We start from the raw sequence: 72,089 nt of genomic DNA, 5'->3' as shown, positions 1-72,089 counted from the left end.
ATCATCTTCCAACACATCCATGAAGGGTGAAATTGGAAACATGTTGGAAGATTTCAAAAGTGAGATGCTGCAAACACTTGCTTTGCAAATGGACACCATGAACATCAAAAGGAAGCAAGAGGAAGCAGAGAGAGCCTTCACCATATTTTGTCCTAGATGCACCAGGAGGCATCCTTGGAACAAATGTCCATTGAACTGTATTGAAATTTGCTCAGTTGTGAAGAGAACCAATCCATAGAAAAGTGTCGTTCGTTACCCGGACTCAAAGTTGTTTATCAAGGAGCTGAAGCGGTCACTGAGAAGCTTTGCTACATTAACCAAAGGAGGCATCTTGGGCCTAGAGCATACCAGCAGGGCATGCAAGGGTCATCCCATGCATATTAGAACCCCAACCAAAACACAGCTATACCTTCTTGCGGACCCCCTGCTCATCCTTCTTGGTCTATGGTCATATGCATCTCAGTATCATTCCAAGCCAACCAGCTAGTCATTTCAACCTTATGCTCTGCCACAACCTCAGTGGAATACACGACTCCAGGGGTGGAGGCCCCAATATAACAATGTTCCAGCTCTATTGCCTCCACCACCTACCCAAACACAACTCCTACACTCTGCTCCACCCAAGCAACGCTAGATGCTTGCCTAGCCAAATTTGAACGCGAACAATAGGCAGGCTCAACTAGTATACAATGGAGAGACATCATATCCAACTTATGCCATGGAAATCTAGGAGATTAACCTAAGATTTGGAAGAGTCCTCCTAGATAACCAACCTCCCCCTCCACATAGGGAGGTTGAGGAAGAAAGAGAGGAAAGTAACCATAAGGTAAATCCACCCTTTCCTAAGAGATTAACACAACCACTCCAGCCTACCCCAGAAGAAACTGAACTTCTCGGAGAATTGAAAAATCTATGTGTAAAGATCCCCCTTCTCTAGGAAATAAAATATCTTCCCATTTACAATAAGTTAATTAAGGAGAAATGCTTCAAGCATTCAGGAAGAAGAACGGGATGCCCCTACCATTAATGTCATTGGGTAGTTGTCCGACTTAATGCTGGGGTTGGTAATATGTCCAAAATATTTGGACCCTAGAAGCCCTCTAGTAGACGGGCACATCAATGGCACCATTGTCCCACACACTTGAATTGATATTGGCGCTACCACTAATGTGATGACCAAGGACACAATGCTCAAGCTCAAGCTCCAAGTGTCATTAAGGAATACCACAATAGTTCTGCAACTTGTAGACCATTCCACAATCACCCTTGAGGGAATTGTGGAGGATGTGATGGTCTCCATCAAATCCTAGGAGTACCCTAAACATTTTCTAGTTCTCTAGCCTAAAGCTAAGCTCATTGGTTAGCCTCTCATCCTTCGGAAGCCAAGGTTGGCAACAGTCGATGCTTACATTAGCTGCAGAGCTGGGAATATGATCATCAAGAACAAGCATATGTCCAAGAAGTTAGTCCTATACCCTCCCGCTCAACCTTCTCTAGAGCATGATTTACCTTTATGGTTGGAGGAGGAGGAAGAATATGGGGTTTATTCCACCCAACTTTATGCTTTAGAAGCAATGATGGGAGGAGGACAACAAGATGAGGATGACTTGATTGAACACCTACTCGAAAATACAACTCCTAGTTCGTTACCATTAGAAGAAGAAGTAAGGGAAACCTAGAACAATCATCCAATTGAATTATGCTTGGCTGATTCCAACCCATTCTGTGTCAAAACCATAGAATTTAACCCAGAGAAAACCTTGAAAATTAATCCATCCCTTTCTGCTCTCGAAGAGGAAAAGCTATGCAACATGTTAAAAGAAAACCTAGAAGCCTTCACTTGGAGTTACAAGGAAATTAAGGGAGTACACCCCTAAGTGTGTACTCACCACATATACATCAAAAAATGTTGCAATCTGGTTTGACAACCACAAAGGAGGATGAATCCAGCTCTTAAAGATATAGTCAAAGAAGAACTGCAAAAACTACTAGATGCAGGATTCATTTACCCTATTTCCGACAGTGACTGGGTCTCCCCTTTAGTGTTAGTTCCCAAGAAAAATGGTAAGTGGAGGATTTGTGTCAATTACAGGGATTTGAACAAAGCCACAAAGAAGGATCATTTTCCCCTACCCTTCATTGACCAAGTGCTAGATGGCCTGGTAGGGAAAAAGTTTTTTTCTTTCTTAGATGCATTCAGTGGGTACAACCAATCCAAATCTCGCCAGAAGACCAGGATAAGACCACATTGACCTATTCTTGGGGTACTCTTTCCTATAGGGTCCTTCCTATTGGCCTATGCAATGCTCCTGCCACTTTCGACAAAGCAGTCTTGAGTATTTTCGCCGAATTAGTACATGATGTGGTGGAAATTTATATGGATGATTTTACACCTTATGGCTGTGATTTTCAAGAAGCATTGACTAATATAGGAAAAGTACTACACAAATGCATTGAAATGAACCTGTTTCTCAGTCCTAAAAAATGTGAATTCTTAATGACTGAAGGGACTTGCTAGGTCATTCAATATCTCAGCAGGGACTGCGGTGGACCGGAACAAAATAGCGATCATCCAAAGGGTCCCACCTTAGTAAAAGCAGAGAGATGTCAGGATTTTCTTAGGGTTAGCTGGATACTATTGAAGGCTCATAAAGGACTTTAGCAAGTTGGTTCCTTTATTTTGGTTGTTGGCCAAAAATCCAAGTTTATATGGTCAAAAAGCTGTCAATAGGCTGTAGAAATTCTGAAGGGTAAGTTAACCACTGCACCAATTCTCCAAGGCCTGAACTAGGCCCTCCCATTTCATATTCATTCTGATGCCTCACACAAAGCCATAGGAGCAGCCTTAGGCCATGTAAAGGAAAAAATGCCTTATGCCATCTATTTTTATCAGTAAGAACTTGTCAAAGGCTGAGCTAAATTATACAGTGATTGAAAAGGATCTCCTGGCTATTGTGCATTCATTAAACAAATTCAGGCATTAGATTATAGGCTCTAAAACATTTGTGCATACTGACCATGTTGCAATCAACTATTTAATGAACAAACCAGATATGAATGCTTGAATTATAAGATGGTTTCTTTTATTACAGCAGTTTGATATAACCATTGTTGATAAGCTTGGTAAGGAAAATGTTGTTGCAAACTTTTTATCTAGGGTGAATCTACCTACAGGTGAAGAAGAAATGGTGTATGACCAGTTACCAAATAAGCACTTGTTTGTTATTTCAGTTCTCTCTCCATAGTTTTCTGATATAGCATACTATTTGGTATAAGCACAACTCCCACTAAACTTGCCCTCCAAAGAAAAGAGCAAGATAGTTAAGAAAAGCACCCCCTTCACCTGGATTGGGGCAATATTTTCAAACTTGGCCCAGATCAACTCATGAGAAGGTGTGTAAGGGAAGAGGAAGTTTTTGACATCCTTTTGTCCTGTCATGATGGGCCTTGTGGAGGTCACTTTGCAGCAATGAGGACAACATTCAAAGTGTTACAAGTAGGCTATTATTGGCCCACTCTCCATTAGGATGTGAAAAAGTACACTAGTCAGTGTGATCGGTTCCAAACGATGGGAAAGCCTACTCCAAGAGATGAAATGCCCCTACAACGTCAAGTGACTTTTGAGTCATTTGTGAAGCAGGGTATGGACTTCATTGTGCCTATCAACCCTCCTTCAAATAAAAATTAGTACATTATTGTGTGCACTGATTATTTGACTAAGTAGGCAGAAACCAAGGAAATTTAGGCAGCAATAGAAGAGAAGGTGGCTAAGTTCCTAAGGGAGAATGTATTCTACAAATTTGGGTACCCTAGAGAGCTATTCACAGACCAAGGCAACCAGTTTACCTCCAACATGATTGAAGAACTGCTCAACCATCAGAAAATGAAGCATAGGACCTCCACTCCCTATCATTCACAAGCTAATGGGCAAGTGGAGGTGACCAACAGGGTATTGCAGGGCATCTTAACCAAGGTAGTGAGCAGCAGTAGGAAGGATTGGGCAGAGAGACTAGTTGAGGCCACCTAGGCCTATAATACCACATGGAAGACCACCACTGGATTTACACCCTATTAGCTGGTCTATGGGAAAAAGGCCTTGTTGTTCATTGAGTTTGAATATAACACATTAAGGATGGCATCCCAACTAAATTTGGATCTCAGTCATGCACAAAAAGAGAGATTGTTCCAATTGAATGGCTTGGATGAATTCAGAATGTCGGCCCTCCTACATACATAGATAGTTCATCTTCAGGGGAAGATCTAGCATGATAAACATATTAAGGAGAAGCAATTTCAGGAAGGCGATTGGGCATTGTTATATGATTCTAGGTATAAAGAGTTCAAGGGAAATCTAAGTACAAGATGGCTCGAACCTTATGTTGTGGAAAGATGCCATGATAATGGTTCAGTGCAAATCAGAACTATAGATGAAGAAGCTATTATGTTGCTTGCTAAAGGGAACCCATTGAAAATGTACAAAATACCTTTATCAAAACAAGAGTTCGTTGACAATATCAACAAAACAGTGATTATGTGGAGCAAGTTCTAGCTCCTCCCTCATCAAGTCACTGAAGAAAATAAATAAATAAGGACTCAAGTGAAAACCTCAGTCCCATCTTTGGGTTGAAAACCTCATGAGGTGGCCTAATGATGAAAGAAAAATAAAAAATAAGATCCCTAGGTGAAAACCTCTCTTGAGGTGCCTAGGCCAAACATATAGGACGAAAACCTCTCTAAGGTAGCCTAGTTGTTTTTCAAAAAAAAAAAAGAGAGAGAAAAAATATATAATTGTTATTTGTAGGTGGGCGCGAAAGACAGCCAAGGAGAAAAAAAAGGATCTAGAGGGAACTGCACCTCACACATATTCATATCCCCCACTCCTCACCATGCATCCCTCCATCATTTCTATCATTTTTCCACTCCATTTATTTGATTTATGTGAAGACTGTGTTTTCTACAGGATCCCCTGAAAACCTACAAGATGATCCTGTAGGAATTACAGTGGCCTGGAAAACCTATAGGATGCAATCCGAGGGAACATGGTAGGTTTTTTGGGTCCTTAAAATTCATCGAAGGCATGATATAATGCCTCACCTCATCCACCATCATCATCCCTACACTCACCATTCAAAACAAAAAAAGGTCAGTTTCAACAGTTTCTTCTAGTCATAGAAAAAAAAAAACTGAGAGGAGTAAGTGCAATACCTGAGTTTCCTTTACTATACACACACTCCTACTCCCTCTGTCCATTTATTGCACCATACTCACTGGCCCAGCCAGCAACATGATTAAAGAACTCTGAGGGAGAAGTAGCTACAGGACATCTTGTAGGAAATCCTGTAGTAGCCTATCCCATAGAATGCCAATCAACAGCTATAGGCCTTCACTAGGATGATCTAGGAGCTCAATAGTAGTAGCAACATCAAATATTCAGTCATAGATACCTGTAAAAGCCAAGAAACCATTAGCAGACAACAAGAGGAAGAATAATGACATGCAGGAAATAAACAATGCAACACCTCTAATCTTTGACAACTGCAGCATGGCATCGAAACCATAGGTAAGTATCCTGCTCGCTCACTGATATGCATCATTTAATCAAAAGATGTAAGGGTTATGAGATAGTTGGTTTATAAGTGAAAAGGTTGCCAGCTAACTTGGCCACCTTCATTCAGTTAGCACATGCAAAATTGTGTGTCCTCTCACATGTGGTTGTAGTCAACTCAAAGACAGATTAGGAGTAGGACAAGAAGTGGTTAAACTACAGATCTACGAGGTGGGAGCTAATTACGAGGAGTGGGAAATGATGAGGTGGTAGTGTGGACCAACTATCCAAAAATAGCAATGTACCTCAGCTGCCAGCACACCACCTCACCCCGAAACACCATAAAGGGAAATCAAACATCGTTCGCATGCATTAGTGCATTCCACCTCCTCAAAAATCCCTCACTCAAGTCGCTCTCATAACTTTGACCATCCACCAGAAGCAAGGATCCATCATTCTACACAAAAATTCCTACAGGAGCATGCACAGGAATTCCTACAGGATACAGTCTACATGATTAGTCTATAGGATACACAGAGGCAGTCTACAGGATAGGAAGAGAAGAGTTCAAGAAGGGATATCACAGGAGTTGTCCACTACAACCATTCTAAAGAGGTAGGCTCTAAAATTCCATCCCCATTTACAAACAAATGAACGAGAAATACTCTAGAATCTAGTGAATTTAGCAACTATGAGAGGTGAATTCCATACACAGTCAACTCTGTTTTGCTCCTGCATTAAAAAATTTGTGTCAACCCTCTCATTTTTTCCTCAAGCTTCACAAGAAAGATGGCAATAGGGTTTAATAAGAGAAAGCCCAAAAATACTATGAGGATACAACAACACCCCCAGGTGCTTGAAATCTTTACAAGACACAACTGGATGGGGTTTTTCAAAAAGTTCACAGGGTATGATGATGAGGTGGCTCAAGGATTTGCTCATTCCCTCACTCCACATAGCAGAATCCATGCCACTATTTTAGTTAGATGCCTCACTATAGATCTCACCCCAGAGCTCATCAATAGCATCCCCACACTTCCCCTAGGAATTCCATGGAGAAAAGAAGACAAAGGAGATAGTCAGGTGGAAAAAAGGAAATTCTTTCTAGAAGGTGAAGAACCCATTTAGGACAAAAAAGGAGTAAGGAGGGACAGTCTGCCATACCCATGGAGTGATGTAGGCTACAACCTCATCAAGTATATCTCATGTGAGGGTATGTATAGTGTTCTTTATGGCTATGATTTCAGGATCCTTGAAGAATTGAGATTTGGGGTAGAAACACCAGTTCACCAAAGACTCAGCATACCCTATTTCTTGATGCAATCACTCATAGACTCCAGCAAGAAAGTGAAGGAAGGGAATTCCAAACAATTGGATCACCATGGGTTGATTAGGATCCTCATTGAGGATGCCCTCCAAAACCTTAGAATCTCTCAGAGACTTTCCAGCAAAGGATGACATCAAAGCCCTCACTTATGATGTTAGTCCTTCTGTTAGTAAGGAGGAGGAAAAACAGGAAGAGGAAGATATAGAGCTAGATAAGGATGAGATGGATGAAGAAGAAGCTGACACAGAGGAACATGATGAAGAAGAAGAAGAAGAGGGAGAAGAGAAGGAGGATGACGGTGAAACAAAGGAGCAAACTAAGGAAGAAACTGATGGAGATGAGGAAGAACCACAAGAGGAAGAAGAAAGGAAAAACATAGAGGAGAGGCATTGAAATAGAGGGGAAATAACACAAGGAGGAATCACCTAGGGTGTCCCCAGAATCCATTGAGAGAGAGGCAATAGCTGCCATCACTGCTCTTAGCACCCCAGTTAGGAAAAAAGGAAAAATAAGGAGGAAAACCCCCATATTTTTCAGAACAAGAAAGAGCACAAGAATCAAACAAGGTAAGCCACAAATATCAACAAAAATTCCTATTGAGATTGAAGATTCCCCTACTCAAATAGACAAAATGCCTTCCCGTAAGTCACCAATCACATATGTAAGGAGGCCTAATACTAAATCAACTTCCTCAAAGGGTAAGGCAATCCTATAGGATCCACAACAAAACCTACATGAAGCAAAAACAGTCCTATAGGATACTCTGCTGAAACTACGGGAAGCATAAAAATTGGAAAGCAAGGTATTGGAGCAACAAGAAACAAAATAAGAAGACCCAAAGACAAAGGAATGAAGCCCCCCACCTAACCTGGACTCCTATTACCGGTTTATTGAAGGAGGTAGTGTAATACCTCAAAAATTTTCCATCCCATTTTTTTTGAACTTGAGAAGGAGAGGGCCAGAACCCACCGATGGATGCAAATCACCATGTCAAAAGGGGTGGAAGAAATTGGGAACATGGAAGAGAAACTCAAAGAAATGGGCAAAGAGCTAAGTGGCTTAAGGGACAAAGAAGCAATCATGAGAAGTCAAATTGAGAGAGGAAATACATGGCAGAGGAGATAGTTGTAGGAAAGAGAGAGCCAACTAACATGTATGGCCAACCTCTCCTTGGAGGCCATCCAGTGTAGGATGTTAGCCGAATCGTATGCCCTTTTCCTTAAAGAACAATGGCTACAGTTTCAGATTAAGACACTAGCACAAAGGGGAACCATGCCATTTCAGGACTACAGGCAGTTTATTGATCCTTTTTAATCAAAGTACACTAGAGGATAGGACCAAAATGGTTGAGTTTTATTTGCACAACATGGCCATCATAGACATGAATGTTTGGGACCCTAATGCCAAGCTAGGAGATCTACAATTAATGGCTTTGACATCATGAATGAACCATGAGGAGTCAAGAGCTACAAGGCTGAAAATAATATTGGCTAGAGAGAAAAATTAACCTCTTTTCATTAGGGCTGAACAATCAAATCCCATGGCCCTAATCATCACCCATAATTTGATTGAAAATGATCCTCAGATGGCACCTAGATATCTTGCTGCCCAAGAGAAAGCAATTTCACATTTTGAGGATATTTTTATGCTGTTAGGAGATCATAGTATACATGCCTCCCTAAGGAGATGGAACACACTGCCACACAGCTTAAAGATAAGATAATATCACTCACCTCAAAGGTTGAGATAGGCGCTCAACCAGAGACCTATGTACAAGAAATCAATGCAAAGGTTGCAGGTCAATTGGATAGGCCTAAAACTCAGTCCACCAATACTCCTATGGATGCTAGAAGGGAGAAAATAAGAAGAAGAAAAGATGCAGTCGAAAGAAGTAGAAAATAAAAAAGGTTTCTATGAACAAGAAGAAGAGACCACATCAGAAGCATGGGATGTTAGAGAGGCTAACAGAGCAATGAAGGACATGGACATTGACTAAGTTTCTCAGAGGATGAAAAACACTTTCAGAAGGAGGGTGATCATGAGCCTCATCATTGGGTAATTATATGGGCCTTAATTCACCAACTATTCTCATAGCTTATTGCATACTTCTGATTATATTTTGTTGATGAGATGAGTTAGAGTTGCATATTTTGATTTGTCATCTAATGTGCATTTAATGCAGGATTAAAGGATAAAAGCAAGGAATTTTAGCAAAGACCTTGGTCAAAACTCAAATGGGAAAATCGAGAGGAATTATAGGAGGAAAATCCTCCTCATTTACTACCCCTCCATTCGAATATTCATCCATCAACTCGGAGTGCAAATAGCCTAATCATGAGGACTAGAAGGCAACTGAGCAAGTGAAAGACAAAGCACCAATTTATGTTGAGTTTGGGAGCCGAGCCTCCCTAATTCTAAGGAATTCGTTGGAGAATTTAGATATATAAGTAGAGAGGCCTAGGACCTTAGTAGGATTCAGATTTTTGATTGTAAAACTCTACTCTATTTTCGAGCTGCAAGACTTGTGACAGTTTTTGATGTGATCCATCGTTTTTTATAATAAGAATGAGTTTTGTTTTAAGCCAGCGCTGAGTAACTCATAGGGCTGAAGCTCTTGGGTTAGGGCCAAACCCTAGAAGCCAGGGCTCCTCTTTATTGTACATGTATACTAGCACAGATTCATAGTTTAATTGTTCATTTGCTTAGTAGCTACATTTCCATTACAACAATGTATATTAGAGTTGTTGTATGTTAGTTTGCTTCCATTTGTGCCTTCTTTCAATTAGCAGGTTTGCAAGGAGAAAAAGGATCACCATAAGGTTGCTAGAAGGTGTCTTGGCCTCACTTCCTCCTTCTAGGACCATGACTTGAGGAAGAAACCCTTTAGCAACCCCAAAAACACAAATTTCTAGCTCTTGCATGAGCTTTGGAGTTTGTTGTCTTGATTCAACATTTTGTTCATTTCATTGTCATGTTTTTCCATTACTGCATTTCTACAATAAGATCTCACTCATGCTTTCATTCCCTTGAGCATTTTCTTCATGCATAATATAGGCAATTGATTTATGCTTTTCTAGTTTATGAAAATGTATCTTATTGCATAGTTCCTAGAAAAAACACATGTTTTAAGCATAGAAGGTACTTCAAGAGGAGACCTAGACTTCATCACCAACATCCACCTTCCACTTCATCCACCTTAGCCATCTCTTGTTCCACCATCAACCTCACTAGTTTTTTTGTCATTTTTCATTAAAATTCCCCTAGATACATTGAGTGAATCTAACCATCTTTGATCTTGGATATTGACTCCTGAGTGTTCCAAGACCTTATAACACCCCATCCCACTCATCACACACCTTCTCCAAGCTTCCCAACACCTCCAACACCTCTCAATTAGCTCTCAATTGTATCCTGTAGGTTTCTGGTACATCTTGTAGGTTTTCTTGAAACGACCTGTTTTGAGGCCGAATTGATGGGGAACCTCTAGGAAGTCACAAGAAGCCTCCTAGAACCCTTCCACACCATCCAAACACCTCATAAGCCTTTTAGCCATCCTCAATCACCTTCCATCCACTTGTCACATCCACAAGAATAATTAATTTGCATACTTGATTTTGCCTAAAAAACCAAAAAAGTGAAAACAAATTTAGTTTAGTTTTCTTGCTTACACATTAGTATGGTGTGATGTTGTTTACTTATGTAGCATAGTAGCAGAATTAGGTTAGTGATGACTTAAAAATTATGCTTAGCACATCTATTTAAATAGTTAATTATGATATGGTGTGATTTAACATTACATGTTTTCTTCATTACTGTAGTAGTGTAGCTCTCTTAGAATAGAATTTCTGTTCTTCCATCAAAGAATCAAGCTTCTTATGAGTCTATAGAAGTCTCACTTGGAACCCCTGGGGTCTCTCTCCAGATGAACAATGACAACAGGCATGACGTTCACTTTTACTTGTGCATATAGCACTATCACCTCCAAGTTTGTATGAACCCTGGGTTGATAAGTAAAGCTAGTAGCCCAGGAGTTGCAACATCCTTGCTACAATACTAGCATTCGTCACTCTTTCTCTCCATTTTTTCTACTATTTTCCTCCATACATGATCTATAATCTATCGCAAATCTCCTTTCTAGATATCACATTGTTAGGTCACTATACTACTAGTGTAGCCCCTTATTGTTATTAGCGCAACCCCCCTTATTGTAATGTTGTGCCCATGTAGTCCCCATATTGTTATTATTGTTCCCCATATAATCCCACTCTTATTAGTGTTGTTCCCTTAAAATATTATTGTTATGTAAGCTCTGATTATAATGGGACCCCTTAGACTCCTATATATAGAAAGGAGGTCTTGTCATTTGTACCATCCAAGAATTATTCATTTGTGTAATGTAAAGGAGGTTTCCCACTCAAAGAGGCTCATTTTGAAGTCATTGATCTATCTCTTCTACTATCTTGTGAGCTAGTTTCATAACATTTGGTATCAAAGCTTTAGATTCTAGGGTTTCGCTGCTTTAAACAGTCCATTGTGGCCTTTTTGCTATAATGTTTTGTCTATGAAGATTCAAAAGCTGAAATTAAAACCCATTTGAGTTGAAATCTTGGTGAACCTTTTGTATGACTTTCCGATCTTGTATCTCTATATTTTAGGAGATATGAGTTGAGGACGTTAGGGTTTTTGCAGGCTCCCGAATTCCATCTCAAATAGGTCATCATGGAATGTTCCCTATAGATTTGTTTGCATGAAGCTTCAGAAGTTCAAATTAAAACCCATTTGAGACACAATTGTGTTGCACATTTTGAAACAATTTCAAAAATTGGTTCGCTATATTTGGAGATATACGATCCAAGGAAGTTAGGGTTTCGCAAGCTCCCGAATTCCATCTCAAATAGGTGACCTTGGGAAAATTGTCATAACTTTCTGTCTAAGCATTATATTCAAATTTCATAAGAATTTATAGAAATAGAATGAACTGTAATTTATTGGGTATTGGTTTCAAGGCCTAAGGTTGAAACAGTGACATGTGGCACTTCATAAAAGTTCACTCTACTAAACTAGTCTATAATCATGGCATCGTAGGAAATTGTTCAAAACTCTTCATTAAAGAATCCAATATTGATAGGACCTATGGGGTTGGAAAGAGGACTCAGAGGATTAGCATAATCAACAATTTCAGAACTTGGAGATCCTAAATTACAGATTTATATTTGGTTCAATATCAAGCTCCTAAAAGAAAGAAAACGAGATATGAGGAAGTTTGATGGCAAGGATCTGGTAACTTTGATACTACAAATGGAGCAATATTTTGATCGACATGATGTGCAAATGTTACAAAAGGTACATATCACATCTTTGTATTTAGAATCGAATCAGTTTGTATGGTATAGAGGACTTTGTTCTCATAAACCACTTTTCACTTGGTCAATTTTCATGGAGGAAATGATAGCACATTATGAGGATACAAAGAGCAACACCTTCTTTAGGCAATTGATAAATATCAAACAAAATGTTTTAATGGAAGAAAACATTTAGCACTTCCAAAAATTGAATATAAGGGTAAATGATATTCTAGAGAAGTAAAGCATTGATGTCTTCATAGGGACCTTAAAGGATAACATCCAACATGAGGTTCGGCTTTGGGAACTTGATTCATTGCAGAAGGCATACATGTTGGAAAGAACAATTGAAAGAAAAATTATGTCAACAAGGCATCCTACCAATCATAACTATAAATATGGAAGTATTGGTTCTCCTAGCCTTCCACAACCTACAAGGTTGACACCAGAATGATTGGAAGAAAATAGAACAAAAGGTCTTTGTTACATTTATGATAGAAAATACACTAAAGGTCATAACTGTGCTGATAAGAAATTAATTTACATAGATGGGGAAGTGGAGGAATAAAAGGAAGAAGAAACATCAAAAGGAGAGGATATACACTAAGAACCAACCCCAAAGAAAGAAGAAATGAATCCAACCATATATTGTAGTCCATTGGTAGGAATTACCACTCTTGGAACTCTCAAGATAAATGGACAAACGAAGATAGTGAACAAATGTTTTGAAGGATATATTTGTTATTTTGTATCTGATAAACAAACACAATGGGTCAAGTGGTTACCTCTTGTTGAATGGTGTTATAACGCTTCAGCAAAAAACACCCCATTTATGGCACTTTATGGATATCACACAACATCCATTAATTCATATTTAAGAGAAAATTATAAGGTTAAACCAAAGGAAAATCACATCGAGCATCAACAAAAAGTTCTCCAACCTTTAAAGGATAATCTCACTTTGGCGCAGAATCAAATGAAACAACATGCATATCAACATTGCAGTAAAAGAAGTTTTGATGTAGGCGAATGGGTATTTTTACAGCTATAAACATAGAAACAAATGTCCCTCAAGTAAGCTAATAAGGACAATAAATTATCACCAAAGTATTATGGTCCTTACAAGGTGTTGCAAAAGCTTGGTACTATGGCATGCAAATTGGAGCTTCCTGCATCTTCCCAAGTGCACCCAGTTTTCCATGCTTCATGCTTAAAGAAGATTATAGGTGACAAGCTCCCAGATCAAACAATATTACCGAAACTTGACAAGGAAGGAAAAATCGTAGTGGAACCTAATGCAGTCACAGAAACAAGAACCTGACAGCTACAAAATTGATCAATTTCAATGTATCTCATCAAGTGGAAGAACTTACCTGTTGACAATTTTACATGGGAGGATGAGAATTTGATATAGAAGCATCCAGAACTACTCAAGCATTGAGGACAACAGTTTTTGAAGGAGAGGGTCATGTTAGGTCCCTATACTATTAGTGCAACCCCTTATTATTATTAATGAAACCCCCCTTATTGTATTGTTGTGCCCATGTAGTCCCCATATGTTTATTATTGTGCCCCATAGAAGCCCATTATTGTTATTATTGTGCCCTTATAATATTATTGTTATGTAGGTTCTTATTATATTAGGACCCCTTAGACTCTTATATATAGAAAGGATTACTTGTCATTTGTATCATCCAAGAATTTTTCATTTGGGTAATGTAAAGGTGGTTTCCCCCTCGAAGAGGATTAATTTGAAGTCATTGATCTATACCTTCTTCTATTTTGTGAGCTGGTTTCATAACATTCTCCTTTGAAACCTAGCAGATCTTCCATAACATTCTCTTGGAGCAAAAGGTCTTCTATTCATAGGTACTCCTTGAGGTTCTCTTTTTGGTTGTTGTTGGATATTCTACTTCTTTCCTCTTTTTTTGCTATTGTTGATACCATTATTTATGACAAACCTTCTATGCGATGCATCATTGTTTGCATGTGCCTATATGCTAAACTCTCCCTTATGAAACCCAATATCATATTTGTTCAGGGGATATCTTTGGCTACTAAGAATGTTTTCCAAGACCTTGGAGCTCTTCATCTACTTCAATTTGTTGTCCTTATATTCTATCTTCTTCCACGTAGAGACCAATTCATCTTCAATATTTTCAATTTGTCCCTCACTCTCGTTCAGATGGCTACTCATGACATCCTCAACTCTTTTTTCTTCTTCTAAATAGGTCTTCAAATTGATGATTTCTCCTTTGAGCTCAACCTCCTATCATTACATATCTTAAGCAACTTTTCTTGATATTTGACTTCAAGAGTAAGTCTCTCTATTACAAGCATACCTAACTAATATTCAACTTGAAGAATCTTCAATCTATCACATTCATCAATTTGATTGTTTGACTCAACAAGGATAACATTAGATCCATATAAAACATAAATTACAAATAATTCATCTTTACATATACCTTCATATGTGTTTTGTTGCATGACATTTGGTTCTCTTAGACCTCCATTTTTGGATTTCATCACTTGATCAATTGCTGAACTCGTACCAGGAGAAAGATATCATTTGGTTGAAACTCTTCGTTCCACAATTCCTTCTTCCCCTTTTTATTTCTCCTCTTATTCTCTCGCTCTCCATTTCTAATACTATATTTTCCTCCATACATGATCTATAATCTATCCCAAATCTCCTTTCTAGATATCAGATCTACCATCTTCTCCAAATTTGCATTATGGAGATTTTCATAGATCACATATTTTGCTTGAGCATTATGTTGAATCACTTTAGATGGGATAGGATTTTGGCCATAGCCTTCACAAACTAACTTCCAAATGTTATATACAAAATATATTAACTTATATTTAACATTTTCAGCCCATAACTGGTAGTTTGCAATAGTGAGTAGAAACACACCTTGATGATTGATTCTAATAAAATAGAAAATAGAAATAAAAAATAAATTTTCGTAAATCTATTTTCTAGTGGTCAAGATGCACCTAAAAGCATCAAGTTTGATAACAATTCTTGGAATATTGACAATACTGAAGTGGTAAGGTTCAATCAATAATGTGCAATTGATCACCAAATTAAAAGTTTACCCTTTTCTTTCATAATTAACCATATATTGATTAGCAACACATCACAAAGTGTAGTATCAAATCTATTCATAATATTATAAAAAGATAACACATGCATTGACTATGAGAAACATAAAATTGATAAGGAACTTAAAACACCATAAATCAGATGTTAACATAGGAAATAAGGCGGAAACCCTTATGGGAGAAAAACCACCATCTGCTTATCTTTGTCTTTGGCTTCCTATTGTTAAAATATTTCATTTACATCAATATCACTAACCACCACCACTGTGTATGACAAAACTTGTGATGCATGTGAGAAACCACTTGGTCTAAGCCATTACTTGATGGAAGCCACCAATTCCTGAATATTATAGGCCACCATTACCTAAATTGTGAAGGTCACCACCTAATAGAAGCCCCAACACCCAATAGTTTTCCCAACGACCACTCCCAAGTTCTAATACCACTACCTAAAGGAATCCACCACCCCTTAAATAAGCAATCCACCACTTGACAACAAGCCACAACTTGCTCGTTAAAGGACCGAACCTTCAAGCTCTCGTGTAACAAATTTCATACATTTTCAAACTAGGATCCACACAGTAAACTTGAACAACTTGTAGGCCTCATTTCAACCAATTTTCATACTAGATCCACTGTAAACTCTTTGTTCGTCAACTGAATTAAAAATTCCTCTTTGCAATGTAATTCTACTCATACAATCAACTCGACCCAACAACCACATACAATCTTAGCCATACTCAACACAATTCATACAATCAACAATAAAATCTAACACAATATATCTCTAATAAGTAGACACTCAACCATATAAATACTACTAGAAACTTTACAATAAGGACATGAAAATAAAATTCTTATGGTAGAAATTCAAATTATGGCTTAACCATCTAATACCAATAACATAATGACTCTCCCCTTGCTAAAAAAAACTTCCTAGAAAAACTATAGTAGAATATATGACATAATAGCCCTTGCAACAACACTGTTAGGAATAAAAAAAGAAACAACTGAAATGGCAGATGTCATCATCTATCACAAATAAATTACACTTTTCAATCAACTACAGGTTCACACCATGAAGATCCATCTCTGTCATATGCAATGGCATAGTGTGTACTCTGTCCCTGTAAATCACCAACATATAATTTTGTCATAAGCACAACAACCACTATGTTCCAATGCACTTCATTCGATAGGTTATACTTTTTTCATAGATCCTATTTGATCGTATAATAGAAAACAACTTGGAACAATTTGTATCATTCCATCATATATTAATCAATGTGCTCTCCTCTCTATTACTCCATGCACATGTTACTTCATTTATGCAGCTCAAATGACACCATCTCTTTCTCATTCCCACATCATAACACTCATTACTATGATTACAAACACATAGGTGCATACATTAGACTTTTTATCACACACCATCTAACCTTTGGTTCAATCCATGAAATGGAAATTTAATAGTAATTCCCAACACCTCAAATGGGCTACTTCACACATTCACACCACAATGAATTTACCCAAATTTTGTGGAATTGATTAAGAAAATTAATTCCGCTACTCCATGACTAGATCAACATATGAACACTTAAATGATCACCAAATAAATTAATGCATTCATACCTTCTGTGACCAATTCATGTGCATTCGTTCATGGACCAAAGAAATCGTTAGTGGACCAAATTATTAATTGCTCTCAACAATGTTTGGACCAAATCAATGGACTGTGCAGACCAAACCATAATGTTCTTTATGGATAACTAATTCAAATCTTTGATTCACGTGCTAGCCATGTCCAAAGTGAAAATTACAACATTGGTGAATTATCAGAGTATCAAATTTTAGTAACAAACATAGACAATTTGATAACCAGTGTCGTATAGCAAAAATGAAGATAATTGTATAGTCGAAGTCCTGTAGCGTAAATGCAGATAGTCTAGTAATTGATGTCCTATAGCACAACATCTTTAATCATCTTTGCACGTCAACCAAGTCTCTATCAATCTTTTGATCATCTTCACAAGCTTAATAATCTATTCACATCAATTCCAAGCTGTCTAAGTTCATGGTCGACATCAATGCCAACACCATGTTGCCAACATATTATGGGCCAAATCTAGGAACAAGATGTTGTATATAAGAACTATTGTAAAACCATGAAGAAGGATTACCACAAAAGGAGAACATATTTATTGTATGTTATTTTATATGAAACTAACAAGAATGCACTATGTATAGCATTATGAGCTCCTGTGTTAATAACAATCAAATTAGTGCCTCTAATTGGATGTGGGAAACCAATTCTTCATGCTACATGTTATTGTTCAAAATATGAGACACAATGCTCACGAACTTGTATTCAACCTCTAAATAATTTTGACCATTAATTAAAACAAACGCCTTAAATAAAATACTCCTAAAGAATTCACAATTACAATGTTTAGCAAATTCTTTATCATGCAAATTTGGCTACAATGGTGGAGTTATTATGAAAGCAATCCATAAGAAGGATTTATCTAGGGAATGTATTTGGTAATGATTGGAACCCTCTAAACAGCAAAACCAAGTAATGCATTAGAAAATACGTGAAAATTGGAAAAGAAAAGGGGCCCAAATTTTTCAATGCATATGGTGAACATTTTGGGGGGTATTGTAGCAACTACAACAATTGGCAAACTAGTGGTAGAATCCAACATTTATTCCTTCACCCTTTCAAAGAACAGTGTCTTAAAAATATTATGAGGAAGTACTGAATAGACATTGTGGGTACTACCTTCAGTAGCCTAAGAATTAATAGATGTGTCATATTTCTATATCATAGTTAAGTCTTTTTAGTTCTTATACCCCAAACGGAGATTGCACATGGATTAGACTTTGACAATGATGTAGATAACATGATTGAGTGTTTATGATGTTCAAATATTACGAATGAGTTTATGGTGCTTCTCCACTTTCAATGAGCATCCATAGCCCCAGTTGAGTCACTCAAGAAGTCATAGGAAATGCTTCATTATCAACGGATATCCATTGCCCTAATAAATTTTCTTGCATCACCCTTTTGTACATGAATCCTTCATCATTCCTTTACCCTTTTTATTTTTTTTCTTTTACATGCAATTTTCCATTGTATAGTTGCTCTTTGTGCCAATGTGGATGATGGATCTTGAATTATTTGACGGGAAATATACGTTTTTTATTGTTTTACATAAAACAATTATTTTTTTGACTTAGGTTTTCCCTCATTCCATATCTCCACATCACGTTTCCAACTAATGGTGGAAATAAAAAATAAAAATAAAAAAAATCTTCAAGATTAGACTAAAAATATAGTATAGGCTATAGATGTAGGTCTTATGAACTTATCAGAGTTCCCCATGAGCACCTACTTGTATTTTCCTCGCTGAAAGGTTAGACTCATGACAAAATATTCCGGACATAGTTCAACACCATGGTCTATGAGTGATTTCCTCTTGGAGCATCTATCACAACCATACGCATAACCAATTATGGTATTTTAGAATTTAGATAGGATGAATATGAAACTCTGTTAGTGTTTTAATTGATGTGCAGGCATTAAACAGAATAAGGAAGCCCAAATAACAAGGCTAATTGAAAAATGTGAATGAACCATTTAATGCAACAGAAACAAAACAAAATATTGTTAGAAATATAAATGCAAGAAAATAATGCTAACTGAAAAGTAGATGATGAATTCAATAGATACTAAATGAAAAGAAATGGAGGAGGAGTAGTGATGCATAGGAATATCGTTGAATGAAAACTAAAAGAGCTACAAAATTCAATGTAAACCACCACTAGAAGTGATGTAATGGAAACAAATGCAAGTAAATGATGCTCGATGAAAAATAAGAAGAAATGAAATGGACTAAACTAGATGACAAGACAAACTAAGGCTACATACAAGTGAAGCTAAATTAAACGAATGAAACTATCTACAAGGGGAAATGAATTTATAACTATTCTACCAAGAAAACAACTAAGACTAAAACTAAACCCATTCTAACCCAAAAGGAGATTGATATTAGGTAACATCCAACTTCTAGAGGATCCATTCGAGTTTCTCCCAACTTACAAACATAGAGATATATACAATTAGCACTAATTTAAATAATGTTCAAATGTAAATATATTTACCTATGTAACATGCAGAAGGGAGAGAAAGTCCCACCTACTACAAAAATGTTTTTCCAAGAAGGGATCTTCCAACTAAATCACAATTTTATCCTGATAAATAAAATTATTAACTTTAAAACCATGAAACCTCTCAAATATGTGCATTCATTCACACTTTCCTTCATATGAAGCACAAGAGAAATAAGAGGTTACTTACTTCCACACGAGTTTGCCAAAAAGTACTCTTCTAAGCAATCAACATATCTATATTGATAAACAAAATGGTTAACTTGAAAACCTTGAAAAACAAAGATGACCATTCATTTAGTGAAATAGGTATGAAGAGAATCTTGTGGACAAACCCTAATATGGTCCAATTTAGAGATCCCATCAATATCACGAGGTCCTGACATAACCATCAACAAGAGATGAAGTACCTCATCTTCCTGGAAGATCTCAAAAAATTTAAATGTTGGATTATTGAATTTCAAGGGATTGGTTAGATTAAAAAATGTATGTTGGAATCCATCAACAGTTGTATCAACAATATCATTATTAACTAGTTGACAACTATTAGAACCATTGGTCTAAAGAGATGTTTCAATATCACTAGATTGGTCATTCAAACAAAATATTCTTTTGTGCTCATAAATGAAGATGGATTAATCAAAGGGATTTCAAGAATGGTCTAAGATGAAGAGTTACCTTATTCTAATGTTGAATATTGTAAAACACAAGATCGATGGGTAGTATTTCTATTCTTTTCATCTTACATATGTGAGACCTTACTTCCTTGTGTCTGATTAAAACCTAATTTCTCAGAATGAGAATCTAGAGGATTTAAAATGTTTTCTAGTGTAGTAGATCCATCACACACGTCAAGACACAAGGAGTAATGATTTGAGGAAGATGAAGCATCAATTCCCACAAGAAACTCTTACATAATTAGATCTATTCACAAATCTAGATTTTTCACATTCATATCTTCTTGAGTAATAAAAAAATCAACATTCATGTTATTCTCTATAGGATTATTTGACCATTCACTGTTATCTAAGATAGGGTCTTGGTTATTACAGGGAGATAAAGATAAGAGCATATCATGAGGATTTTTAAGGATGGTTCTTGATGGAAGATTAACATAATCAACTTGAATTTCCTGAGCTTTATGAGAAAGAAATGATTTACCAATTTGATTTTTAGCTTGTCCCTCTTGAAAAGAATTTGTCATAGTTTCTGAAACAAGACCACTTTGCTCCTTTTGATATAGAATTTATTCTTTACCTATATTTTTATCAACCTATTTTTATCCCTAGGGTTAGTACTTATGAGTCATTATGTTGATTGACCTTTTTCCAGGTCTTAACCACTCTTTTTCCCAATTTAATTTCATAATTGCATGGATCCCAACCTATGCATATGGTTGGAGCATTCCAACCGCATAGACTACACCTTATGTATGAGGTTATAGCCAAGATATCCTTATTTTATAAATGTGGTTAATGAACTTGTTATAGAGACTTATGGTTCCTAGGAGATCAATTTGAGTCATCACCTTACCATATGTATTCGAGTTGGTTGGGACTCATTATCAAGAATATTCTCTAGCTTCTCTTTGTCCTAAGTGTATACATTCATCCTTCTGGGAGTCCTCCCCTTCCTATTTATACTGGTCCATATTAGAGGGTAAGGCTAGTTTTGGATAGATAAAATTTTGGATGGTGAGCTTTAGAAAGATTATGCTTCCATTGAAATTCATATTTGATGGCTTCATGTTGTTGTGATTCCTTATTCATTATAGTGGGGAGACTCTAACAAGATAAGAAGAGGAGTACCAAAGTTTGAGGTATATTTATGTACTTTCATTTATATGGCTAATGAAATCTATGTTCTTTCACCTTATATTAGCACCTGGAGTGATTTGTATGTGTAATTTTTGGATGTTTTGAGTTGATGATATTTTGTAGAAGATCACTTCTTGTCTTTATTTGCTTGTGTTTGTGTATAGGCTTTAGATAGGAAGTAGATGAAATGGATTGCTAGATTGAAGTGCAAGGATTCTGCAGCAAGCTAAAGACCCTTTACCGACCTACAAGGAGGCAAGGTACTCACTTGTCTTTTGTAAAATTAGAAATTGCATAGAGGTTGTGTGCATGACCATTTGGTTTGGGAATTTTGTTAATTGTATTAGGCATTATTTTTGTTGTATGATGATCTCAATTAGGCATGAGATCACAAAGAAATAGCTCCTTACATGTAAAATTCACTACAACAGAATTTGTGTTTTCAATGAGAGAATTCTTTTGTTTTTCTCGCTCCACTTAGGGATTTCATTGATTTTCTCCTATTTTGGTTTTCGAGGCTCTCACAAAATTTTTAGGTCATTTGTGGTTGTTTATGGGATTTATTTTTATGAATATTAGCCTTTTATTTCCACTTGTGCATGATCTTTTTAGAAAAAATAAGTTTTTTTCCCCAACCGCATGCATAAAGCTTTATACATGCAGTTGTAAGTCTTCGACCACTACCTTGTTGTTTCAAGCGTGTAGTTGTAATGACACTTAGCAAAAATCATTTGTGCGGTTGCATTTTTAACCCTAAAAACTTTAAATTTTCCCTTTGAAACTTCTAGCCTCTCATCTAGGCATGTTCTTGGATTTCTGTCTGTATCCTGGGCTTGCTCCAGATTTATTTTTCTTGACTCGTTTTTTAGATTAGGTCTTTTATTATTGAAAGGGTCGCTTCTTGTGTCTTGGATTTCCATCATTCATTTTCTTCCTGATCTGTCAAGATTTTTTGGATTGCTGATTTTTTTTGTTTCTAGACAGTGATACATCTCTGGTCTGAAGCCATATTCTTTGGTTTGATTGAGATCTTCCACTACTTTTGTCCTTCCAGGTCTTCTTTGAGGGATTTTTGTGGCTTGGCTGAGGCTAGTGTCCTCATATTGAGATCTCATCTTTTCATATTTGCTTAACTACTTGTGTGACTATTTAGATTTGTTGGATATGCATCTTTATTGACTTTCTTTGGCCCTTATCACTTGTGTTTGAGTGATTTCTCTTTTCTTTGCTTGTTTGCATCACAATTGGTTGTGCTGTGTTTCATTATGTGGTTGTCATCTAGAAAAAATTTATTTGGGTCTGTATTAATTGTCTATTATCACTCCCATATAATCTTTTTTAGGCCTTCCTGCCTCTAGGGTTTGGTTTTGACCTTTGTAGAACATTGGAATTTTTGAAGTCATTATGCTACAACCCTAGCTTGTTGACATTACCTTCATTTCTCACATTTATGTTTCTTGTTTATTCCTTGAGTGCAATTGTTTCTTTGGCATTGTTTTCCTAGATTTGATGCTTTTTAAGTGCTCTTTGTTCTATTTTGGGGACATTTCTTTGGCCTATTTTTAGTTGCTTTGTCGTTTTGGTTTGTTTTTGGGTTAACATTTTTATCAATTTTGATATTTGCATTTAATAATTTTGTGAGAGGTGCATTATAATAGGAAATGGTGTGTTGTGGTAAAAATCCTACCCTCCTGTAGTTAGCATTCATCAAAGTGAAAAGAAGAATTTGCATATAGCTAGATCAGGGTTACTAACAAGGTTCATTCAAACCATCTAAGTTTCATGCCACATCCCAACTATGTAAACAATATCCAATTAAAATTACCATGATAATAAAAACAACTAGACTTGTCTTTTGCTTCTGTTGGTAGCACACCAACATTAGCTTAGGCTAGGGTCTTGGAGATAGGAGTGTGATTCAACTTCTCCAAGACTAAAAAAAAAAATTAGCAAGCCTAAGTTAAGGAGTTGAAATCCTTCATCATCCCATGAAAAATCAGCAGTGTGTCAGAAACCAAAGGTGGTTAGGCTAGGTCACAGTGTGAGCAGTTCTCCTTGAGGCCACCCACCTCATGGCAAGGAATCTTGTGTCGTGGTTGATCACCAAGAAGATCAATATTTGTGCACCCCCATGGGAAAGAGGTACCATGGTGACCATTCCTAAGAAAACTACCCTGTAGGTGGTTGTTGTGGGAGGAAACCATACCTCTTCCTTACCTTTCTCTAGACAACTCTACTTGTGGAATTGGGACCCCTCACGTAAGAAGTCTCTTAGAAGGCCATCTGAAACATATGATAGGATTGGATTTCATGTGTGTTTACCTTCTAGGAATTTTTAGTGCATGTCATTTAGTTCACATCATTAGTCTTTGCCTTAGGGTGTTTACACTAACATAATTGTGTTAATTTATAATTTTTCACCCTACTTGTGTTATGAAACCAGCTCACAAAAAGATAGAAAAGATAGATCAATGCCTTAGAAATAAGCCTCTTCGAGGGGGAAACATCCTTTACAATACACAAATGAACAATTCTTGGATGATACAAATGACAAGACCTCCTTTCTATATATAGGAGTCTAAGGGGTCATAATATAATCAAAGCTGACATAACAATAATAATGTAAGGGAACAATAATAACAATAGTGGGCTTCTATGGGGTACAATAATAACAATATGGGGAATACATGGATACAACAATATAAAAAGGGGGTTGTACTAATAAGAATAAGGGGTTACACTAGTAGTATAGGGTCCTAACATGCCCCTCTCCTTCAAAAGTGTTGTCCTCAACGCTGAGTAGTTCTTGATGCTTCTGTATGAAATTCTTGTCTTCCCATGTGGAATCTTCAGTAGGTATGTTCTTCCACTTGATGAGATACTCTGAAATTGATTGATTTCATAGCTATCAGGTTCTTGTTTCTATGACTGCTCTAGGTTCGAATATGATTTTTCCTCCCTCTTCAAGTTTTGGCAATATTGTATGAATTGGGATATTCTGCAACTTTTGAATGAGTGGCCACACTTCTGTGTCCTTCTTCCATTCATCGCTTTCTTCATTTATCCAATCTAGTTGGATAATAGAAATAGCACAAAACAATGCTACCACATCCTCATCCTTTCTTGAGAGTGCATCTGAAACATAAATTTTCTTCCCTTTTCTGTAGATGATGTCAAAGTCATAACCCAATATATTTGTGACCCATTTTTTCTGTTCTTCTAAAGATAATATTTGTTCTAAAAATTATTTAAGACTATCATGATCCAATTTTACCTTGAAGTGTCTTCTCATTGGGTAAGGTCACCATTTCTTAAGTGCATGTAGTATTGCAACATTTCCTTCTCATAAATAGCTTGCTTGAGATGTAGCCATAAAAATACCCAATCACCTACATAAAAAAAAAATTCACTGCGATGTTGATGTACGTGTTGTTTCATTCGATTATGCACCAAAGTGGTATTATCCTTTAAAAGTTGGAGAACTTGTTGTTGATGCTCGATGTGATCTTTTATTGCTTGAACCTTTTTCTTCTTGATATGTCCTTCTATCTTGAGAGTTTGATGAGTGATAATTTCTTCCAATGCTTTACAAGATATGGTCGGATTCATTTCTTGATGCTCAATGTGTTCTTTCACTTCTTGAACATTTTTCTTCTTGACATGTCCTTCTATCTTGATAGTTTGAGGAGTGGTAATTCTGGCCAATGCATTACATGATATGGTTGGATTCATTTCTTCTTTCTCGATGTGATCTTTCACTTCTTGAACCTTTTTCTTCTTGATATGTCCTTCTATCTTGAGAGTTTGAGGAGTGGTAATTCTTGCCAATTCTTTACAAGATATGGTCGGATTCATTTCTTCTTTCTCCGGGGTTGGGTCCTGGCGTATATCCTCTTCTTTTGATGTTTCTTGATCCTTTTCTTCCTCCTCTTCATACTCTATGTAAAATAATTTCTTCTGAGCACACTTATGACCTTTAGTGCATTTTCTATCACAATTGTAACAAAGCCCTTTTTCTCTTTTTTCTTCCAATTGTTGTGTTGTAAACCTTGTAGGTTTTGGAAAGCTAGGAGAAGGAACACTTCCATAATTATAGTCGTGAGTGGTGGGATTCCTTGTTTCCATAATTTTGCTTTCGATTTTTCTTGCCCACCTGAATGCCTTCTCCATTGAATCAGGTTCCCAAAGGTGAACCTCATGTTGAATGTTATCCTTTAAAGTACCTATGAAGACTTCAATCCTTCGCTTCTTTGGAATATCATTTACCCTTATATTCAATTTTTAAAAGTCCTCAATATGCTCTACCATTAAACACTTTTTTTTGAGATTTATCAATTGGCTAAAGAAGGTGTTTCTCTTTGTATCCTCATAATGTGCTATCATTTCCTCCATGAAAATTGATCATGTAACAAGTGGCTTACGAGAAAAAAGCCCTTTGTACCATAAAAATTAATCTGGTTCTAAATATGAAGATGCAATACCTACGTTTTATAACAGTTTCACCTCATGTAGATCAAAATGTTGCTCCATATGTAGTATCTGATTTACCAGATCCTTGCCATCAAACTTCCTCATATCACCTTTTCTTGATTTTATGAGATCAATCTTGAAAAAACTATAACTCTATAATTTTGGCTCTTCCAATTCTGAAATAGTGTATTGCACTAACCGTCTGTGTCCTCTATCCAATGCCACCAGTTTGATCACAATTGGATTCTCCAAGAAAGAGTTATGTGCAATCTCCCAAGATGACTTGATTATATACCTTTTTAGAAGAGCGAACTTGTATGAAGTGCCACGTGTGATTATTTTGACCTCTGGTTCTGAAAAATATACACAGGAAACCACAGTCCGTCCTCTTTCTGTAACTTCTTACAAAATCTCAATCTGATGCTCAGGACAAACGTTATGACGATTTTCCCCCGGTCACCTGTTTGGAATGTAATTCTAGATTTTGCAAAAACCCTAACTTCCTTAGATCATATATCTGAAAATATAGTGAGAGAGGATGTAAAATTTGTACACGAGGTTCAGACCGATTTCTTCTCAAATGGGTTTTCTTTAGCTTCTGAAAATTCGTAGCAAACATGTTATTGTGAATCTTCCACAATGACCTATTTTAGATGAAATTCTGGAGCTTGAAAACATCCCTAAGTTCCTCAGATCATATCACCGAAAATATACCGAGACAAGATCTGAAATTTGGACCCAAGGTTCAAAACGATTTCCTCTCGAATGGGTTTTTTTTTAGCTTTTGAAACGTCACAGAAAAATGTTATAGAAAAGTGTGACGATGACCTATTTAGAGTAGCAAAACCCTAGAATCCAAAGCTTTGATACCAAATGTCATGAAACCAGCTCACAAAAAGATAGAAAAGGTAGGTCAATGCCTTATAAATAAGCCTCTTCAAGGGGGCAACCTTGTTTACATTACACAAATGAACAATTCTTGGATGATACAAATGCTAAGACCTCCTTTCTATATATAGGAGTGTAAGGGGTCATAATATAACCAGAGTCGACATAATAATAATATTGTAAGGGAACAATAATAACAATAGTGGGCTTCTATGGGGCACAATAATAACAATATGGGGACTACATGGGTACAACAATATAATAAGGGGGTTGTACTAATAACAATAAGGGGTTACACTGGTAGTATAGGGGCCTAACAAGTTGAATATAATTTCCATATGTCATGTCGTATTCACGTTTTTCCTCCTAAAGGAGGTCGAATTTCTACTCCTACATGGGGAGTTGATATTGGTGCTCAAGAAATTGACCAACCCATAGTTATGGTGTCTATACCCATTCCTTCTGGTAGCGATTTTATTTCTATTGAAACATTAGTAGATGACTCAACTTCTCCTGCTAATCCACCATTGAATGATCCTCTAGGACATGAGTTATTGTGGTTGAACCTCGTTGGTTCCACACCTACCTATACTTATATTGCCTTATTAGTATTCTATCCTATGGTGGAACCTAAGTCCTACTTACTTTTTGCATCAATGATTTCAGCTTCCATGTCATCATTGCCACCACTTAGTGTGGCTTCACCAACTCTTACGTGTATGACTCTCGCATCTTCTTGGGGAATTCCACCAGTCTCATCTATATCTCCCATATCTATGCCTACTCCATCATCTAGATCAACCATGGTCATCAATCCTATTCAACTGGTGGTGTCAACAGTAATTTTTCCTAGCTTTTCTTAACCTATGATTTTGGCCCCTTAGTTAGGTGTGGTTACTTCTGGAAAAGTGTGGGGGGGGGGGGGGGGGGGGGGGGGTCATTAGTTTCTCCTAGCTAGCTTGAGGGAAATGTTGCTTCAAATATGTCACAAGCCTCGTATCATTCGTTGTTTGGATGGATGCCACTTCCAACACATTTCGTGGAGTGACTAGTTTACGTAGGGGCAACCCTACTGCTAGTATCATCACTTCTATGACTTACCCTCCTTATGTCGGTCCTACTGCTCAGGTCAGTCTGTCCTTTCTCACCAGGTACAAAAGTGTTAGCAATCATCCTTTCAAAGGTCCATTTCTCTCTAGGGGCACTTACGTTAGGGGTAAAAATCCTTTTACTAGTCATCCTGGGTTGCATCATTTATATGTCAGGGTGAACCCTAACCAAAGCCAACAAGTGCTACATCATAATCCTTATATGGGGGGACCTTAAGGTTGGTCGGGTAATTATCCTACCTATGACCTATTTAGTTAACTTCACAATTCATTTTTATATTCTCTTGATTTACCAGATTTGGCCAAGCTGACCAATGAGCCCATTCGATATGAGCTCTGGTGGCCACATATGCCCACAAAATTTCCCTATGATATCCCCAAATTTGAAGGAAATATTGGAGAGAATTTGCTAGTGTCAGTGTCTTCACACTTCCATCGGTGATCAAATTGCTCTTTTGCACGCATATTAGGTGTCTCATCTAATCAGTTGCATTACATTAGGTCATGGATCAACTGATGGTAGTGTTCTCATTTCAATTTCCCTCATGATATTCACCTGCTGACCTTTTTACAGATGTTTTTACTCATTCTCAGTCATCCTATTTCATTTCATTTATAAAAAACTAGTTTTAAGGTTTAGTCTCACTAGGTCTTAGGGTTTGTCATCATGGTCATCCTAATTGAATAAAAAGGTCAGCAGGCACATGAGAAGGATCAAAAAGCTCATAAAATCATAAATTTACTTCTATTATGCTCAATATTTTTTTTTACCTCAAAACTCTGTTTTGAGGTGAAAACATAGTTTTTTCCATTATTGTAAAAATTTCATGTAATTTAATTGTTTCTATATGTAATAAGTATTCAATAGCTATTCCTAGTGACCTGGTGACAAAGTCAACTCCTGCCATTAAAAAAGGTCAATGTATAAGTCCACCTGTGAAAAGGAAAAAGTCAGAATGTAAGTAAAACAAAGCATTTTACAAAAGCTAGAAAAACATTAGAAAAGGGGGTCTTGGTTAGTGAAAAATTAAATGAGAAGGGATATAAAGGCCAATTTATGTGTTTTATGTCTTCATTGATGAAATTGAAAGAGCCAAAGGGAGAAATCATGATTTTTAGTAAAGAAGACAAAACAGGGGAAAAATAGATACAACTTGTTGGCACTACGTACCTGTGCCTTGGCGCTATGCATCAAACTGGCGCTACGCACCTGTTGCAGGTTTACTGTTGAATTTTGGTCTAGCACTGCGTACCTGTTCCTTGGTGCTGCGCACCTGTTACAAGAGCCAGAATTGCCTGAAGACACCTCCAAACTTCCTAATAAACAAATTGATGCCTATTCCAAGTAAGTAGATTACTCCTCTTTGCTTAGGAAGGTTATGTTTGGTGGATTGGATGTGTTTGGTTTCCTTTAGAGCAAACCCTAACTAAATGGTTAACACAAACCCTAGCTAAATGCTAAATCATCTCTTGTAAGTTATTAAAGGTCATTTTCTCTTCTTTCTCACTCCATTCATATTGAGTTTGTCAAATTCCATTCCCTTTGCCTAAATCATCAAAATTCACTTCCCAAACCCCACTCCCATTTAACAAATCCTAGCCCGATACCCTAATCCCAAACCCTGACTCCCACATCCTACTCTTTCACTACATCTAGTTCACTATCAAACCCTTATTTCACATTCATAACACCATTCACTTCCCTCATTTCCCAAAAGAAACCCTTCCTCCTAGCATTCACTTCCTTATACACACTGCTTACTTCATATTTCAAAATCTCTTCATACTCATCTACTTTCACTTCAAATTTCATAAGCATGGAGAGAGATTCAGATTATGAGAGGGAAGAGGAAACTCTCAGTGATTCTTCTAGAGAAGCTCATGTGCCAAGAAAGCCACACAAAGGGGGAAGATCATTTGTGAGGAGCCCACCACTCTTACAGAATTACTTGATTGCCCTCTTGCTATAAATAGCTTTAAACACCAGTCTTGTTATCAGTTTTGTGAAATGGTAGAGAGGGTAAAATTTCATGATGAGCTTGCTAGGTTGTTTGTTATTCATCTCCACAATGGCTAGGTGAACCTTGTTGGTGTTTCTTTCACCTTGACACCTGCCACCATTTCAGCAGCAACAAGCATCCCTAATGTAAGTGAATAGTGGAATAAGGGGCAGTATGTGGGTAGAGAACATTATGAGCCTTACATTAAGGCTGGATATCATAGGCAAATCAGTAGGGTTTTTCCTTTCAAATACATGCAGAACACTTATGCTCCTCTCATGAAACTCATCATCTACTATTTCACCTATGAAGGAAGGTTTTCCCACCTATATATATATCATATCAGGTTGTTGATGCATTTCACAAGAGTAAGGATGATGAACATCCCATAATTTATATGAAGTAATATTGAGAAGATGGTTGACTACGTGTAAAGGAAACCTTTTTCCTCAACAACTGAACAACATTTACCACTTCTCATTGATTAAAATTGTTGTCTTGCATCAGCTAAGCTTGTTGAACATACCATGGGATACCTTTATTGCCCATGAGATTTTCAAAGGCCCTCAGGTGATTCCATCAGTGCCTCAAGAGGAAGGATGGCCATCAGGACAGCCACGTGTTCATGAGACTGAAACTACAGGTGTGCCAGTGTTTTTCACTTATGAGAGAGGCATAAGGAGGCTTTTTGCTACTGCCAGGTGAGTACTATCTCCACCAGCGGTGGAAGGGGTCTTGTTTTTTTCACTAGACCATAGGCAAATGTTATCTTCATCAAAGGTGAAAGGGGCTTTTCCTTCTTCTCCGGCTATATAGGTTGGCTAGCAGTCAAAGAGCAGATACAAAAGGAAACAAAAGATGCATGAGGAGGTCCTCACTGAAGGGCAAGACAAAGATTTTATTTTGATTGAGGAAGATGTCACTGATTTGGGCTCTCAAAGTTCAAGACTCAAGGACATGATTATCAAAGAGAAGGAGTCTAAAATACAAGCCTTATCACTTGAACTTGAGATGGCCATATGGATCATCAACTTTCTTGAGCAAGAAAACAAGCAACTGATAGATAAGCAAGCTATTATGGAGTTGCAAATGATTAGGGAAAATAGGCAAAAGGCAAAGAAGAGAATGATCAAGATGACCTCCCTTGAGCAAGAAATTGAGGATGACCGAGAATCATGGTTGGAGAGGGTGAAAATTCACCTTGGAAAGATGCTTGAGAAAGACAACAAAGAGAATAAATTGTTGCACCATATGGCCTATCACTACCTAACTCAAAACAAAATTTGCAAAACAAGGGTAAAGAGGCTAAAGGCCAAGCTAAAAAGAGCTTTGAGGAGCCAAAAAGAGCAAGATAAATTCAATATCTTGGTTGAACCGTCATTGGCTCATCGAAGCACCTAACAAGGGTCAATCATGCCAAATTTCAAGGAATTTGGAGAAATTTTTGTCAATTTTGAAATTTTTAATGTGAAAAACAAACTTTTCCAATAGATGGCACTGCGCTTTTGTTGGGGACACTTTCTTGCAAAAAAGTTTATATTTTTTGAATAAGCATGGAAAAATTTGAAGGTTTAGAAATTTCTAGGAATTTTGGACAAGTTCTAGGTCTCCAAAAGGGCAAAAAACACCCAAAAAGTGCCCTCTCTGCCACATTTTTGCCACACAGGAAGCAGTCTTGGGAGAATTAATATTTGGAGGGGTGAATGGACACCTAATTAAAAAATTGAAGTGGTTCCAGAAAGTAGACCTATCAAGCTTTCCAACGAGCTATCTTGCACCTGATTTGGAGTCTGGGAAGTCTTCTAGAATTGGCCTAGAAAAAGCACTACACATTAAAATCTTGGTGTTGCGCATTAAATGAATTTTGCCAGTTTTGCCTTATTTTCTAGATTTTTCCTAGTTTTCTTGGGAGGTCACCTTTTCCTCATTTCTTGGTAAATGTAAGCATGGTAAATGATGAATTTGATGTAATATGGTTGAAAATCACTTCATAGGGTAGATACATCAAGTTCCAAGTGGTTTTGAGCTGTAATGAATTGGCTTCCTTGGTTTTAGAGGCAAGCTGTTCCGCTGTCTATATTCCTATTCTTAGTTTAGATATGGTTGAAACCACCCCTTTTCTCATGGATTCGACCCTGATAGCTAGCTTGAGTAGTTTCCTTGCCTATATCAGGTACTTTTTGATTCATTTGTAAAGGTTGGACTTTGGCAGAAGTGTTGGACTCACTGAACATTTTGTATCAGCAGTTGGCAAGGAATAAACTAGGTTTCACAGCTATTTTTGTGGGATTCTTGTGACAGTGAGTTTATGTATTTTTTCTTCTTTGTAATGAGTTTTTTCTGATGTTATATATGTATCCACATCTCTCTCTCTCTTCTAAACTAAATGAATCAAGGTGAATAGACAAGATACACTAAATTTCTAGTGCTTTGTCTTGGGAATGCATTTGGTTTTCAATGTTTCCACTATTTGAAGAGGAATCATAGTTTCTTTTGCCCTCCTCAGCTCCTCAGTTGTCTACTCTACCATCTCAAATCCATTTCTAGTACATAAATTCTTGTCTACCTCGCCCCACAAAACATGACTGTATCCCTGAGTTGATTTCCCAAACACAATCTACCATCTCCAATTGATCTAGAAACCAAAACTTAAAATCAAACCAAAAAACATAATATTCTATACCTAAGCTAAAATCAACACTCATTTTAGTCATCTCAAGCCCTAGTTTCCAATATCCTAATTGAGATTGACAAGGAGAGAGCCCTCTCCTGACCTGGTATGGCTAGCTACCAGGTTAAGCGTGGTTTGATGTTACCCTAGACCTGCTTTCCTTTAGCCTGAGGTAGATCTAGGCACTAACATAGTGGCAACCATACTGGGGAAGAACTAAAAAATATTACCCCAGTACTTTTAAAACACAATTTTAGACTTTTGGATGATAGGTTTATAATTCATTAGGCTGAAAAGATTGTGATGTCCATTTGAATTTTGGGAAAAGATCAAACACATTGGCTTCAAGAAGATATACCAAAGCCAATCCTGATCCTGATCCTCCTCCTGTGTTTGAAAATCCTAATCTCATTCCAAGAATACTCAGGCAAGAAATTTCTTTGAGTCCAAGACCGGTTTCTTGATCTCATTCATTCCCATTCAAATTTCAATATCTTAAAGATCTCCCTTTTGATGAACAGTTTGATTTATCTTTGTTCGAAACTAAATCTGAAAGTGTGATTGGTGATACCATTTTAAATCTGCAATTTGTTCAAGACCTTGAAATTGAAAGAGCAAATAGATCAATTGATGATTATATTTTGAATTTTCTTCAATCATCTATTGTGGCTACCAATATCTCTGAGCTCCTAGAATCAGCATCTGCTACTCTTGGTTCATCTGTTGTCTTGTCTAGTTTTGAAGTTCATTCAAAACCTCAGTTTATCCCCACCCTTCCCATGCAACCCAGCATATCTGATTAGAGATCTGTCATCTCTTCTCCTCCTTCAACACCTCAAACACCCATCACATCGACTGTGATTGTTGTTATAAATCCTCCTGCTTCTCCAAGGCCAGTTTCTAATCCACCTCGAGTAATGGCTGCCAGATATGCACCTCTAGTTTTTCCACAAAACTTGGATGCTATGCTTTTTGATTACCAAAGTAATATACCATTTTTTGATGCTACTCAAGGTATCACAACGTAGCAGCATGTAAATAGGATGAACGATTTCTTTGATCTTCATGAGATAGATGAAGAGAATGTGACCATGCGATTATTTGTGCAAAGTTTTGGAGGTGAGGTTAGAAAGTGGTTCAGAGCACTACCTGCAAGGACTATTAATACATTGTCGGTTCTTCACAAACAATTCCTGGATCATTGGGAGGTAAAGAAAATTCCACTCCAAATTCTTTCCGAGTATGAAAATATAAAGAGGAATGCTGGTGAAAGTGTTCAGGATTACTGTGTGAGATTCAATACTGTCTATAATGTTATTCTAGATGATATGAAGCCACTGATGGGGCTGGCTTTGATAAAATCCCTCCATGGCTTTGATCCTGACATGGCATACCAATTGAGAGAACGAGATCCTGCTACATTGGAGGATATGCAGAAAATCGCAGTGAGTTTGGAAGCAAATCTGCTAGCTAAGAGAGTTAGAATGAAGACCAAGAAGAAAGTGACCATAAATGAAGAAGCTTCTTCCTCGAACCATTTGCTTCGTAAAATTGAGAAAATGTTTGATAAATTTACAATTTCATATAAGCCTAAGACATCAATCAGAAATCCAAATTTCCGTGGTCAGCAACAACCACAGTTTAGGATTAAATAGTAGGAGCAAAGAGCACAAGATCAATCAGCACAACAGCAAGTCAAAACGCCTCTACAACAGAACTATGTGCATGGCCCAAAGTTAGAGGATGATGATGAAAATCCAATAGGAGAGGAAAATCACTTTTTTACGCAGATGGTTTCCCTATCTATATCACAGAGGATGAGGAATATTCAGAGAGACCAGCTGTATAGAAATATGAGGATTTTATACTAGCCAATGAAATAGTCCTCGAAGAAGAATCAGATGAATATCAGAGGGGATATATGAACGCACTGATAGCACAGCAAAGACAGTTTTCACTCAGGAGCAAGGATGTACCCATCAATCCAGTTCAAAAGAAAAAGGAAGCAGCATAGCCTAAGAATGATTCTCCAAATGTTCAGAAAAAGGGAAAGGAGCCAACAGATCCTACTTCCAGCAAAGTACAATCTGCAAATGAGAAGTCAAATCAGCCAAGTACAGCAAAGGAAAATCCTAAAAAGAAGGATTCTTCGGTCAAAGAGGTAGATAAAATTACAGCCTTTAGCTTAGAGAATGAGATTGCTAAGTTAAAAGTGTCGATACCTCTGACTGAATTAATGAAGAATAGCAGTTATAAGAGTCAAGTGTCAAAGATTTTGAATGTAGATCCCCTGTCTGATATGGTTAATGTGGAAGATGACCAACCCAAGCTTATTTTTGGTCTGGCATTAGAAGGCCAATCTGAGGATAGTGAAGTAGCCCCGTTTTACATCAGCCTTAGATTGGATGAGTATGTCTTGCACAATGCCATGTTTGATTCAGGAGCATATCACAATTGGATGCCAAAGGAACTTATGGAAAAATTAGGTTTCGACATCACTCGTAAATATCATGATCTATATTCTTTTGATTCCGATAGGGTCAGATGTATTGGTCTCATTAAAGATTTGGTTGTGACTTTAGATTAGATTCCAGCAAAGAATGTTCTCATGGATGTAGTTGTGGCCGACATTCCCCCTAGATTTGGCATGCTTTTATCTAGGTCGTGGGGTGCAAAACTGAAAGGGACACTACAATTAGATTTCTCCTATGCCACTATTCCCCTGTTTGGTCAGCTAAGAAAATTATATAGAGACAAGACGATGTAGTATATGATCACAAGCAAGGAGAAACCTTTGAATCATCCAATTAATTATATACATACAAATTTAGAATCTTTTGTTCTTTATTCAGATAGTGGTTTTAATGATGTGAATAGCCAGTTAGTTGAAGTGGAAGATGTTCTAGAGATAACAGAAAATTTTAGGGTAGTACTTGATCAAGAGAGATAAAATCTTGCAAGTGCCACTGAGCAGTCTACGTTCCGCCAATAGTAGAAAATTGATGGATAGCAGCCAAAGGTAGAAGAGCAGACAGAATTTCAACACTTGGAGGAAGAAGCCGGTTTATGGAGTATGGATTTTGATGGAGCAGTAGGTAAGGATGGTGCAGGTATTGGGATTTGGGTACGCAACCTAGTTTTCCTACCAAAAAAAGTCCCAAGCAATGTAAGAATTTGTTCATATAAATTGGCTTTTGATTGTTCCAACAACGAAGCCAAGTATGAGGCACTGATTGCAGGATTGAAGATACTCAAGAAGTTGAATGCAAAGAGAACTTCAGTTTATGGCGACTTATAATTAGTAATCAAATAAGTCAAGGGTGAATACCAAGCCAAACATCTATGAATGAGGGCTTATCGTAATGCAGTTTTAGATATTTTGAGGTTGTTTCCAGATTATACCTTGACATGTGTCCCTCGTACACAAAATGTTATTGCAGATTCTCTTGCTATAGCTGCAAGTAACTTAAATATCCCAATGAATTCAAACAATAAGTTTGAAATTCAAGTGAAGTATCACCCAACTGTCCCTAATAATCTAAGATATTGGTAGGTGTATTAGGATGACATTGATGATTTTCTGCAAAATGAAGGCAAGTATAAAGACACATCTATAGATGGTGAGCAAGATGATGGTGAACCAGAAATAGAGGTAAATCAGATGGAAGTCTTACAGTTGAAAGATAATGTCATCCCTAAAGGCATTATACCTTTAGAGGAATTATTTGATCAAGATGATGTAGCTCGAAAGCCAAGTTTAGTGCCGACCGAGAAGGGTGTTGAAGATGTAAATATTGGAACAGCAGAAAATCCAAAGATGGTGAAGCTATCAAAGGCATTACCTCCTCAGGTAAAAGCTAAATACATTAGTTTATTATCTTCATTTTCTGATGTATTTTCCTGGGACTATATAGATTTAAAGGAGTACGACAAAAGTATAATTCAACATATAATTCCTATTAAGCCAAATCAGAAGCCATTTTGCCAAAAGCTGAGAAGGATAAATCCGAAGTTGTTGCTGTAAATAGAAAAAGAGGTAAATCGATTGTACAAGGCTAGTATAATTGTTCCGATCAGATTTTCAGATTAGATCTCCAATTTGGTTCTTGTGAGGAAGAAGCCAAGTGAGATTAGATCATGCATAGATTTCAGAAATTTGAATAAAGTGTCATTGAAAGATAACTACCCACTGCCGAAAATGGACCACATTCTCCAAAGAGTAGTTGTAGCATCTCGTATGTCGCTGCTCGATGGATATTTCGGTTACAATCAAATTTTAGTTCATGAAGATGACAGGGACAAGATAGCATTCACCACTCCATGGGGGACATTCCACTATGCCAAGATGCCGTTCGGTTTAAAGAATGTTGGAGCAACATTTCAGCGTGCCATGGACATTGCATTCGCAAATGAAAAATATGTCATTTTATTAGTGTATATTGATGATTTGACTTGTTGTTGGGAAAAGTATCCAATACGGAATGACCCTATCCCACTCTAAGGGTGATAGTACCTCAGCAACAATCGAAGCAAAGCTATCTAAGATTTCTTCTTTATGAAAGTAAAATAGGGGAGAAAGGGATCCACTAACCGATATCTTTCGCTAATGGTTGATCCAATCTTCTCTCCTTGCTGCTTGCTCCCAGCTCCTTGCTCTTTCACTGGCCCAGCTACACCAAGATCCTGCAAAATGGCAAGAGAGGGAAACTACAAGAAGCATACATTCATAATTGATTCAAGGATTAGAATAAATCAAATACACAAGTATGACAATACATCATTGAGACACATGCATATAGAAGAACCTCAAATGCTTCATTAATGGAAGAAGTAAAGTTCAGGAAGTGATACAACCATAAGAGGCCCAATCCAGCATCACCTTCCCAGCAGAAAGAAATCTCCTCTTCACCTCCTTCAAAGCAAATCACCCAATAGCTCTAAACTCAAACCAACAACACTTCCTTACATTCACAAGATTCCAACCTCCTTAGACCTCATGAGAGAGCTCTATATATAGGAGTTTTGGAGAAAGGATGAGTCAGCTTGAGGCTGGCATGAAGCTGACTAGTGTCCTCTCCCACTTTAGTTATTATTCAGTTCTTGAGTCCACTTGGAGGTTCTAGCTTCCACTTGGAGATCTAGACCCTCTTACTCATCACCAGTCGAATTCCTTGATCCAAGTGTCATTTTGGAAGCTTCCTGGGCATTGACACCTTGAGGAATGACTGTGCCACTTGTCCAAGTATGCTCAGCGCAGGTGGCCTTCTTTGCAGTTGACATTCAGCGCAGGTACAGAGTGGAGCACTTGACATTCAGCGCAGATGCTCAGTGGAGCAGTTGACATGATCCAGAATTTGCTTGTTTTTGAGTTTTTTCAGGTGGAGAACTGATATTTAGTGCTGTGGTTTGCTGACCTTGTTCCTCTAGGGGGAGGAACAACATGTTTAGGGACTTTGGATCCCTTAGATTATGGACATTTCATGCTTCATGCTGTAAGGCACAAAAATGTCTATAACAGTTGCCCCCTAAAGTATGAGGTCGTTTATCGGGTGAAATGCTTTTTCAGGAGGATCCGAAATTCATTCAATCGCTGAGAGGTGACCTGTAATAAAATACAATACAATACATTATTTTTCATTCTGCTTTCATGATCTAACTGAGGCGGGCATTCCCATGCTCAGTTTTATAAATTCATTTTGGTACATAGAACAGACGATCGTCTGATGGTAGACTGATAATTCTCTGCTAAAATTATCATCCTTTGAGTAGGATGATCATCTGCTGCAATGATGTACATGTCAAATGTCTTTATATTTCCTGAATATATATCGCAGCCCGGATGGATGAAACTAGATCCGGGGTCTTCAAACTCGTTCGATCTTCACTCTAAGTACAAGTCGATCCATGTGAGAATTGCGCTGAAGTCGAACATGGAAAGACATCGCTTGATTACCGGTCAATGATGTAAACCGTTAGCAAGCGCGAGAGGAATCACCGATAATGATAATGACCCTCAAGGTACTGCAGTACAATTCACGTGGTGTGAATAAAGGACTTGGCGTCAAACACCATGTAAAATCTTTTGGTCGAAGGTCATTGATGTATACCTGTCGCCGGAAGTGAGAAACTTGCCATTGAGGCATGCAAGCTTCAAAGTACTGAGGGGGTTGTTCCTAGATCAACTTCTTGGATAATGAGCTGAAGTCGACAAGAAGCGATCCGTCAAAGGAGGGCCTTAATGAATCCCACATCAGTGACACGGAACGGAGCTAATGATTTTAGTGGAGGTGAAAACAATCTGTGACATATGATTCAGGGTGGCGGTCATGAATGGATGAAGGATAATGTATGGCAGTGGATGGGACACGGTTGACTCTTTCTGAACGACATCTCTTGAACATATAACGACACTGATGCGATGGATCGGTAGCATTACCCCAAATGGATGGTTTGGCGAGACCATGGTGATGAGACCGGTGAATGAAACAACCCAACCCGATGTGGTACGGAGGAAAAGTGTCATGTTCAAGAGCGACTTGTTACCATTAAAGCTTTGAGGTTCTCCCAATTTTTCCCCAGTCATTTCTGACCAGTACCTCTTTATTTTTGTCAAGCTTGAGGAGGATAACATATGCTTGTTCTATAACCTGCCCTTCGGGCAAGCCCATCGCTATGTTTTAACGAGCCTAGCGATAGGGAAACTCGTTCTCGTCTAAAGACAAGTTTGTCGCTATTTAATCATTTTAACGAGTCTAACGACAAGGAAAACTCAGTCCTTTTCATTTTTAGAGAGTCTGAAAAGGTACAGAAAGTTAACTCCAAAATTCCTTTTTCGTCATCTAATCCCTTAAGTCCGAAAAAGTGTAAAACAATACAGAAGGGATGAGTTTTCGATAACTTTAACGAGCCGAATAAAACAAGCGCTCGACCTTTTTGTGCAATAATCCCTCAGGTCCAAAAAGATTAAAATCTAGAGGAGGGATAGCTCTTCCGGTCACTTTAACGAGCTGGAAGGCCAAAACTCGGCAAACTTTTCATATTTTACGAGTCAGATGAAAAGAGCTCAAAGAAGACTCGGCTTTTGAGGAACGAGTGATAAACAGGGATAGCAACTGATTCCAGGTACAGGTTGGAATTTTCCAATCACGGCAGTGTCACAAGGATGGCTAGGTGAAATCACTCTTCGCAGCTGTTCCTCAAAAAGGGTAAACAATCATATGGAGGTGAACGATCGGCCAAATGACAGTGGAGGTGGCAGTTGCAAACACAACCAAGGCTTTTATGGCTGATAAATTTACGATCACAGAGGTTATTTATCGGAAAATAGGTTCATTTTTTATTTAAAAATGACCTTAAACTCTGGGGGAAACATTGCTCACTGCTTTTATTTATTTTTTAACGAGCATGAAGACCGCGTTAAAACTGCTCGGATCTTGCGTTTATTTTTTAACGAGCATGAACTTTATGCTAAAACTGCTCGATATACCAGTCATAAGATAAGAAATGTCTCCTGTGAGATCTCTATTTTTTAAGGAGTTTCATCTTCACTAAGCTTTACTCCATATTATCCTTTCTTTATGCAAGTTCGGAAACTGCTAATCCCAAAAATAGATAAATAACCGCTCTTAGCTTGCACTCCAAAAGGTTTGCATGCCCCCAGGTATAAAATACAATTTCAAGGTTGCCCCTCCTCTCCTCCACCTCTGCTTTTCTTTGGGTGTTCACAGCTACTTGTCGTCTTGCCAGTCTAATGTTAACGATACTTGTCTTCTCGTTATTTTTAACGGGTCTTATACGGTACTTGTCTTCTCATCAGCCCAACTTTTTAAAACAGCTATTTGCGACAAGAGAAGAACACTACTCAAAGACAAAACATTTGTGTTATTGAGGGAGGCTTACCTCTTTCTAGTTACCCAAAGATTGTCTCATTAATGTTTCAAACAAAACACTTCCTCGGCAATGCCTACCGAAATAGACAAGGGTGAATGATTGTTGTCAAACACGTAACTTTGACAAAAGAATCTTATTCCAGAACAACCCCTCTTCCAACCACGGACGGGGTACGGACTAGTCATATTCTCTCGCGGAAATTCTACCTTATACCCAAGGTTTTCTCTACCCAAAGCAGACCAGGATGCATGCCCCCTGGGTTCCAGTCCCATCTTTCCGAATCACTCGCATTCATCGGGAAGAAGGACTGGGGGTGGAGACATTTCTTGATTGAATAGACCATTCAGGGTTGGTATGTGACTATTTGCGATGCGTGATCCTGGAAATGAAAGTTGGTCTACGAGCTTGACCATTCTTCCTTCGTGTGGAAAACACATTACTCTAAAGAGTGAGGAGACTATTGCTCCCATGCAATATATATAGTCTCGTCTAAGGAGTAGGTTATAATCCAAGGGTCCTTGAACGACCATCACGTTCATTTGAACGGTCTTCCCTTTCAATGTAACAGGCACAATGGGGAGGATCCCTAATGGTCGACTGGTTCCTTTATCGAAACCCGAGAGATTTCTTATCTCAGGCAAAAGCGCTGGGGAACTCAGTGCTTTCCAAGCAATAGAGGAAAGGATACTCACAGATGCCCCTTCATCAATGATAGTGCCAGCCATTACCATTCTGTATATTTGGACTATGATTCTGAATGGTATACTGGCTGGCAACCAGGGTCTGCCTAGTTGATTCCAATCAAAGGATACAACCAGGTTGCTTGGTGGTGGGACCGAATATACGGCCGGATATGACCCTGACGATGTTCCTTCCTGCGATAAAGGAATGGGCGCATTGCCCTGATGCTCATCAGAGTCTGTGTTGATGAAAAGAATCTGGATGGTGTCATCCTTATTCTCTTCAGTGAGGGTGTCATTTGAAGATGAGTCTTCAGTGACGGTGTCATTTGAAGATGAAACTTCTGAAGGGAGAACCAGGTCAACTGCCGTTTCGACCTTTGGACTTTCGTCCGGTCTGGATTCAGTAGGTTCATTTTTAGTGACTGACGCTTCAGCTGACCACTTGAGCGGGCCAGCTGTATTTTCAACCAACGAAGGACTTGGCACGAGTTTTTTGTATCCAGGAGGAAGTCTCAACGGTGAAACCGGACGATCTTCCAAAACTCTCTTCGCTTCGTTTAAGAAGGGACAACGGTGGATGGCGTGATCGCCTTCACACAGTCTGCAGGGGAATCTTACTCCCCCTCTTTGTCTTGAACCTTCACTTTCGCTGGTTGATGGTAAGCATTCAACATGGCTATCAGAGGTTGATGCTCCTGAATTGTGCAAACGAGGGGACCAGTCCCTTAGTATCCGGGGAATACAGGGGCAATCTCTATGGAAGTGGTCTCCTCTACATATGACACATGGCGATTTAGGCCCGGTCTGTGCTGTGTGTGGATTTTTGTCAGATGTCTTTTGCTTGCCCCCAGTCGCCTTAGGCTCCTTCTTCTTCTTCTCTCTCTTCTTCTTCTCCTTCTTCTCCGTGGGAGCTTGGCTTTTGCCGGCTCTACCTTGCGAAGAGGAAGGATTGGAGGAAGAGTTATAGGAAGTAGAAGGCTGGTGGGCAGCTCTAGACTGATCTAACTGTTGACTCGACTGTTCAGGAACCATGGTGTTCTGAACTACATTGGTTGAGAATAGCCAAATTGGCAGGCCAATTGTTAGTCCTGGAAGCGACAATGTGGCCATGTGGGGCGCACCAACTTCTCCCCAAGAGGAGAAAGGACTAGGATTTCCATCATGGGGAATTCCTTGGTTGGGGCGTTCCATGTTCTCAACCTACAGATCAACGCAGGAATAGGAGGTGATTATGTTCTGTTTAAAATAAATTTTATAACGACGCTTTAGACACAACTTGCTTTTTCACTTTTTAAGAGTCGAGAAAAAGCTAAAGATGACTCTAGTCTCCTTCGATGTTTTAACGAGCCCGAAGTGACAAATGCTCGGTTGGACTTTTTTTGTTATAGAGTCTGAAAAAGGCCAAAAGAAACTGCTCTGGAGATCTAGGCAGAGGGTGTGCCAAACCTTTCGCAAAACCACAGAATACGTTTTACGGTACGGGTGGTCGATCTTCGTGAATGCTGTGTTCACTGCATTGCGATCAGTAGGGCGGCCGACACGGTTTCCTATGGATAAAGGCTTTGTTCCTATAGGGGTCTCCCAATATATACGCGATGGTACGTTGGAGCACAAGTCCGTATTGATACTTATCGCTTCACCGTGGAGGAATCACCCAACCACTCAATGCTAAGATATCACGTTTAACGACGCCGGAACACGTCTCTAGCTTAGACCTCTATGTGTTTGCGTTATGTTTCAAAGCATTGTTATGTAAATTCAATTCATTTTAAGTTGATCTTGTTTAGCAGTTTGCCTTTATGGATCACCACGAGATGTGTAATACAACTTTCTAAATGCAGTCTAAGATGATAAGCAAGCTTTTCAATCTTTCAACTTTGAAAATCTTAACTACTGAGGGAAAAGAAAGACATCATCTTTTCACACAGATCATAGAACACACACTAATGCACTTTTCCCTAAATCAACATACAAATTGTCAAAATGCACATGCACAATGCAGGTATTTCTTTTCTCTTTCTTAATGTTGATGTATTACAAAAAGAAAGTTGTTGTATAATTTTGAATTCAATTTCAAGTGAAAGCAAACAAGCTTTGTCCAAAATCAAAAGACACCTTAAGATTTACTTGTTTCAACACTATAAATACATAAATTCAAACCATATGACGAAAGCAAAAGCTCAATCAGCCATGCACAACAAACAAACTATCTCTTAAGATCAATACGACACTTATCACAGGTCTAGATCTAAGAGGCCACAGCAAGAGTAGTTCACTTTTCATTATGGGAAACTGCAAATGATGTAAGAAATACACAAAGAACAAATACAGTTTCTTTATACAACCGAGGCAGAATAGTGGCAAGGAAAGATGGTTTCAGATAGGTACATTGACTGACAACAGACTGCAAAAACAAGGATGAAAACAGGGCAATGAACAGCAGGGAACCCCAGTAGCACAAGGCAAAACTGGTTCAGCGTAGGTAGTACACTGTCAGTTTGACATTCAGCGCAGGTAGCCCCTTCGGGACCTGCGATGAAATGAAGACTGCCTTCACAGTGCCTGCAATGAAGAGAGAAACTCTCGTTTCTCTTGGTTTCCGAGTCACAGATTGCTCAAAAATTCACAGTTTTTGGCCAAATCAAAAGCTATCAATCAAGTACACACTAAAGGGTAATTAGGAGGATGAAAAGCTATCACTAAGAGCTGTTCAGAGTCCTTGTGGATCAGCTCTTCAAATCATAAACATGCCCAGAAACTGAGCTAGAGTAGCTGCCCTCTACTTTGCATTTGAAAGATCCAAATGCAGTTTGATTCGGTACTCCCTGTGTTTATGGAATGAATAGCAAAACACAAACAACCAACAAGATACGATCCCCAGCGGAGTCGCCAATTTGTTGTTGGGAAAAGTATCCAATACGGAATGACCCTATCCCACTCTAAGGGTGATAGTACCTCAGCAACAATCGAAGCAAAGCTATCTAAGATTTCTTCTTTATGAAAGTAAAATAGGGGAGAAAGGGATCCACTAACCGATATCTTTCGCTAATAGTTGATCCAATCTTCTCTCCTTACTGCTTGCTCCTAGCTCCTTGCTCTTTCACTGGCCCAGCTACACCAAGATCCTGCAAAATGGCAAGAGAGGGAAACTACAAGAAGCATACATTCATAATTGATTCAAGGATTAGAATAAATCAAATACACAAGTATGACAATACATCATTGAGACACATGCATATAGAAGAACCTCAAATGCTTTATTAATGGAAGAAGTAAAGTTCAGGAAGTGATACAACCATAAGAGGCCCAATCCAGCATCACCTTCCCAGCGGAAAGAAATCTCCTCTTCACCTCCTTCAAAGCAAATCACCCAATAGCTCTAAACTCAAACCAACAGCACTTCCTTACATTCACAAGATTCCAGCCTCCTTAGACCTCATGAGAGAGCTCTATATATAGGAGTTTTGGAGAAAGGATGAGTCAGCTTGAGGCTGGCATGAAGCTGACTAGTGTCCTCTCCCACTTTAGTTATTCTTCAGTTCTTGAGTCCACTTGGAGGTTCTAGCTTCCACTTGGAGATCTAGACCCTCTTACTCATCACCAGTCGAATTCCTTGATCCAAGTGTCATTTTGGAAGCTTCCTGGGCATTGACACCTTGAGGAATGACTGTGCCACTTGTCCAAGTACGCTCAGCGCAGGTGGCCTTCTTTGCAGTTGACATTCAGCACAGGTACAGAGTGGAGCACTTGACATTCAGCGCAGATGCTGAGTGGAGTAGTTGACATGATCCAGAATTTGCTTGTTTTTGAGTGTTTTCAGGTGGAGAACTGATATTTAGTGCTGTGGTTTGCTGACCTTGTTCCTCTAGGGGGAGGAACAACATGTTTAGGGACTTTGGATCCCTTAGATTATGGACATTTCATGCTTCATGCTGTAAGGCACAAAAATGTCTATAACATGACTATCTTTTCAAATTCAGATGAAGAGCATCTTTACAATCTGAAAGTTGTTTTTCAGCGTTGCAAAAAATATGGAATATCACTCAATCCCAAAAAGAGCTTGTTTGCTATGGATGAAGGGAAGCTACTCGGTCACATAATATCAAAGGAAGGAATCCACATCGATCCTACTAGGGTGGAAGCTATATAGAAGATAGATTTTCCTCGTAATAAGAAAGAGATCCAAGCATTTAATGGTAATATGAACTTCTTACTTCATTTTGTGCCTAATCTAGCTGAACACTTGAGGGAAATTACTAACATGTTGAAGAAGGATTGTGTGGTCAAGTGGGCTGAGGAAGCTATGAAGTCTTTTAACCTGGTAAAGTTGGCTCTTTCTTTAGCCCTAATTTTGATCAGTCCAGATTATTCACAGGATTTCATATATTTTCATTTGCTTCTGAACATACTATGGCAATAGTTCTAATGCAAAAAAGAGATTAGCTTGAAAAACAAATTTCATTTTTTAGTAGGACAATAAGAGATGCAACCTTGAAATATAACATCATTGAGAAGCAAGCTCTTGCCTTAGTTAAAGCTTTAAAAGATTTCTGGGTATATATTCTGCACACTCATATCCTTCCTTACGTCCCTAACGCATCAGTCAAAGATGTTTTGGTACAATCAGATCCAGACGGAAGGTGGGGAAAATGGATCACTACATTGCTAGAATATGACTTGAAGATAAAGCTGACAAAGCTAATCAAGGGGAAAGGTCTAGCAAAGTTAATGGTGGAGTCCAATTTACATGCATTGGATATAAATATGATTGCAACTATGTCTGAAGAAGAAGAAGATAGTTCGTTGATTCAAGTATCTAAAATTTTTCTCCAATCTCCTTGGTATTTAGATATTGTGTATGTGTTTCAGCATCTTTCACCACCACCGAGGATGGCTAAAAATAAAGGTAGAACTCTAAAACTTAAGGCTACTAGATTTTGTATTCTGAACAATGAACTTTATTGGAAGGACCCTAGAGGCATTTCGCTGAATTGCCTAACAGAAGACAAAGCCTAATAGGTCATGAGTGATTTTCATAAGGGAGAATGTGGAGGTCACTTATTTTGGAAGACGACGACTAACACAATTTTGAGAGCAGGGTACTACTGGCATACCTTGTTTGCTGATGTTTATAAAACTGTCACAAGCCATCATGAATGCCATAATTTTTAGGGAAGAAGAAAGTTGCAGCCTCTACCTCTCAAGCCAGTTGAAGTTAGTGTAGTGTTTCAAAAATGGGGCCTAGATTTTATTGGAGAGGTTCATCCCACATCTTCACCTCAGCACAAGTGGATCTTGACAGCGATAGATTATTTTACAAAGTGCATTGAGGCAATCCCCACTCGGCAGTCCATGGACTCGGTAATAATTCAATTTCTTGAAACAAATATTTTGTCACGTTTTGGCTGTCCTAACAAACTTATTACAGATAACGCAACCGTTTTCAAGTCCAAAAAGATGATTGACTTTTGCAGCAAATACAAAATTACCTTAGGACATTCTACTGCATATTATCTGCAAGGTAATGGATTGGCCGAATCTTCAAACAAGTCATTGGTCAACATCATTAGAAAGCTGCTGGAAACCAATAAGAAGAGTTCGCATAAAAAATTGGTTAATCCACTATGGGCTAATAGAGTAAGCCAAAATAAGTCAATAGGAATGTCTCCATTCAAGATTGTATACGATATTGACACAATATTCCTGACCTCTCTTGCAGTCCCGGTTGTTAAACTTCTGCAGGAAGCTGGCAGCGAGGAAGATCATTTTCAGCAGAGAATAAGCCAAATGATCCATTTACAATAGATGAGAGAGGAGGTTTTTCAGAATACCTTCAGGCTGCAAGAGAGAATTAAAAATATTTATGATCGGAAGGCAAAGGGAGACAAATTTCAGATTGAAGACATGGTGTTACGATGGGATGTCAGAAACGAGGATAAAGGAAAGCACGGAAAGTTCAAGAACCTGTGGAAGGGACCATACAAAATTGCTGCATATAGAGGGAAAAATGCTTTTCTACTCAAAGAAATGAATGGGGAAGATTGTCCAGGAGGACCAGTAAATGGTCGGCTTCTGAAACGGTACTATCTCTAAGAAGTTTTCTGCTATCACATTTTGTCATTATACATACCATTTTATTTCTTTCATTGCAAAGTTTGCACTGTCACCATTAATTTAGCTTGGGGCCCGAAGTGAAGGCTATAATGCTAAATGTCTAGGTTCAGTTTTTGATTATTTAGTGTCAGTCGTTTGAGTTAGTCTCAGTTGAGTCAGTTTAGTTATGAGTCTTGAGTCAAGGTTTTCATTTTGGTGTTCCAAAGCTATTGAAGCCATATTTCCCAATGGATCAAGGAACTAGTCTACCTTTCCAAAGATCTGAGGTTCTTGGCATCTCCCAGAAGCTACCATCCCCATTGGAGCCAATGTTAGTGTCAGTGTCTTTATACTTCCATCGGTGATCAAATTGCTCTTTTGCACGCATATTAGGTGTCTCATCCGATCAACTGCATTCCATTAGGTCATGGATCAACTGATGGTAGTGGTCTCATGTCAATTTTGCTCATGATATTCACCTTCTGACCTGTTTACACATGTTTTTACTCATTCTGAGTCATCCTATTTCATTGCATTTATAAAAAACTAGTTTTAGGGTTTAGTCTCACTAGGTCTTAGGGTTTGTCATCATGGTCATCCTAATTGAATAAAAAGGTCACCAGGAACATGAGAAGGAATAAGAAGTTCATAAAATCATAAATTTACTTTTGTTATGCTCAATAAATTTTTTTACCTCAAAACTTTGTTTTGAGGTGAAAACAGAGTTTTTTCCATTATTGTAAAAATTTCATGTAATTTAATTGTTTATATATGTAATAAGTATTCAATAGCTATTCCTGGTGACTTGGTGACAAAGTCAACTCCTTCCATTACAAAAAGTCCATGTATAAGTTCACCTGCAAAAAGGCAGAAGTAAGAATGTAAGTAAAATAGAGCATTTACAAAAGCTGGCAAAACATTAGAAAAGTGGGTCTTGGTTAGTGAAAAATTAAATGAGAAGGGATATAAAGGCCAATTTATGTGTTTTATGTCTTCATTGATGAAATTGAAAGAGCCAAAGGGAGAAATCACGATTTCGAGTGAAGAAGACAAAACAGGGGAAAAATTGAGACAACTTGTTGGCGCTGCGCACCTGTGCCTTGGTGCTATGCACTAAACCAACACTGCGCACCTATTACAGGTTTACTGTTGAATTTTGGTCTGGCGTTGTGCATTAAAAGTGCACTGTGCACGTGTTCCTTGGCGTAGCCCACCTATTACAAGAGCCAGAATCGCCTCAAGACACCTCCAAACTTCCTAAAATACAAATTGATGCCTGTTCCAAGTAAGTAGATTACTCCTCCTTGCTCAGGAAAGTTATGTTTGGTGGCTTGGATGTGTTTGGTTTCCTTTAGAGAAAACACTGGCTAAATGGTTAACACAAACCCTAGCTAAATGCTAAATCATCTCTTGTAAGTTATTAAAGGTCATTTTCTCTTCTTTCTCACTCCATTCATATTGAGTTTGTCAAATTCCATTCCGTCTCCCTAAATCATCAAAATTCACTCCCCAAACCCCACTCCCATTTACCAAACCCTAGCCCTATACCCTAATCCCAAACCCTAACTCCCACATCCTACTCTTTCACTACATCCACTTCACTATCAAACCCTTATTTCGCATTCACAACACCATTCACTTACCTCATTTCCCAAAAGAAACCCTTCCTCCTAGCATTCACTTCTTTATGCACACTGCTTACTTCATATTTCAAAATCTCTTCATACTCATCTACTTTCACTTCAAATTTCATAAGCATGGGGATAGATTCATATTATGAGAGGGAAGAGGAAACTCTCAGTAATTCTTCTAGAGAAGCTCATGTGACATGAAAGCCACACAATGGGGGAAAGATCATTTGTGAGGAGCCCACCACTCTTACAGAATTACTTGCTTGCCCTCTTGCTATAACTAGCTTTAAACACCAGTCTTGTTATCAATTTTGTGAAATGGTAGAGAGGGTAAAATTTCATCATGAGCTTGCTAGGTTGCTTGTTATTCATCTCCACAATGGCCAAGTGAACCTTCCTGGTGTCTCTTTCACCTTGACACCTGCCACCATTTCAGCAGCAACAGGCATCCCTAACGTAGGTGAACAGTGGAATAAGGGGTAGTATGTGGGCAGAGAACATTATGAGCCTTACATTAAGGCTGCATATCATAGGCAAATCAATAGGGTTTTTCCTTTCAAATACTTGCAGAACATTTATGCTCCTCTCATGAAACTCATCATCGAGTATTTCACCTGTGAAGGAAGGATTTCCCGCCTATATACATATCATATAAGGTTGTTGATGCATTTCACAAGAGTAAGGATGATGAACCTCCCATACTTTATATGCAGGAATATTGAGAAGATGGCTCACTACATGCAAAGGAAACTTTTTCCTCAACAACTCAACAGCATTTACTACTTCTCACTGATTAAAATTGTTGTCTTTCATCAGCTAAGCTTGTTGAACATACCATGGGATACCTTTATTGCCCATGAGATTTTCAAAGGCCCTCAGGTGATTCCATCAGTACCTCAAGAGGAAGGAGGGCCATCAGGACATCCAAGTGTTGATGAGACCGAAACTATAGGTGGTCACTTATGAGAGAGGCAGAAGGAGGCGTTTTGCTACTGCCAGGCGAGTACTATCTCCACCAGGGGTGGAAGGGGTCACGTTTTCCTCACCAGACCAGAGGTAAATGTTATCTTCACTGGGGGTGAAAGGGGCTTTTCTTTCTTCTCCAGCTATATAGGTTGGGCAGCAGTCAAAGAGTAGAGACAAAAGGAAAAAATAGATGCATGAGGAGGTCCTTACTGAAGGGAAATATAGAGATTTTATTTTGATTGAGGAAGATGTCACTGATTTGGGTTCTCAAAGCACAAGACTCAAGGACATGATTATCAAAGAGAAGGAGGATGAAATACAAGCATTATCACTTGACCTTGAGAGGGCCAAATGGATCATCAACTTCCTTGAGCAAAGAAACAAGAAACTGATAGATAAGCAAGCTATTATGGAGTTCCAAATGATTAGGGAAAATAAGCAAAAGGAAGAGAAGAGAAAGATGAAGATGACCTCCCTTGGGCAAGAAATTGAGGATGACCATGAATCATGGTTGGAGAGGGTGGACATTCACCTTCAAAATATGCTTGAGAAAGAAAACAAAGATAAGAAAATGTTGCGCCATATGGCTGATGACTACCTAACTTGGAACAAAATTTGCAAAACAAGGGTAAAGAGGCTAAAGTCCTAGCTAAAAAGAGCTTTGAGAAGAAAAAAAGAGCAAGATAAACTCAAGATCTTGGCTGAAGCATCATTGGCTCATCAAAGCACTTAACAAGGGTCAATCATGCCAAATTTCAAGAAATTTGGAGAAATTTTTGTCAATTTTGAAATTTTTAATGTGAAAAACAGGCTTTTCCAATAGGTGCTTTTGTTGGGGACACTTTCTTACAAAAAAGTTTATATTTTTGGAATGAACATGGAAAAATATGAAAGCTCAGAAATGGCTAGTAATTTTGGACAAGTTCTAGCTCTCCAAAAGGGCAAAAAACACCCAAAAAGTGCCCTCTCTGCCACTTTTTTGCCACACAGGAAGCTATCTTGGGAGAATCAATTTTTGGAGGGGAAAATGGACTCCAAATTTATAAATTCAAGTCTCTCTAGAAAGTAGACTCGCCGGGCATTCCAACGAGCTATCCTACACTTAATTTTGACTCTGGGAAGCCTTCCCAAATTGGCCTAGAAAAAGCATTGTGCATTAAATGACTTTTGCCAGTTTTGCCTTATTTTCCAGATTTTCCTAGTTTTCTTGGGATATCACTTTTTCCTCATTTCTTGGTAAATGTAAGCATGGTAAATGATGGATTCGATGTAATATGTTTGAAAATTACTTCATAGGGTAGATACATCAAGTTCCAAGTGGTTTTGAGCTGTAATGAATTGGTTTCCTGGTTTTAGAGGCAAGCTATTCCACTGCCTATATTCTTGTTCCTAGTTTAGATATGGTTGAAACCACCCCTTTTCTCATGGATTCGACCTTGATAGCTAGCTTGAGTAGTTTCCTTGCCTATATCATGTAATATTTGATTCATTTGTAAAGGTTGGACTTTGGCAGATGTGTTGGACTCACTGAACATTTTGTATCAACAGTTGGCAAGGAATAAAACCATGTTTCACAGCGATTTTTGTGGGATTCTTGCAACAGTGAGTTTATGTATTATTTCTTCTTTGTAATGAGGTTTTTCTGATGTTATATATGTATCCATATCTCTCTCTCTCTTCTAGACTAAATGAATCAAGGTTAATAGACAAAATACACTAAATTTACAGTGCTTGTCTTGGGAATGCATTTGGTTTTCAATGTTTTCACTGTTTGAAAAGGATTCATAGTTTCTTATGCCCTCCTCAGTTGTCTAATCTACCATCTCAAATCCATTGCTAGTACATAAATTCTTGTCTAACTCGCCACACAGAACATGACTGCATCCATGAGTTGATTTCCCGGACCCAATCTGCCTTCTCCAATTGATCTAGCAACCAAAACCTAAAATCAAACTAGAAACCCTAATCTCCTATACCTAAGCTAAAATCAACATTCATTTTAGTCATCTCAAGCCCTAGTTTCCAATATCGTAATTGAGATTGACAAGGAGAGAGCCCTCTCTTGACCTGGTAGGGCTAGCTATCAGGTTAAGCATGGTTTGATGTTACCGTAGACTTGCTTTCCTTCAGCCTGAGGTAGATCTAGGCACTAACAAAATAAATCCACTCATATCACCACATATCACCTATGGTGTTTCTCCAACTCTTTAGTGTACGATTTGATTAAGTTACGCTTGTTCCAATGCACTTTAACTTGAGATGCTTCCAAATGGTACATCGAATTAGACATAACATACTACAATGATTTTTCATCCTTGGGTCAAACATTTTTTACGCATTCTCAATTGCCTATGAGGTATGATATTAATTTTGACCTCTTGTCTAGCTTCAAATAGGATGATTACACCTTTGCTTTTATCATATTCTTGGGTGTCATTATTGCAACAGGTTGGTTAGAACCAAGCTTCCTGATGACATCTTCCGCAAATGGTTCATTTTATCCTTAAGACCTCAAATTGCCAAAGATGTATCTATATTTATAGCTATCACTCAGGAGCAAGCTACCTTAGCTACCCAACAACTAGATTTGATCTATGCATAGTCAGGTACACTTTATGAAGTACTTCATAATGCTCCTAGCCATTCCATTGAACCACCGAAACCTACTCCTAGCCCACACACTAATGGTGTGATTGGCTCCATTTCTGATTCTATGAGCCAACTTGTTGCTCAACTTGGGCAATTGATTGTTACATCATAAGCCCCAGCAAGTGTGCTCAGATCTACAAAATGACTTTCTTCTTAGCATTCCATTGATGTTCTTATGATGAAGCCCAAAACACCTAAGAACAACCAATAAACTGGTGGTAAAAATAATAAGAAAAATAAACAAAAAAATCAACCTGCTCAAGAATCTCAACCAAACCTGCAAAATCAGGGAGGGGGCATGACTGAACATTGTCAAAAGATTAAGTTCCCTTGTAAAATTTGTCAAGGTGAACATCTAACTCACGAGTTCCCTTGAATGGATGAAGTTCATAGGATTCTTGCTCCACCACTAGCTACCCAACAACTTGTTGTTTTAACTCATACATTCCCTACACAACCTCCTCCACCTCTTCAAGGGGGAAATTATGGGCCATATTTCAATCCTAGAAATAGCTCATCCATCCTTATGTGTCAAGAGAATGTTTGTGTGACCATGTGATCTAAGTCTTATGATATTCCAGAGTCGAGTTCTTCTCCTAAGGACTCACCCACTCCACCTCTTTCCATTAGACCTCTCATGTTAGAAAAGCCTTTGGAAATTGTTTTTCGCCCCCCTAAGGGTGTCATTCACAAGACAACACATATTCCATCTACCCGAGATGCTCAACACTATAGTATTGTTAAAGATCTTTCCTAGGCTCCCTATGCCATGTATTTCCTAGAGGTTTTAAAAAGTTGTCCTCAATAACGCAAGGCGTTGTTGTCTGCAACTAGTGGAGTAGACCTCTTCGACATGAACATCATCACATTTAATGTTGACAAGGCTGTCATTCTACTTTCCCATTAGATTTCCTTTCATATTACTATGCATTTCTTTCATAGCAATATTCATCGCACTGTGGTGGATGAAGGATCTTCCACTTGTGTCATGTTAGTATTATGTTGGAAATCTCTCAACTCTCCGGTGATGGTTAAGTCTAATACCACTCTACAGGAATTTGATGGACATAATTTTGTACCTAAGTGGGTTATTCCCAAGTTTTCAATTGAGTTTTCAATTGATCTTAGGGATAAAACTATTTATTTCAATGTTGAATTCATTGATTCTCCTTTATATATAACATGCTCCTTGGTCATAGTTGGTTTTAGACATGACCGCAATTGTTACTTAGTATTACATGTCCTTTTCCTTCCTCATGATGGAAATATTATTACTTGACCAACTAGACTATTGTATGTCATCGGCTCAACTTACCACCATGGGAGATTCAACCCCACTTGTGGGAGATAACCTTGGTTAATATCAGAGTGTGGGCACAAGCTTGTTTAAAAGCTCATCCCTTATAAGGGAATTCCCTCAATTACCACCGTCTAACATTCTTTCATCCTCTTCTAAATCTCCTATGCATATGATATCTTCTAACAACTATGGAGCCCATAAACCTCTTGATCCTTGGGTGGTGTCTCATGATCATATGGAAGTTGATCAAGATAGTGAGCACCCTATGCCACATGTTGTGGAAGAGATTGAATCTTCAGCAGTTCCATCATTACCTCCTAATGTTGGTCAGAAAGTCCATCATAATATGGAATATGACCAAGATCCTTTTCCCACATGGCCTATCACTCCACCTATTCCACATGACTCCCTTGATGATGATCCTTCTTCTACGAAAGTCATCTTTGAAATCATGGGTTCACCTCTTGATCCTCCTAGGAAGATTATTCCTCTTCATACCTCTAGACTTCCTAACTTGGAAAAGGTAGAGCTTCACATCCAAAATCGTGAATCGACTTGGGGGCATCTCCTTGGCCCTCCATGGAAGTGTCACCCTTGGGCCAAGTAAAGTTTTGGGTTTATAATGCTAAAATTTCCAACAGATTATCCAACTCCTTACCATCTATTGATAGGCATCTTGTATGACCTTTATGTCTTAATCCTCCCTTATGTCCATAGGTTAATTTTCAGAGCATGACTATGTTAGAATCTCCCTGGCATGGTCAGCTTTTCCAGATTGGGAAGTTTGATTCCCTTTGGCATGGCCCCACATTAATGAGCCATATGGTCCCCTTACCCTCCACAAGTTCGTGTATATAAACCCTTGGCCTATGCCTAGTTGTGGGCACCCTTTAACGTGACCTACTAGATTGTTTTGCACTTACATATATTGAACATAGGAGTGTGATTCTTTATCTTATTTTTGGTTTGGTGTGTGATGCGAGTATCTATCATGCTTTATTTATGCTAAAAATTCAAAAAAGATTATAAAATCCAAAAAATAAAAAATACATGATCTTATTTTTACCTCATCCATGTTTATTTCTTTCATTATGTGATTTAACCATGGGTTTAGTCTTTCTATATGGATTTTATAGGATAGGGTGGCGTTTCTATTGCAACATCCATTGGACCTTAGGTGCGTTTCTCTTGAAACTTACATATAGGGTAGGTCATTTTTGTTGTCCTCATTGCATTTTGACTGTCCATGACACATTTATACCTTAGGAATGCCCCTGTCAAGTTGGGACATTACCCACTCTTCTTTACGCATGTCATCGCTTGGCGGTAAAGCTTATTTAATCATAGATACCCTAGTGTAGCACCCTTTTGTTGTCTTGATGTCCATGCATGTTATAGACTTTTTTGGGCACTGCAACCCCAATCAAACATGTCTATAAAACAAGGGCTCCTAAGTCCCTAAAAGTGTTGTTCCATACCCTAAAAGAACAAGGTCAGCTAATTACATCATCTCCCAGAAGTTCTCCATGAAAAACTGCTCAGAACTGGTCAAAACTAGACCATCTCATCTGCTCCATGGTCAAAGTGTGATGCAGCCCACCTAATGCACACGGGAGGTGCGATGCATACTGAAAATCCCTTCTATGGGGTGCGATGGGCGAGAGTGGACAAATGGCAGAGTCAATTTGCGAGGTGGATGATCATGGAATCTTCCAGAAACTTCTCCTGTGACACTTGCCTCTTTGAATTCACCCAGGGATGAGTAAGATATCATCAATCTCCAAGTGGAATCAAGAACTATCAGAGATAGGACACTAATCAGAATCCCAGAAGCTGACTCACCCCCCTGCAATCATCTATATATGGATCCCTCATCCCAAAAATCCAGAGGCTGGAATTTTGTATCTTGTAAGGATTTGTTGTTCGTTTCTTGTTGGAATATCATAGTGTTGGGTGATCTAAGCTTTTCATGAGCTGAAATAAGGGCTTTCATGCTGGAGGATGACGCTGGGTCAGAACAGTTGGCTGTAATCCTCTCTGCTATTCTTGATTATTAATAAAGCTATTCAAATTTTCCTCCACATTCTTATACGTTTGATGATATATGCATTTGTGTGGTCAATATATATCTGGTCCTATATTGTTTATGATTGTGGATCTCTGTTCTTCGATAGTATTATGCTGCTTTGATTCCACAGGTGCTCTTTGAAGCTGGGTAGACAAAGGAGAAGCAGCAAAGATCTGTTAGAAGGGAGAGGAACCGAGCAAGGAACCAAGTGCAAGACTGAGGTTGGTGTCCTTCATTCCCCTCTTATCTACTTCTCATAAAGGAAAATGAAAGTGGTTTTAGTTTGTTTGTTTCTAAGATAGCTACTAGTCTTAGTGGGACTAGCAGATCTGAGTGGACACTAGATTTCCCGATAACAATGCAGTAATTTTCTCCTCTTTTCAAAATTCCTTCTTCTAACCTACCATGACCCATAATATGAGTCTCATGTCCTCTGTTATGCAACCAAATCACAAAATAGAAGAAAAGATAGATGAACAACTTCAAAATCAACCTCTTCAAGGTAGAAACCTCCTTTACATTACATAAATGAAAAATTGTTCAATGATTCAAATGACAAAAACTCCTTCCTATCTATGGGAGTCTAAGGGGTCACAATATAATTAGATTCGATATAACAACAATAATTTAAGGGCACAACAATAACAATAGTGGGCTTCTATGGGGCACAACAATAACAATAAGGGGGTTACACTAATAACAATGAGGGAATACACTAGTATTATAGTGACCTAACATACCCCTCTCCTTCAAAAAAAATTTTGTCCTCAACACATGAGTAATTATGGATGCTTCTGTATAAAATTCTCCTCCTCCCATGTGGATTCTTCCGTGGGCAAGTTCTTCCACTTGATCAAATAATCTGAAATTGATCGATTTCGTAGATGTCGAGTGTTAGAAAATTATATATTACAGAGAAATGGAACACATAAAATATTGCAGAAATATAAACACAACAAACGCATAAAACAAGAGAGACACAGATATACATGGTTCACCCAGTTTGGGCTACGTCCACCCCGAACAGCTAGTCCTTCCTTTCTATTATCCAGCAAAATGAAGAGACACAACCTACAACAAATCCGTTGTAATATCCTCTGTTTTCTCTCACAGTCTCACCTCTCTGTTTCTCGCTCAGAGAATACACATCTATATCACAGCCTCAAATATAATTCCCTCATACAAAGTGATGGGTTTCCTTCTAAGGCAAAAAACCCTAAACTAAACATAAGTTCTACCGTCAGATCATCCGCCTAATGAACGACCCAGATTGACTAGAAATTACTATACTTTTACATGGCAATTTTACATCTATTTTTGGCTTTGGGGGCGCTGCCCCCGAACCCACGTGGGGGGGAAAAGTCCCCCCCACACCCCCCCATGTGGAGGGGTATACATCTGGCTAAAATAAAAGACCTCTGAACAATCATGCTCCACACACAACAATCTCCCACTTGGAGAATGATTGTAGCAACTCCACCGCCGCTTCATTTGCTGGACAATGACTCCTCTTTGGACCTAGCTGTTTCTCATCTTCATTGTCATCCTTGAAGACCAATTGAAACTAAGCATGTTCTTAGTTTCTTCCTGGTTGCAACTTTTGTTAACATGTCTGCAGGATTCTGGCTAGTGTGTATCTTTTCCAGCTTCAACTCTCCATCCTCCAACACTAATCGTATGAAATGGTACTTGAGCTATATGTGTTTAGTCTTGGAATGAAATGCTGAGTTCTTTGAAAGATGAATGGCACTTTGGCTATCACTGTATAACGTGCCCATATCATGCTCCTTACCCAATTCACCCATAAACCTTTGTAACCAAATCATTTCTTTACTAGCCTCTGTAGCAGCAACATATTCTGCTTCTATTTTTGAAAGCACAACAACACTTTGGATTTTTGAAACTAAACTAATAGCTATTCCTCCAATAGTAAATACATATCCTATAGTGCTCCTCCTGTTACCTCTGTCACCTGCCATATCTGCATCAACATATCCCTGTAGAGAAATGTTTGAACCACGATAACATAATGCTTGATTTGTGGTACCTTTCAAATATCTGAGAATCCATTTCACTGCCATCCAATGTTCCTTTCCTGGATTGTTCATGTACCTTCTTACAACTCCCACTGCATGTGCAATATCAGGCCTTGTGTAGACCATTTCATACATTAAGCTTCCAACTGCTGATGCATATGGATCTTTAGACATATAATCCATGTCTTCTTGTGTCTTTGGGCACATTTCCTTACTAAGTTTGAAATGGATAGCAAAAGGTGTACTAACTGGTTTTGCATTGTGTATATTAAATCTTTTCAACACCTTTTGTATGTACAAATTCTAAGACAATGTTAATTTGCAATTTTTCCTCTCTCTAGTGATTCTCATACCAAGGATTTGTTTTGCAGCTCCCAAATCCTTCATTGCAAATGAATTTGCCAATTTTCTTTTGAGCACATTTATTTCCTGCATGTTAGAACCTGCAACAAGTATGTCATCTACATATAATAGCAATATAATATAGCTGCCATCATTTTGCTTTTTTAGATAAACACAATGATCAGAGTGACATCTAGTATAACCTTGTTCAGACATAAACTTGTCAAATTTTAGATACCACTGCCTTGGAGCCTGTTTTAAACCATACAAGCTCTTCTTCAACCTGCACACTAGTTTCTCCTTCCCTTTCACCTCATATCCTTGTGGCTGCTGCATATATATCTCTTCCTCCAAATCCCCATGGAGAAAGGCTGTCTTTACATCTAACTGCTCAAGATGCAAATCTTCAGCTGCTACTAGAATTAAAATAGCTTTGATTGAAGTCATTTTAACAACAGGAGAAAATATTTCATCAAAATTAGTACCTTTCTTCTGTGCAAACCCCTTCACCACAAGTCTAGCTTTGTACCTCTATTTTCCTCCATCTTCTTCCTTCAGCCTATAAACCCATTTATTCGTCAATGTAGTTTTTCCTACAGGAAACCTGACTAAGTCCCAAGTCTGGTTATGCATTAAGGAATCCATCTCTTCTTCCATGGATACCTCCCACTTCTTCCTGCTTTCAACCTGCATTGCTTCTTCATAACATTCGGGTTCACCAGAATCAGTCAACCATAAATAATATAATGAACGAGAGTATAGTTTAGGGGGTCTACTTATCCCAGTAGATCTTCTAACACCACTTTCAGGTGTTTAGGGTGCCTGTTGTTGTTGTGGTGGTTGTTGTTGTTGTGGTTGTTGATTATTATTATTTTCAGGCACCTTTACTTTTTCAATGATTTCGTCAAGAACTGCATATTCCTTGTTTTCTTTTTCTTTCTTCTTTTCCTGCAACTGATTCTTATACAAGACCTTTTCATTGAATATTACATATTTGCTCCTAATGATTTTGTGATTTTCGTAATCATATAAGCGATAACCAAAATCTTTAACACCATATCCAATAAAGGTACATTTCTTTGACTTTGCCTCAAGCGTTATTCTATTTTCTTTATCAATATGGACAAATGCCTCAGAACCAAAAGGCTTTAAAAAGGAGTAGTTTACCTTTTTACCTATCCATGCTTCCTCTGGAACACCACCATCCAAGGAAATTGAATGCCCTCCGTTTATTAGATAAATAGTAGTATCTACAACATCTGCCCAAAACTATAAAGGCAATCCTGCATGCAATCTCATGCACCTTTCACGCTCCATGATTGTTCTGTTCATCCTTTCTGACACACCATTTTCTTGCGGTGTTCTTGGAACTTTCTTCTCTCTATGAATTCCATGCTCTGAACAGTACCTATCAAACTCTTTACTGCAATATTCACCTCCATTGTCTGATCTCGACACTTCAATTTCTTTCCTGTCTCAATCTCAACCAAAGCTTTCCATTTCTTGAAAGTATCAAATACATCATATTTATTCTTAATACAATAAATCCAAGTTTTTCTAGTTGCATCATTAATAAAGTAACATAATAACGAGAGCCACTGAGAGATGATACCTAAGCAGGTCCCCATATATCTGTATGCACAAGCTCTAATTTTTCGCTCTTCTTTTCTTTCCCAACTCTGAGAAATCTGACTCTCTTCTGTTTTCCATAAATGCAATTTTCACAGAAGTCCAAATCAACATTCTTCAAACCCGACAACAAATTCCTTGAGTGAAGAATCTTCATCCCCTTTTCACTCATGTGCCTGAGCCTATGATGCCATAATGTTGCATCTGCTCCTTTGAAAGTTAAAGCATTAACAGAGTTATAAATACCATTGCATAAATACAATGTACCAACCTTTTCGCCTTTTGCTATTACCAGGGCTCCTTTGGTGACCTTCCAAGCTTTATCTATGAAAGTTGTCACACAACCTTCACCGCCTAACTGCCCTGTTGAAATCAAATTTTTCTTTAGATCTGGAACATGCCTTACCTCCTTTAGTAGCCATTGGTTTCCATTCTGTTGTTTTACAAGAACCTTACCCATTCCAACAATTTTACAGGGTCTACCATCACCCAAATGAACTTGTCCAAAATCTCCTTGAACATAGTCATGAAAGTATTTCTTATCAGGTGTGGCATGGAATGAGGCCTGAATCTACCACCCAGGAATCAGTAATATTTTCGAAAGAAAGAATCAAAGCATATTGTAACACACCTCACCTGTCACATTTGCTTCATGATTTTTTTCTTGCTGTGCATCTCCTTCTTTTCCATTCCGAGATCTACAGTATTTATTTAGGTGTCCTTTCTTTCCGCATTTCCAGCACAGTATCCCTGATCTGGACTTGGATTTTCCTTTCCTTGATTGACTGTGATATCCTGAGCTCTTTCCTCTTTCCATTTTTCTTCCCCTAGACTTTGCACTCAAAGCATTACCCGATGTCTCACCGAAGCTTTTCTGTCACATTTCCTTGCTAAGGATAACACAGAAAACATCATCAAACTTTAAAGTACTAGATCCAGAGAGAGAGTTACTAATGGCCATTACTAAACCATTCCAATTTTCTGGCAATGAGCACAAGAATAACATAGCTCTAACTTCATCTTCAAAGTTTACCCCTATAGAACTTAACTGACTTGTAACTATATTAAAATCATTTAAATGATCCGCAACAGATCCACCTTCCGACATATTCATATTAAATAACCGTTTCATAAGAAATACCTTGTTTGAGGCCGAGGGATTTTCATATAGTTTCGAGAACGCGTGAATCAAACCCTCTATCATTGTTTCCTTAAAAATGTTGAAGGCGACTGACACAATGAGGCACAACCGTATTGTTCCGAGTGCCTTTCTATTGAGAAGGTTCCATTCTTCATCTATCATAGCCATCGGCTTCTTTGTTTTTCTGCTCAATGGTAGGTACAGATCTTTCTGATACAGATAATCTTCCATCTGCATTTTCCATAGTGAGAAGTTTTGGCTGTTAAATTTCTCGACCCTAAACTTACCATCTTCCACCATTGCTCCCACTCGAATGACGAACCCTTCTTTCTTGCGAGTTTATCAGCCAAATAGACCTTCGAGTCTGATACCAGTTGTTAGAAAATTATATATTACGGAGCAATGGAACACATAAATATTGTAGAAATATTAACACAGAAAACACATAAAACAAGAGAGACACAGATATACGTGGTTCACCTAGTTTGGGCTACGTCCACCCCGAACAGCCAGTCCTTCTTTTCTATTATCCAGCAAAATGAAGAGACACAACCTACAACAAATCCACTGTAATATCCTCTGTTTTCTCTCACAGTCTCACCTCTCTATTTCTCACTCAGAGAATACACATCTATATCACAACCTCAAATACAATGCCCTCATACAAAGAGAGGGGTTTCCTTCTAGGGCAAAAAACCCTAAACTAAACATAAGTTTTACCGTCAGATCATCCGCCTAATGAACGGCCCAAATTGACTAGAAATTACTATACTTTTACAAGGCAATTTTACATCTATTTTTGGCTTCGGGGGTGCTGCCCTTGAACCCCCGTGGGGGGAACAAGTCCCCCCCGCATGGAGGGGTGTACAAACTTATGGGGAATACATCCGGTTGAAACAAAATACCTCTGAACAATCATGCTCCATGCACAACATCGAGTTCTTGTTTCTGCGACTACTTCAGGTTCCAATATGATTTTTTCTTCCTCGTCAGGTTTTGTCAATATTGTTTGAGCTGGGAGCTTGTCACCTATAACCTTCTTTAAGCATGAAACATGGAAAATTGGATGTAGCCTAGAAGATGTAGGAAGCTCCAATTTGTATGCCATAGTACTAATCTTTTGCAACACCTTGTAAGGACCATAATTCTTTGGTGATAATTTATTATCCTTCTTATCTTGCTTGAGGGACATTTGTTTGTATGGTTGTAGCTGTAAAAATACCCAGTCACCTACATCAAAACTTCTTTTGTTGTGATGTTGATCAACCCATTTTTTCATTCTATTATGCACCAAAGTGAGGTTATCCTTTAAGAGTTGGAGAACTTGTTGTTGATGCTCGATGTGATCTTCCACTGCTTGAACCATAGAATTTTTACATAAAGATGATGTGAGGGATGGTGGATTATATCCATAAAGTTCCATAAATGGGGTCATTTTTGCTACAGTATGGAAGGAAGAGTTAGACCACCATTCATTTATAGGTAACCACTTGACCCATTGTGTATGTTTATCAGATACAATGCAACAAAGATATCCTTCCAAACATTTGTTCACTATCTCAGTCTTCTGATTTGATTGAGGATGATAAGATGAGCTGTGAGCTAATTGAATACCCAAACAAGGAAATAGTTCCATCCAAAAATATCTAGTGAAAATAACATCTTTGTCTCTTATAATAATCTTTGGGTTTCCATGTAGCTTTTGAATTGTTTCCATAAATGGAGTAGCAACTGTACTAGCTTTAAATGGATGAGATAATGCAAAAAAGTGTGCATACTTATTAAGTCTATTAACTACCACCATGATGACACTCTTTCCTTTAGACTTGGGTAAACCTATGATAAAATCCATTGAAGCCTCCTCCCAACATTGACTTGGAAAGGATAAAATTTGTAACAAACCTGAGGTCTTAATTGTCTCAAACTTATTTTGTTGGCAAACCAAACATTTCTTCACAAACTTTTGAATATCAGATTTAAGGCCATCGAAAAAAAAATCCATCTTAACCCTGTGGTAAGTCTTTAAAAATCCTCAATTCCCTCCTAAGGGAGAGGTGTGAAATTCTCGAAGAATCTTTTGTTTGAGCTGGGAATTCTACAATCAATCTATGTACCCTAATGAATCATTATTCTAGTTGAATGTCTTAGATGTACTAGGATCTTGTTGCAACTTTTGAATGAGTGCTCACACTTCTTCATCATTCTTCCATTCATCCCTTGCTTCGGTTACCTAATCTAGTTGTATAATAGTAATGGCACAAAGCAATGCTTCCACATCCTCATCCTTTCTTGAGAGTGCATCTGCAACAACATTTTGCTTCCCTTTTTTGTAGATAATATCAAAGTCATAACCCAACATCTTTGTGACCCATTTTTGTTTCTCCTCTGAAGATAATCTTTCTTCTAAAAAGTATTTAAGACTATCATGATATATTTTTACCTTGAAGTGCCTTCGCATTAGGCAAGGTTTCCATTTCTTAAGTGCGTGTAGTATTTCCAACATTTAATTCTCATAAATGGCTTTGTGTAAATACTTTCCTTTGATTGGTCGACTTTCAAAAGAAACGGGTCTTCTTTCTTTCATTAAAACAACACCAGTTCCATTTCATGAGGCATCACATTCCATAATAAAAGTAGTTGTGAAGTCTGGCATAGCTACGACTGGTGCTTGGAACATTTCCTCTTTAAGATTCTCAAAGGCCTTAGTTTCTTCTGGAGTCCAATAAAATGCATCTTTCTTCCATAATTTTGTTAAGGGTGTTGCTATTCTCCCATAACACTTAACAAACTTGCGATAATACCCTGTCAACCTGAGAAATCCTCGCAGATACTTTATGGATGTTGGTATTTTCCATTCCTTAATGGATTTAATTTTGTTGGGGTCTACCTTAACACCTTCATGAGATACAATACGACCCAGATATTTCACCTCGTGTATTCCAAAGAAACATTTGGAGGTTTTTGAATATAATTGCTTCTCTTCCAATAGTTTGAGCACCTTGTCAACATGTTGAGCATGATCCTTCTAAGACTTTTCGTAGATTAGTATATCATCGAAAATACTAATACAAATTTTCTAAGGAAGGGTTTTAAAATAGCATTCATCAAATCTTGAAATGTAGAAGGTGCATTGGTAAGGCCAAAAGGCATGACGAAAAATTCATAATGACCCTCATCAGTTCTAAATGTTGTTTTTGGAACGTCTTCAGTCTTCATTCTTATTTGATGACATCCTGAATGAAGATCCAACTTGGTGAAGTTAATTGCTCCATGTAATTCATCCAATAATTCACCAATGACGAGAATGGGAAATTTATCTTTAATACTGAGCTTGTTGAGTTCCCTATAATCCAGACACGTGCACCATGCTCCTCCTTCTTGTGCACCAATACCATTGGAGTAGAGAAAGAGCTTTGACTAGGTTGAATTATACCAACCTCTAGCATTTCTGCAACCATAAGTTAAATTTCACTCTTTGGGCATATGGATATCTGTAAGGCATGATGTTTGGAGGAATACTTCTTGGAATCGAATGAATAGTATGATCATGATCACAAATAGGTGGGAGGCATTTGGGAGTCTCAAATATTTTGGAATGATTTTCCAAGACTTTTTGGAGGTTTGGAGAAATAGATGATTTCGATGTTTGAGCTTCAAGTGAACATGATTGTGTAATTACACCCCATTGTTCTTTCTTTGGAAGCTTTTTCATGCTATTAGAGATGATTATATTGCCTGGTTTCCCTACGATACCTCTTAATTCAAATTTCTTTCCTTCGCAAAACAAATTCAAGAAAATTTCTTGAAAATTAAAAGCTATTGTACCCAAAGATTGTAACCATTGGACTCCTAGTACAACATCAGCACCACCCATTGTAATGGAAAGCATTGGACTATTCAATACATATTCTCCCATGGATAGATTGACATTATGGAATTTTCCTGAGCAATTTATGGTTCGTCCATTTGCAGCCATCACTTGACACTCTAGTGCTAGATATAGGGAGAAATTTAATTCCTTGGCTATCTTACAATGAATAAACTTATTGGTACTACCCAAATCAATCAACACTATTACCTTTTTCTTCTTCATATGTCCTTCTATCTTGAGAGTTTGAGGAGTGGTAATTCATACCAATGCATTACAAGATATGGTCAGATTCATTTCTTCATTCTCTGGGGTTGGTTCCTGGTGTATATCCTCTTATTTTAATGTTTGTTGTTCCTTTTCTTCCTCTTGATAATCGATGTAAAATAATTTCTTCTCAGCACACTTATGACCTTTAGTGTACTTGCTATCACAACTGTAACAAAGCTTGTTTTATGTTTTTTCTTCTAATTGTTGTGGTTTCAACCTTGTAGGTTGTGGAAGGTTGGGAGCAATCACACTTTCATCTTTATAGATGTGACTGGTACGTTTCCTTGATGCCATAATTTTTCTTTCAATGTTTCTTGCCAACCTGAATTCCTTCTCCATTGAATCGGGTCCCCAAAGGCAAACCTCATCTTAGATTTTATCCTATAGAGTGCCTATGAATACATATATCCTATGCTAATTTGGAATATCATTTACCCTTATATTCAATTTTTGAAGTCGTCGATGTGCTCCACTATTGAACCCTTTTGTTTGATTTTTATCAATTGGCTAAAGAAGGTGTTGATGTTTGTATCCTCATAATGTGCTATCATTTCCTCCGTAGAAGTTGACCAAGTGACAATATTTTCATGAGAGAATATCCATCTATACCATAAAAACTAATTGGGTTCTAAATATAAAGTTGCAATGCATACCTTTTGTGTGTTTTGCACATTATGGAGATCAAAATATTGCTCCATCTATAGATCCATGTTACAAGATCCTTGCCATCAAACTTGCTCATATCGATCTTTGGAATATGGTGGGTCTTCAATCCAATATTAGAGTCTCTGAAATCATGATTAACACTTTTTTGTTCCCATCATGAGTTTCCTCTACTACCTTTTAGCCATTAGGAATCATTTTGTGTAGCAACTTTTCCAAACCTCCCTTGAAACCTTCCATGTCTTTCTTCAAATATTCAATGTTTCCTTTTGATTAAATGATGCCATTATTCAAACCATCAATATTAGCTTCCATTCCATTCTTCAAACCATCCATCTTAGCTTCCATTCCATTCTTCAAACCATCCATCTTAGCTTCTGTAACTTTTTGTGAGAGTCAAATCTATTGCACTTGGTCTCGTAATTTAGATATATCATGTTGCATTTCTTCCTCTTATTCATGAGTCATAGAAGAGATTTCAGGTTGCTTACTAGCTGTTTCTATTTTATTTCTTCAAGGCATTAGTTAATGATAATTATACTTCACTATTCCCTTTGAATCACTTGAAAGTACTTTTTCAAACAAAACTTATGCAAATTTTAAAAAAGACTACACACCTTTTATTTTTTGTTTTCTTTTATAGGAGCTCAATTTTGAATATGATATATCTCTTAAATTTCTGATCTCCAAGGTATAAAATTTTGTCTTGTCATAGAATTTTGAGTCCTATTTCTAATTCCAAAAGTATGATCAAGATTTGATTTTCCCAGAAAGAGTTATGCCTAATCTCCCGCAATTTACTGATTATACACTAGTTCAGTAGAGTGAACTTGTACAAAGTACCATGTGTAATGGTTTCAACCTTCAGCCCTGAAAAAAATAACCAACAAACTACAGTCCGTCCTCTTTTTGCATCCTTTTATAAAATTTGAATTTGATGCTCAGAGATAAATCTATGATGATTTTCAAAAGGTCACTAGTTTGGGATGGAATTCGGGAGCCTGCAAAATCCCTAACTTCCTCGGTTTATATCTCCTAACATTTTGTGACAAATGGTCTAAAATTGAAACATGAAGTTCTTCAAGATGTCGTATCAAACAGGGTTTTATTTTAGCTTCTAAAGCTTCATAGAAAAAACGTTATAGCAAAGATGTCATGATGACCTATTTAAAGTAGCGAAATCCTAGAATTCAAAGCTCTGATACCAAATGTTATGCAACCAACTCACAAAATAGATGAAAAGATAGATCGATGACTTCAAGATCAGCGTCTTCGAGGGGGAAACCTCCTTTGAATTACAAAAATGAACAATTCTTGGATGATTCAAAAGATAAAACCTCCTTTCTATACATAGGAGTCTAAGGGGTCATAATATAATCAGAGCTGACATAAGAGTAATAATGTAAGGGTACAACAATAACAACAGTGGGATTCTATGGGCCACAACAATAACAATAGGGGGGATACACTAATAACAATGAGGGAATATACTAGTATTATAGGGACCTAACATCATCTTCTTCTTCTTATTTCTAGCTATACCCCTGTAGGGTTCCACCACTTTATCCCTTGTGATCACCATTTTTATTAGCCTATTTTTGCAGATTGAGCCTTGGTTTCTCTCTTTCATCGTCAAAATTTTCTTGGCCTATCATCCACATTCACTTGGTGTTTTACCATTTCTTGGAGGAACCAGTGCGATGAGTGGTCCTATTAGCCAACCACTTGTCCTCTTTATGTCACGATAATTTCCATCGTCGCCAGACCCATCTTCTATCTCCTATACAACTTGTTTGTCCAAGAGGACTTTATTTTAAGCTCTTTTCAAACTTATTAATTTAGAAAATATTTCCAAGTGAACTTGTCTCCTTCACGCTCGTTAAATTACTTGAAGGGTTGTCTACTTAGTATAATTTTAACCCTTTTCTAGACTGGGATGGAGTAGTTATGAGAAAAGAATACTCTAGACTACTAGGGCTAGAACTTCTCCCTTGTATTTCTGGGCTTCGGGGACTAAATTTACGTAGAAAGGAATTTTAAAAAGAGAAAGGGAAGTGAAAATTAATTTTCATTAGTCATCAAAAGGAAACATCAATTGTGTCGCCCTTGAACATGATACCTATATGCTTCATTATCTCATAGTTGGGTTTTAGGTCACTTAGGGACTGTACCATACATATGAGTTTGTCTACTCCTCTGATTGGTTACTCTTCTAGTCATATGGAGCATGCCACAATGCCTCTTCATTGCATGATATCATGTGGTCCTCATTAGTCATGTTGGCGAGTCACTCTTGTGTCATGCCACTATATGTTCAATGGATCTCTCAGCCTGTGTCAACCAACTAGAGTAGCCCGTTGACCTCTTTGAGTCGGCCATGTCTGTGTTAGTTTTACTTCATCATCTCATGACATTATCCACACATCACATCATCTTGGTTTGTTCCAATTCAATTTATTGGGAATACATTAAGGCCCTCCTTCAAAGAATCTTCTCCTATCGAATTCAACTCATTATCCTAGAGTTTGATCTAGGAACTGGTAGTACCTTGGAGCTTGGAGACCTCAGTGGTAGGAATCCTCATGATAAAAATCGAGTTTACATCATTGGATCCTGATTAGTCGAGTCCATTGGTGTTTGACATCATCTCATTTATTCACACTTGGTGGATTGTACTAGGTACCTTGGGAACCATTTTCCTCATTGGTGGATTCCCTTATGTCTGTTGCATGTTTACCTCATTGGATGGTAATCAGATGGTTGCTACCATGCTCGAAAATAACTATCATTTATGTACTTTGAATAGTATCTTGAGACACATATGTGTCATTCATGTGTCCATAGTCTTATTGAAGTATACTGTGACATAGATGTAGATTGTATTTGTTGGAGGATATGCACTATTTGTTGAGTCACATGGATCCATTGTGTATTTCTTCATGACCATGTTCTAGCATTTCATGTCATGGATCCAGAGTGTATGTTTTGGTGGCCATGTTCAGTATCCTTCTATGACTGAGCATGGTATGCCCTCCTTAGGGATGTTATCAACACATATGAGACTTCAGCTTTTGGTGTCTTCTGATCCGAGTCCTTGTATTTGTCTCCTCCTTTATATTTTAACCTCTAAGCTCTATTATAATTAACTTACGCCATCAGTTGCTCTTTTGATCTCATGCATTAGGGGCCATCTGTTATAAAGCTATTTTTTATCCATAAGATTAGTACTTTTGAGTCATTATGCTAATTGAGTTTTTTCCAGGCCTTAGCCACTCGTTTTCCCAGTTTATTGCCACAACCACATGGATCCCATCCTGTGCGTGTGGTTGGAGCTTTCCCACTACATGGAGGACACCTTGTGTGTGTAGTTATAACTGATATCTCCTTGTTTTGTGCATGTGGTTGAGGGAATTATTCTAGAGATCTATGGTTCCTAAGAGATCTACTTGAATCATCACCTTATCCTATCTATTCGAGCTAGTTGGGACTCATTATTGAGAATCTTATTTAGCTTCTCTTTGTCCTGAGAATCTACATTCGCCCTCCTGGGATTCCTCCTCTTCCTATTTATACTGGGCTATCTTAGAGGGTGAGGCTATTTTTTGATAGCCATAGTTTTGGAGAGTGAGCTTTAGAGAGTCTATATTGCGATTCAGATTCAAATTTGAGGGCTTCATGGTGTTGTGATTCCTTCTTCATTATAGTGGAGGTACTTTTCTTGGATAAGAAGAGGAGAACCAAAACATGAGGTATATTGATGTACTTTAATATATATGGTTAATGAAATATATGTTCCTTCCCCTCATATCAATATCTGCAGTGATTTGTATGTGTAATTTCTGGATGTTTTTAGTTGATGATCTTCTATGAAATATCGCTTGTCGTCTAACTTTGTTTGTGTTTATGTGCATGCATTGGATCAAAAGCAGATGAAAGGGGTTGATTGATTGGAGCACAAGGATTTTGTAGTAGGCCCAAAACCCTTCACCGACCTATGAGGAGGCAAGTTATTCACTCATATTTTATGGCATTAAAAATTGCATATAAGCTGCATGCATTGCCATATGGTTTGGGAATTTTTGTTGAGTTGTCTTAGTCATTCTTTTTGTTGTTCTGTGATTGCAATTGGACATGAGATCACTGAGAAATAGCTGCTTGGATGTAAAATTCACTATAACATAGATCACTAGTAATAGATATTCCATTGTTAGCACAAGATATGATTTCATTTGGTGATGACGGTGAAGGAGGATAAGAGATATTTGAGGTGACAACTTCCTCATAATATTTTCCTTGAACTAGATATGAAAAAGAGACTAACATTGGCATAACAAAAGTAGGAATAAAGATTTGTTGATTTGTAAATTCCAGATTCTTACAATTATCAATATCCAATTGAGATTTAAATTTTTCCATGGAACTGTAAACCAATTGTGGAAGATATTTATACAAATAATTCCAATCCACATCTCTCTCAGGAAATGTATAATAAATTTCGAGAAATATAATTGCAAAATTGTCCAATGATTTATTTGGTTTCATTCTAAGTTGATCGATCTTTTAAATAATTTATCATGATTATACTTGGAAAAAGCGGATACAAACTCATCCTTGAATTGTTCAAAAAAATTCATAGATGCAGGATTAATGTTTGACACCGAGCTTTGACACGACCTTCAAATGTGAGAGTGAAAATTTTTCATATGAACGATTCATGAGACACATGGTTCAAGATGAAACTTTCAAGGAATTGATAAATATGTTAAGATGTAGGGATTTCACCCTCACCATCAAACTTATTTTATGACAAGATATAATCTATCTTGAGTTTCAAATTTTAATTCTCCATAAACAAAACTCTAAACAAGGGGTTTTGGAAGGAGACATTTTATAATAAATATTAAATATGAAAACACTATAGGATCATCTTGTCATATTCCCTCCCTCTAGTGAAAAAACTATTAATGGGGTAAAATGTACCACCAATATTAAGGGGATCTTCTTGATGCAAAGCCCCAATTAGACCATGCACCATTTGGAATAGAAGTCCCATCTGGCATGTGGAATCAAATACCATCAAGCTTGTTATCTCTTGGTTCTCAAGTGAAGATACTTTAAGGTGAGGAAATGTATGAAATACTCAGAGAATGAGGACGAAGTCATCCCATAAAATGTAAGTCCATAATTTTATGGCGGGAGCGAATCATGAACCCTAGCTCGCTCGTTGTCGCTGCCCCGGCCCTGGCCGCCGTCAGGCCCCTGGTCAGCCATTACGAAGATGGAGAGGTGCGTCTCAGGCCAAGGTTTTGGGACTATGCTGTTGATAGAGATGCGCAGATCCTTCTGCGTTCGTTTCCAGCCAGGATCCCTGTCGGCGGCAGAAGTTTTCTTGTGGAGACGGGGCTCTTTGGGCGACAGACCAGCGGGTCTGTCACAGCCACAGACGGAGCAGCGCCGCGGCCGTTAGAGACCGCAGGAACAACAGATCTGTTCAGGATGTATCCAGATCCGCCACGGATGCAGCTGGAAAAAGGAAGAAAGGCCACCAGCGAGGAGGGTAGGCTAACAAAGCCTAGATCCACCATTGTTTTGTCAGATCCGGAGCTCAAACAGATGAATAAGGCTTTGGTAAAGGCGGAACCGGCAGATCTGAATCAAATATTCATCAGATCGGTAGAAGGCAAACACGTTTGTGTCCAGATCTGGGAATGGATGACTGTATTGGAATTAAAAAAAGAGATCCAGGTCAAACTGGGTATTCCAGTTGCATTTCAAAATCTTTTATTTTCAGGTCTTTGCATGCAGGATCATCACACTCTACAGCAGTACAGGGTTGCCAAGGACTCAACTGTTATACTCAATCACCGACTGCGAGGGGGATCCAAGGGATCTACATCAAAATCTACAGGATCATACAGAGACGCAGCAAAAGGGAAAGAACTTCCAAAGGGGAAAGAACATGCAACTGTTAATATTCCTCCAGGGCAGTATATCGTGGATGAAGTACCAGAGAGCCCCTCCATTCCTTTGGATTTCCCAGAGGTAAAGTGCATATTCTCAGATCTGCAAAAAAATGCCGTTATTTGTAGATTTAACGGCTTCTGGCCTAGATCGGATGCTCTGTATCAATGGTCCATACGGCATGGACAAAAAACTGCCGGATCCACCTATGCTCGAAGGGTTTTTTCATAGTAGTCTTTAGCGTTGAAGAAGAGAGGGAAAAAGCTCTCACCGTAGGACCATGGTTCTGGGGCAGTGCGGGATTATTTGTTACCCCTTGGTTCCCGGAGTTTGATCCAAATACCATGGTGGTGTCAAGGATGCCGGTATGGGTAAGGTTACACAATCTTCCGATGCACTTTTGGCACTTTTCATCCTTAACAGCTATAGGGAATACCCTCGGAAGAATG

The sequence above is a fragment of the Pinus tabuliformis genome, chromosome 5_1, assembly GCF_031772625.1.
Source record: "Pinus tabuliformis cultivar Carrire ecotype Pingquan chromosome 5_1, CPIR1, whole genome shotgun sequence".
NCBI classification, from domain to species: Eukaryota; Viridiplantae; Streptophyta; class Pinopsida; order Pinales; family Pinaceae; genus Pinus; species Pinus tabuliformis.
The sequence above is the reverse complement of the archived record's forward strand: the minus strand, read 5'-3'. Positions refer to the sequence as shown.